Here is a 72,089-nt window from a genome sequence, read left to right as displayed (position 1 = left end):
CGTGGCTAACTGAAAAGGCGTCGCCCTTGTTAGCCACGAATATGTATTCGTTGTTAAGGTTTAATCGTCACGGATTTTCTTGGTTTTAGCCACAGTTTTTTTCGTGGCTAACCACCGCATTTCTGGTAGTGTAACATTATAATTTGCTACATATCTACATCAATCTTTATGAACAAGGTAATTTAGCTTGATGGGTTTGCTGGGTTACGTAAGCATATCCTTACACAATGTGTGAATTCAAAAAGCCACTATATGCATCTTTAAGGCTTTGAGGCAAATCTCAATGAAAAATAGTTACAAAGGGTGTATTCCTATCACAAAGCCACTAAAGCCTTAACATAGAACACAAAATTGATGAATTTCGATGGAAAACATAGGAGATTATGAATTTCAAACCATTTGAAAGAAGCTCGTTAATGAGGTTTGAAATATTGGATGCCATCTTTATTTATTCCTCTAGCTAAGTTTTTACCTAATGATAACAGTACAATTAGCAACGACTAAATTACTTGCAAATCATAAGATTAAGAATACAAATTAAGTGGTAATTAAATCTAACATGACAATAAAATTTCAAGAGTTCAAGCATATAATATTCTTACCTGGTAGTATCTTGCTCCATGAGAATGAGAACCTATATGCATTGAATCCTATGTCCTTCATTATATTCACATATTCCTAATAAGAAAAGTGATTCTTAGCCATCGTTTTAAATTGAGGTTTACACATCACTAATTATACAATCATAATATTAACCTTAATTAAGTAAATTAATCACAATAGGCTACTTCCTAACCATCACATTAAAAACTCAAATAGTTGTTAAAATATGGCAGAGGTTCAAGTTTAATGTGACATAAGATAAAATACTAGTTGTTCTTTTGGGCCATTCACAGTTATTATTTTTCTTTAGTTTATATATTTTTTTATTTACAAGCACCACCCAAAATAGTAAACTAACTTAAGCTAAAAAATTTTACATTAAACTAAACTCACTTATAATCAAAATTTATCGTTAACCAACCCTCTAGAATATGCTTGTAGAAGATCAAGCACAAGGAATGGATGTGCATTAATCTGAAACATTCAATTGAGATATGTTTAAGTTTATAAATAAAAACTAAGGAATAAAGAATAATAATAGTTTTATAAATAAGAATAAAGTATCGTTTTTGTCCCCAACGTTTGGGGTAAGTCCCAAAGTTGTTCCTAACGTTTCAATCGTCCTATTTAAGTCCCTAACGTTTCAAAACTGACTCAATGTTGTCCTGCCGTTAGGGATCCGTTAACAGAATTGACGGCAGGACAAAATTGAGACGATTTTGAAACGTTAGGGACTTAAATAAGACGAAAACGTTGGGACAAAAATGATACATAGAAATAAATTTTAATTTTATCTTTCAATAATATCAATTTTTTACTATACATAGTATTTAATTATTTTTTAATCACATCTAAGTAAATTACACTTAATCATATTACTTTCATTTTAAATAAATTATTTTTTTTATAATTTTACTCTTAAATATTTTTAGTTATCATGAAATGTTTGTAGAATGACTAGTATATAAACTTGCAGAAAAAAATAATATATATACAAAAAATATAAATTATACCTTTTGTCTATAATGTATCAAAATTCTTTAAAATTATAAAAAAATAAATTTATTTAAAATGAAAGCAATGTGATTAAGTGTAATTTATTTAGATGTAAATAAAAAATAATTGAATACTATGTACAGTAAAAAATTAATATTATTGAAAGATAAAATTAAATTAAAATTTATTTTTATGTATCATTTTTGTTCCTAACGTTTTCGTCCTATTTAAGTCCCTAACATTTCAAAATCGTCTCAATTTTGTCCCGCCATCAATTCTGTTAACGAATCACTAACGGTGGGACAACATTGAGTCAATTTTGAAACGTTAAGGACTTAAATAGGACGATTGAAACGTTAGGGACAACTTTGAGACTTACCCCAAACGTTAGGGACAAAAACGATATTTACTCTTTAAATAATAAAAACTTATGTACATACCTAATATTTAACATCATAATTCAAAGGATCATTGAGAAAGTATTGGAACTGCAAGGCATAAGAGAAAGTGATTCTGAACCAATTATAGGGGCACAAATGAAAATATAAACAATGATTAATAAACAATGCCAAAATCAGTAACATAGGCACAAAATGAGAATATAAAAAAAAAATACACAAATCATGTCAATTATATCTGCTAAAGAGATGGGCACAAAACAACTTACTGAAAAATTATAGTGTTCCCATTCGGTGGCCATAGATCAACGAGCTAAGAAAACTTTACAACCAATTTTCAGGGAAAAATGTCAAATTAGTAGAATGCTAGCACATGTTCACAATTACATATAAGATAAATTAATATAGAAACCAACTTTATAAATTAGCTAAACCTATAAAATTAAATAAAATCCCAACTGAACCATTAGAAGTTAGATTTTTTACTCTCGAAGCACCAGCGGAAACATGACAAATTAGTAGAATGCAAAACTTGAAGGTACTACCATTATCAATATAACATTGAACTCATATAGCAAATCGTTCACAAGAAAAATGTCATGCATATCATACAAAAGGAATTAGAAGAATTCAGTGAAGATGAAGAATCCAGTGCAAAAGAATTTAATGAACCTTACCCCTAATTTCTGACCTAAAATAAGTCGAGCAAGGAAGAATAATCAAAACCTAGAATTAAACAAAAGAAGCAGTAGCAGTTAGCATAAAACATGGAATATTTACAGAGTAATGAACTCATCAGTGTCTAATTATATAACCATTATGCGTACAAGATTAAAAATAATACGGATAATTTTTTGCACTACTTTATAGAAAGCTTTCCAAAATCCACCTCCAGTTAAACAAGAATACTAACATCAGAGTCCTTCATCATTCATATCTTTAGATTTTAGAAATAGAAACATTTTCTCAGCTAAATCAATTTCCATTTCAAAAACAAAATAATGTCTCAAAATCCTTTGATTATAGTTGAATCAAGAAATACTAAAACTAGCACGTTCTTCTGAAGTTGTACATTGATGAATTCATAGATTGAGTCCTGCGAAGAATCTCATCTAGCTTACGGAATTAACAAATTTTCTGAAACAAAAGCAGAAAAAAAGAAATCAAGTACACTGTTGTAAGCAAATCAACGATGTCTCTCTTAAGAAATTTCTCTATCGCCGTCCTTTTTCTCCTTATCACATCGATTGGATTCTTTGTCTATTTAATCAATGATTCACATAAGAAAATAAAAGGAGATAAAATAAGAAATTGAAAATTGAAAATCACAATCAGCATAACCGCAACAAATGAAAGGCATGAAGAAGAAAGAACAGAAGCAGCGAAATCAAAGTGCGAAACCATTTTGCGACGAATCTCTGACCGAGGATGCCGTCGAACATTTAGGAAGATCTAATTCGGTGGCATAAGTCAGTAAACAAGCATTCTCTATTTCTTCCTACTAGAGTATAAATTAGATCTAAAAGTATGAAGTGAGAGAAAAAATCAAAAGAAGAAGAAGAAATAGATTATCTATTAGAAGTGACGGAGAAGGCGTGACCAAATCACAGAGCTTGTTGAAGGCAGCAACAATGGCATTGCTTCCAGCGGCAAGGAGATGAGTTGCAATGAGGGGCAATGAGGAGATGAATGAAAGAGGTGGAAGATGAACAACGATAAGAAATCAGGGTTCGTCATTCACACATTACTCTCACTTTCTCAATGCAACAACACTAAAAATATACCTTTGGATTCCTTAATCCGTCGGTAATTTCAAAGGTAAATTTGGGCGCAAATCTGATTAAGCTTGGCGCCAATGTTACTGTCAAATATACTAGTGGATAAATCCGACCGTAACACATAAATGAAACAGATCGTTTTGCTAATCGCATAATCTTTACCGTTGGATTTTTTATTGGTAAGTCTAACGGTAAATTTGGGGTAAATTTCAATCGCGAAACCACCCCCTAACTTTTGCAAACGCACTCTCTCTCTTTTATTCTTCTCTCTTCTCTCTCTCTCTCTATCTCTCTCTCTCTCTCTCTCTCTCTCCTCCATTGAAGAAGGTTGTTGCACCACCACCCAGAGTTGTCGTCGCCACCAACTTAGCCCTGTCATCATCGTAGATCAGCATGTCACTGTCGCTGTTTCTAGAGTCTCCATAGAAATCCTCTGCCGTCGTTGTTGGTGTCCTTTGTCGTCAGAGGTCATCACCGAGTCCCCGTCACTACCGCTGAGGTCCATCGATACTACACCAGAGGTAAGTTTGTTGTCCATTTTTTCTTTTGGTTGCTAGTTATATTACAACTAGGATTTACTAAACCCTATCTCCACCACCGTACATTTCACTAACGCTTCCTGTTACCACCACGCTTCCACCATCCTACAACCACCATCAAAGATAATTTTTCTATAGTTTTTTTCTTCAGAATTTTTTATTTGTTTAGAATTTTATTAAGTATTTTATTAAATTCTTGATTAAATTTTGTTAACGAAATGTGTAATTAGGATTTTCTACATTAATTTAATTAGTATAATTAGAAACTAAATTAGATTAGATTAGGTAGGGTGTAATTTATGGTCACTAGTTTGATAAATTAGTTTAGGATTTACTTTAGAGTTGAAATTAGAGTAATTTAGAGTTGAAATTTTTTTTATCTGTTTAGGATTTTATTAATTTTTTATTAAATTCTTGATTAATTTTTTAATGAACGTATGATTAGGGTTTATGTTAATTTAGTGTAGTTAGAAATTAAATAATGTTAGGTTAGGTAGGACGCAAGTTTTGATAATTAGTTGGATAAATTAGTCGAGGGTTTACTTTAGAGTTGAAGGTAGAGTAATTTAGAGTTGAATTTTGTTTAGGATTTTATTAATTTTTTTGTTAAATTCTTGATTAATTTTTTAATGAAATGTGTGATTAAGATTTGTTACATTGATTTAGTGCAATCAGAAAATAAATAATGTTACGTTAGGTAGGGTGTAATTTAGGGTAATTAGTTGGATAAATTAGTTTAGGATTTAGTTTAGATTTAAAATTAGAGTAATTTAGAGTTTAATTTAGGTAAATTAAATAAATTTAAAATTAATTTGGGTTTCCAAATTAGATTAATTAGTTAATATTTATAAGATTTTAGAAATGTTTCTAAAATATTTGTATAAGTGTTTTTACAAAAGTTATTAATTTTTACATTTTACTTATTTTATTTCTATTTTATGATTTTTTTTGTTTGAATATTGTGTAACTTTAACCGTGGGTTATTCGTGTTGATAATATACGTGGGTTTCTCGTGCAATATTGAGGTTGATTTTCTATCTCTAAACATATTAAATTGTTAAAATTTTAATTTTAAGACGAAAGTAAGAGAAGGTTTCCTAATGATACCTTCTCAAAACTCTTGTTTGCTGAAAAATTGCGAAGTAATAAGGGATGCACACTAGAACAGCTAAGATTTGATGTTTGCTTGAATGTGTGTTTGTTTTAATTTATGCTTGTGTGAGCATGTTAATAGTCTGACACGGAGCCTTCAAGACCTAGGTCACCAACTGCTTCTGGATGAGGAGAGGTATAATGGGCTCCTCGCATACATGGCAGAGAAAGATGCTCGCGATACAGAGACAGAGACCCTGATGCAAGAGTTGGAATAGATCCAGCGCATGCAACATTAGATGGCAGTCTACTATCAGCAGATGCGCACTGGTGGCAGCGCCGCTGCTGGAGGGGGCTCATCATCCTCTGCTCAGACACCAGCATAAGCACCAACACCACCTCCTAGACCGCCAACTCAGCAGGACCAGGGAGACGATGACGACAATTATCAGGACTCATACTGATTAAGGCATAGTTTTGCTTTGTTTAATAATATTAGTAGTTTATCTGTTTGACTTTTTCTTCTACACATTTGTTATTTTAGATTATACTTATATATCTTTGATTAAAAATACTATTAGATTTTTATCAATTGGGATTTCACTATTAATTCTTGACATATTAATGATAATATATTCAGTTATAATAGGTATGCTATATAACCATTCGAAAAAAAAAATTAAAGTTTATCGTTGGATTTACCATAAGTTGAATCTGCTGGTAAATAAATAATATATTACCATCAGATTTATCGAGAGATAATTCCGACGATAGTAAATATGTGAAAACCTAATTTATAGTGCCACATTTACCGTCGAAAAATAAAGCTACTGTGAAATTTTTTTGATAATAACAACCTCTAAGGTTTCGCCAATTAATAGTTTATGTCCACTTGTAATTAGAGGCGGACAAAAACAATGGCTTCTAAATATTTAGCGGTGAAGTTTTTACTGTCTGACTTAGTCTGTCGCTAAATCTGATAGTGAATCTGACGGTATTCGGTAATTTTCCTGTAGTGACTATTACCTCTCAACCCTCCCTACCACTAGCCCACTGTCGCATTTCCTCCTCCCTTTGTGCCCTCAGAGCACTGCCATATATCCTTCTTTCCTACCAGTAGCCTATCGCCTCCTCTCTTTCTCCTTTCCTTCCATCCAAATCGCCGCTACTTCTCCTCCCTTCATGCCACCGACCACTGCCACCTCTCCTCCCATACTTCCACCCAAACCGTAGTTGTCACTCCTCCTTTCCTTCCTCCATTTTCTCCTTCTTCTCTTTTTTTTTCAATCTTCATGATTGTCCCTTCATTGTCGTCGCCCTTTGTCACAGTTGCCTCTACTTCATATCTTGTTAACATGTTTCCAGATCCGCACACCTTTTTCCATTTCGATCTGTCAATTCGGCTCTGCCTACTATTCTATTTACAGATCCACCTTCCTCCGTTTCTCCTCTCTGTCACCATCTTCCTTCACCATAGCTTCTCTTTCGCGCCTTCTGGTTCTCTTTTTTTGTATATTTTAATTTTTTTTTATTTATTTGTATTTTGGTTAAGTTTTGTTAAAGTGATTTTGTATCGGTTTTGTTGGATTGAATTTTCGTCGGTGACATTTGTTAGATTGGTTATTTAGTTTAGAGTGTTAATGGTGGTTGTTTGGTTGAGATGGTGGCTGTGACGTGGTGGTAGTAGTTTCTAATAAGGGTAATATTGTTATTTCAACAAGATTGTGATTTGTGTGTTCTGTCTTGTGCTTGTATAACAAACAAGTCAAAAAATTTATATCTTGTTGTGTCTGTATCTTTAGTGTCTATGTCTCTGTGACTATATTTTAAGTGATACACAAAACAAATGCAGCCTTAGTGAACAAGCACAAGTCACATGACTGGGGCTAATGATGTGTTAAAATTGCATCGTACTATTAGAAAATTTTTAATTTTTGGCATATTTTATCGACATATTCTTATATTTTAGTTACAAATAGAAATTTACATTACCAACGGAAATATTTTCAAATACTCTGATAAAAATAGGACCAAAGTTTAAACAAAATTATAGAGATGATTTCTTTGTGCCTCATCTTGGACTAACGTTGGTGTCAAATAGATTAAAAGCTGAATGAATATAGATTCAAATGTTCTTAGTTAGTAATTTGAGGTTGTGCCATTAGGGTTTGAATGTTCTGCTAGAGTTTTTAAGTGTTGTGAGTCAAAGTGTCACCTTGAATCCTTATTCTACTATCAACAAGGAGACCAAATCTCTGCCATCTGGTACAATCATAATTGGAGATAGGGAGATAGAGGCTACAAGTGAGGATGAAAAAGAGCGACTACAATGGGAAGGAGTGATTCTCTTCGATGATTCAAACATGAGAGGAGGAATGGAGGAATGTGGAAGAAGCATCGTGGAAAGACTACTAGATGATAAAAGTTTTAGCATTGGAACAATTGAACCTGCAATGAATGCTATTTAGGGACAACTTCATAGCTTGTAATTTATAGATCATAGGGACAATATCTTTCAATTCTTTTTCAAGAAGGAACAAAACATGACCCAAATCAAAAAGAAAATGCCACGCTTATTGTAACACCGTACTACACAAAGTCTTATGCTTAAGTCATAAAACAGAGGTGGCGAGGTATTACGACCTCTAAAAATAAAATTTAGTATATATAGTAGTGTGAAAAATGTTTATAACTAGGAGCCTTTGAAGAAAAAAGGGTAAATCAAAACCGTTAAATTGAAAAGCGCAACACTCCGATCGATAACGTAAACGAAGCAGATAAAGTAAGCCGACACGGATACATGTACAATAGAGTACCAAGATACAGCTAGCAAAGCTCAGGTCTCGGTTCGCAAAGGTAACTGGTCCGAGCACATAGTTATACATATATAGATATATAGGAAAAACCCAAAATACAGAGTTACAAAACCTGAGTCTCCAAAATAACCTCTAAGAGGAGTCAATACAGTATATATACACAATGGAGATAATAAGTATCTAAGCAAGTACATAAAACCAAAATAAAGTCCCGAGAGCTAAAGATCTTCGCTAAAATAGAAGTCTCCAGCATGCCTCAACGAGGAGCCTCACGTCCTGCATCTGAAAACCACAAAATCCACATGGGTGAGAACTGGAGGTTCTCAGCATGGTAACAGTGCCCAAATATCTAACATATAATGTCATGGGAAAGCTAAAGGCAATCCTAGACTCCCAATTCATAATTAAAGCATATAAACATAACTAAGCCAAGAGAAATGAAAATAGGCAACTAACTAAGGATCTTCAGTCTAACTAAAAATTTCCTTTCCAAATCATTTGAAACTTCCAACCACCACCAGTAATTTGATATCGGAAACACAATTATATCAAGCAAAGAAATTCACAAATAGGAAGCAAATACAGCAGTTAAACAAATAGCAAGTAATTATGCAGTCAATTAGGCATTCCAAACAAATTACATATAATGCATATGTTGTATACCTGTCCTAGTGGCTGATAAGTCTCATCTGTCAGTTATAAAGCCTACCCGACAAGTCCTGGTAGCTAACCATTGGACTATCCCTATGTCGTGCAGCCCCAACTCGAGTTATACTCAATCATAATTATCAACATATATATATACACAACACCCACACTGGTGTTTATTCAAGGGGGCGAGCTCATTCTGAACTTTCATAATGTCTGGCCACACTTACAACATAGGGTCAGCAGAGTATCAAGTCTCAACTTGGAGCACGTGGTGGCTAGCCACTGCTTTCACCCAGGGAAACTCGTATCTCAGATAGGTGGAAGTGCAACAATCACAATATCAATTAATCAGCATATATGCATTCATTCTCAGCTATAAATCAACATTTATCTCAGCCATTCAGCTTATAATCATAATTCATAATCAGCCATAATCCATCATCACATATAGCCATTCGGCTCACATCATCCCCAGCACTCCTACCATTCTCTTCAGCAACTCATGCTATAATCAATCATAATCCATCATAGATTTTTCTTTTACTTCTTTCACAAGTTACCTTTCTCACAGCCCTCACTAGGCTTCATAACCCTCTACCATCTATCAGGCTTTAAACACGAAAAAATAGGATTTTGAATGCTGGTGGAATGCATAAAATCAGAAAGCATAGTTGCTGAGAAACAGGGGCTCGTGTACGCAGCCTCTTGCTCGCATACGCGAGGAGCATAGGCAATAGCATATGCTCGTGTCGCGTGTTCCTTCTTGCGTACGCGAACTTAGCAACCTGAATCGTTTGCTCGCGTCGCGTGCCAGGTGGTCGCGTACACAACCTCAAAAATACCATTCTCACGTACGCGACCCACACCATGCGTACGCGAAACCTTAAGGTAGTAGCCATTGGTCACGTCGTGCATGCATCTCGCGAACTTAGCAGAAACCTGAAAAAGCTGCTAAGTCCTGAAATGCTTAGCTTGCACACCAAACTTCGATCGAGCATATCTTCCTCATTTTAAAACATTTTCCCACCATTCTTTGAACGGCATAAATATCACGGACCCAATTTCATTTTTAAATAAATTTGACACAAATTGGGGGTCTAGAGACCAAGTTATGCTCCTTCAAAGTTGGGCCAAAAACCATTATTTTCACAAACTTTGCAAAACCTCCAATTTTCAAAACACAAAACTTCCAAAACCTTTTTAAACCAACCAAAACTTAGCCATTCACATCAAGCATATTTCAACTTCCCATTCATTCCTCAACCCACCAATTCTTCCACTTTTAACCAAATCTCAATTCAATAAATTTAATTCATAATCAACATTTCACACCTCAATTTCTAAATAAATGTTCAATTTCATCAATCAATATATATACATATCAATATCACATACAATCTTCATACTCATCAACAAGAACCTCAATCTTACCAACAATTAGGCATATCATCCATATTACTCATAACCTTACATGCTTTATCAACAATTAGCACCACTCACAACCAATCAACCATTATTCATATATGCAACTTAATCCATATCATCCAACAACCACATCAACATTTTAAAATCCTATCCTAGGGTCACTAGCCTAAGTTTTCACATTACATTACATTTTATATACAGGAAATCGAAACCATACCTTGGCCGATTCTCCGCTCAACTCGGAACACTTCCAATTGCACTTTCCCTCAACTTTCAATGCCTCAACACCATACCAACCAATTTTCAGTGCCACAAGCCCACTCCACACTTTCCAAGACCTCAATCAAGCTCTAATGTACACACATACATTGCCTAATATACATAATATACACCCACACATACAAATCAATCACTAAATCACAAAATTTCAAGTATTTGACTTAGGGAGAATCTTACCTTACCCAAAGATAAAAAAGGTAAGACTAAGCTTTTCCTTCAAGCTAATTGGATCCTATAACATCAAAGAAGCCAAAATCTCAACATTTTTACCCAAGAATTTCAAAATCAAGGGCTGAGAAAACTGGAAGAAAAACGTGGCTTACCTCAAGAACAAAGTTATGGGATTTATAGAGCTCGACACTGGGGTCGCGTGGCCGCAAACGGTACGGCAATCAGAGCTCCGGATCAAAAGTTGTGATCAAATGAAGTTGGAAATGAATGAGGGCAAGGGTTTCATGCTTTTCCTTTTCCCTTTCAGCATGTTCTATGTTTGAGAGAGGAGAGAGGGTGCTGAGTCCTTTTTTGTTTAATAAGGCTTGGTTGGGCCTTGGGCCCAATACAGGCCCGGTTCGTCCGGTTCGGCCTAATCTTGGGTCGAATTCTTTAAAATTAGTGTCAAAATTCTCGTTTTAATTTTCTCTATCATATTAAACCATAAAATTTGCATTTTTAATTTTCTAGAATAAGTTTTAATTTATGAGTTAATTAGTCATTAATTAACCGAATTTTACACTTATTAAAAAATTTCATTCTAAATATTAAGAGATGGAATAAAGAGATGGACATTGAGAGGGAGGACATTTGTTATGTCGATATGGATACAATTATAGTGTATGCCTAAGTAATATAAAACCAAGTAATTAGGGAGGAAGATTGGTGAATCTTTGGATCAGCTATTGGAGGTTGATTTGTTTTTGATGAAGGGATAGGAGGCTCAGATTGTTAAAAGGAAAAATCTAAAATCATAAGTGACAATAATTGATGATTGGATTAGTCAGATGAGAGAATTAAGGAGGCGTAAATGATACGTGCTTCAAATATTCATGATATGAAGAGTTCAAGTGTTATTTAGAAGATATTAGTTTATACTTTTAGAATATTTTAATTTAATTTGATGTATTTTTATTTTGTTTATTTAATTACTAGATTGGACCTCATAAACTAGAGTAGTCATAATACATAATGATTTAGAGGTTTGAAAACCCCTTTTTTTGGTTTCGTAGATGAAACCATGGTGTGGACAATTGAGGTTAAGGAGTCCCTCTCTTGTTGCATCGGAGAATTGGGTAGAAGGTTGAGAAGTCCCTTCGATTCAATTTCCAAACTATGGTGTTGACAAGTTAGGTTGAGGAGTCTCTTTTTTGTTGCGTCAAAAAATTGGGTAGAAAGTAAAGTGATTCTCTTTGTACTCAATTTCAATCTATCCTTTTTGTTTCTATTCAATTTCAATGTATCTTTTTTTATTCAGTTCGAATCCTTATCTTCTTGTTTATCTTTTATTTCTTTATCATTTAGTATCAGAGCTCAGGTATTAAATTAATTCTTATTAATCTATATTTATTCTTCTTTAATCATAAAAGAAAGAGTTCAGTGTCTGTCACGTCTTTCTTTAAGTTCTTGTGTTCTTGTTTCTGTTTGCGTTTCATTATTTTTTGTCATTATTGTTGATTTTATTGTTTAAAAAAATTGAAAAAAACATACAGTGCAAAAAAAAGAAAAGAAATACAAAAAGGGAAAGAAAAAATAATATCTTTCTTGTAATTATTGTCCTTTTATATACTATTTTTTCACCTACAAGATTCGAGGACAAATTGTTTTTGAAGAAGAGGAGAATAATACATGCTTCAAATGTTTGTGATATGAAGAGTTCAAGTGTTATTTAGAAGATATTAGTTTATATTTTTAGAATGTTTTAATTTGATTTGATGTATTTTGATTTTGTTTATTTAATTACTAGATTGTGCCTTATGTTTGTGAGCTCAGGGTTTTCTATATTTTAACCTAATAAGAGGTTATAAATACTTCATAAACTAGGGTAGTCGTAATACAACATGATTTAGAGATTTGAAAACTCCTTTTTTGGTTTCGTGATGAAACCATGATGTGGACAATTGAGGTTAAAGAGTCCCTCTCTTGTTGCATTGGAGAATTGAGTAGAAGGTTGAGGAGTCTTTTTCTTGTTGCGTCAAGGAATTGGGTAAAAAGTAGAGTAATTCTCTTTATATTCAATTTCAATATATCCTTTTTGTTTTTATTTCAATTATAATTTATCTTTTATATTCAACTTCAATTCTTCTCTTGTTTATTCTATTATTTCTTTATCATTTGGTATTAGAGCTCAGGTATTAGATTAATTCTTATTAATCTATATTTGAGCCCACAAACATAAGGACCAATCTAGTAATTAAATAAAAAAAATTCAAATACATCAAATTAAATTAAAACATTCTAAAAATATAAACTAATATCTTCTAAATAACACTTGAACTCTTTATATCACGAACATTTGAAGCATATATCATTCTCCTCCACTTCAAAAAAGATTTGCCCTCGAATCTTATAGGTGAAAAAATAGTATATGAAAAGGACAATAATTTCAAGGAAGATAATTTCTTTTTTATTGTTTTTTTTCTCTCCCTTTTTGAATTTTTTTTCTTTTTTTTTTGCACTATATGCTTTTTTTTTTAATCAATAAAATCAACAATAATGAAACACAAACAGAAACAAGAACACAAGAACATAAAGAAAGACGCGACAAACATTGGACTCTTTTTTATGATAAAAGAAACAAATATAGATTAATAAGAATTAATCTAATACCTGAGCTCTGATACTAAATGATAAAGAAATAAAAGGATAAATAAGACAAGAATTGAAATTGAATAGAAAAGATAAATTGTCATTAAAATAAAAATAAAAAAGATAGGTTGAAATTGAATACAAAAAGAATCATTCTACTTTCTACCCAATTTCTTAACGCAACAAGAAAGGGACTCTTCAACCTAACTTGTCAACGCCATAGTTTATAAATTGAATCGAAGGGACTCCTCAACCTTCTAATCAATTCCCCGATGTAACAAAAGAGAGACTCCTCAACCTCAATTATCCACATCATAGTTTCATCACGAAACCAAAAAAGAAGTTTTCAAACCTCTAAATCATTCTGTATTATGTCTATCCTAGTTTATGAGGTATTTATAACTTCTTATTAGGTTAAAATATAGAAAACCTTTAGCCCACAAACATAAGGCCCAATCTAGTAATTAAATAAACAAAATCAAAATACAACAAATTAAATTAAAATATTCTAAAAATATAAACTAATGTCTTCTAAATAACACTTGAACTTTTCATATCACGAACATTTGAAATATGTATCACTTGCAATATGAAGTGCTGAATCTGAAAAAATTACATCAAAAAACAGTGTAATGTGCAGTCGTTAAAAAAGCATGAAGAAAGAAAATTGAGGGATATAAATCGAAGAATAGAGATTATGCTTGTGAGTGGGTGTGCAAAAATAGAAGTTATTAATGATTATGTTATTATTAGTTTGTTGCGTTTAAAATTTAAATATGAAATCAAAGTAACAATTACCATGACAATGTGGTTGGTAGGGATGGAAAAAAAAATCTGCCGAAGCAGATATGTGCGAAAATTTGTTGCGACTAGAAGGTAAATGAAGATTCATAAAATTTTCATGGAGATGGGGACTCGTTCCCGTAAATAAATGAGAATGGAGACGGAGGTAGAGGTACCGATCTCGTGAGGACTTCTAAATCTTCGCAAATGAGAATTTATTAGAATATTCTCACTTACTAAGATAAGTTATATTATTTTATATGTTAGAAATTATTTTTATTTTATTTTCTTTTAATATGTATGTTAAATTATGTTACATTGTGATTGAATTGTGTTAAATTATGTTAATTTTATTAGATTATGTTATGATTGTATGTTAATATTTTTTTAAAATTTTTTAAAGGTAATATACATGGATACTTCATACTTGCGGATATCTGCCTTCTTCGTAGAGACAATTATATAGAAACCCACGACGAGAATAAAGCAAAAATGAGAGATATTTTCTTAAATGGGGATGGGACGAAGGAGGGTACGCATCCCTACAGATATCAATCGTCATTTTTACTAGTCAATTAAAAAAATAAAATATAAAGTTATGTAATTATAGTCAAATGGAAAAGTATTATCAAGATCGATGTAATACAAATAATAATTGAAAAATAAAATTAAATCAATATAGTTTTAAAATGTGCTACAAACATCTTTTTAGTCATTTAATAGTCCAATCTCCTAGGAATCACGTAAGTATATCCGTATTTCGTTTATGCAAAATGTTTATAGTTTAGACTTATATCATTTGTATGGTAAACAAAATAAATATTACATAAATTAATAAATATCTGACAAATTACATATATTAGTAAAGAAAGTATTTAATTTATTTATTTAAAAAATTATCCGATAAAAATGTCAACAAAAATAACTACAAAAGAAAGAAACTCACCCGGTAAACACAAGATTGTTTCCTTTCGCAAAACAGACCAAAAGTGATTGATCAAAGGTAGGCATGTCACGCTAGATGTTACATGACTTAACACTTCTACTAGTTAGTTAGTATAGTGAGCTTATGTGTATAGTGTTGGTTACAAAACTTATTAGTGACTTAGTTACTTTGTACAAGAAAGAAGAATTAGTTAGCAGTAGAGTAATTAGTGACTATATATATCAACAGTATTATTTTGTATGGATAGTTTTGCATTCCCATTTTTCAAGTGGAATGGTGATTGAGATGTGAATAAGAAACACACTCTCCCTTCTCTGAGTTTCGTGAAGTCACTCTTTCATCTTCCAGAACTCACCACTTTCACATGGTGCGGTGAGCGTGGATGGAAGGATTGAGAAACTTCGAAAGAAACTTGAATGCAACTTCAATTTCGTCTCCCTGTTGATTCAATTAACCTGTATGCAGTTTCAATTCCTTCTTCTTGCAAATTCAATTTCATCTTCTTCTTCTTTCTTTCCTCTTCGATTTCATCTTCTACTCCGTTTCTTCTTCTTCTTTGTTTCTTCTTCCTTCTTCCTTGAACTCACACAATAGAGACTGATGAGAGCTACTTTGTTCTGCACAAAACTAATTCAGACAAATAGTGATCCGATCAGCGAGTTCTAGGGCGAAAATTCTACAAATCCATCAGTTCTTGAAATTTCTTTAAAATTGAATCCAGAGCAAGAAATTGAAGAAATGGCGTCAGATAACAATCCACCGTTCTCTTCTATAGACATTCAGGCTCTTGCAAGTTTGGTTAACCAGATCAATCTTATGCAATCGAATGCAACAAGAACGCAATCAAATCCTGCATTGGATCCAGTGAGTCCCTATTTTCTGCATCCCGGAGAAAATTCAGGTTCTTCTTTACTTTCGACTCCTTTAGTAGGAAACAATTACCCAATTTGGGAGAAAGCTATGTGGAGAGCACTTACATCAAAGAATAAACTAGGATTTGTAGATGGATCAATTAAAAAACCTGAAAGAGGAACTGCATTGTTTGAAGCATAGGAACGATCTAACACATATGTGGTTTCTTTGATTAATCAATCTTTAAGCCCTGAGATAGCTAAGAGTGTAGTGTGGATAAATTCTGCTAAGGAATTGTGGAAAGAATTAAAGCATAGGTACTGTCACGGAGACATATATAGAATTGCAGAACTAGAGGAAGATCTATTTGCTACAAGACAAGGAGAGTTAACAATTACTGCTTACTATACAAAATTGAAAGAGATTTGGGAAGAATTAGATAATTTGCGCCCGATCCCGATCTGTTTAAGATGTTCTGAAAACTGCACCTGTGAATTGAATATATTGAGAGGTTATAAGGAAGACTCAAGTGTTGTAAGACTCTTGCGTGGATTGAATGATCAATATTCTACTGTACGATCTCAAATCATGCTGATGAAACCATTGCCCAAGGTAGATGCAGTTTTTTTCTGATTTGCTTCAGCAAGAAAGGCAGTTTAACATGAATGAAATGGTTGAAGGGAAGGCATTGATAACCAATGCAAGAACTGATGGTGGAATTATTAGAGGAAGGGGTAAAGGCAAAGGAGGTAGGGGAGGCCATGGCAATTATCACAAGACTGGAAGAGGTTCAAAGCAGTGCAGTTATTGTGGCAAAAATGGCCATCTAATAGACACATGCTATAAAAAGCATGGATTCTCTCCTCATTTCAAGAATGATGGTGCCTCTATCAACAATTTGGTTGCTGAAGAAAGTGATGATAACAGCAATCAGTCTCAAGAAGCATTCGGCAATTCTGAGCTTGGCTTTACTTTAGAGCAAAAGGAAGCATTATTAGCTCTCTTGAATCAGCAAGATGCACAACCAAAGCATAGCATAAATCAAATTGTTGCCACCACACTTCCGTCAAACCAAGGTATATCTTACATAATGTCAATGTCCATTTTCAGTCCAAAATCCTGGGTCATTGACTCAGGTGCTACAAATCATGTTGCCTATTCAAAGTCATTTTTTCAGTGCCTATATCAAATAAAACCTGTTCTTATTAATATGCCTGATGGTACCAGTACAATAACCCAATATGCAGGAACCATAGTATTCTCGGACCAGTTTAAATTGTTTCATGTGTTTTTCATTCCAACATTCAAATTTAATCTAATATCTGTGTCTAAATTGACTGCCGATTCAAAATTAAAACTTACATTTGATGAATTTGGTTGTGAAATTCAGGAAAAGATTACCATGAAGACAATTGGTGTAGCTGAACAGAGAAGAGGCTTGTATGCTTTTGAAAACCTCACACCTGTTCAAGCTGCATCTTCATCTGTTCTTCCATCTACATCTGCACTGGCTATTGAGCCTACACAATCTGCATCTTCATCTGTTCTTTCATCTGCATCTGCACTAGCTGTTCAGCCTGCACAATTAGATAACTCTGAGCTCTGCCACCTCAGATTAGGACACATACCTCATGATAGGATTGATGTAATGAAAAAAGAATACAATGACTTGAATTTTTCTGCTTGTAATAATCCTTGTGACTCATGTCACTATGCAAAACAAAAAAGATTACCATATGCAACTAGAGTTTCAAAGAGTGAAAATAAATTTGACATTGTCCATATGGACATTTGGGGACCTATAAATACAGCTTCAATTTCTGGTTTCAAGTATTTTTTAACTGTGGTTGACGACAAAAGTAGATTTACATGGCTGTATTTTATGAAATCAAAAGGAGAAGCCGCTGATTTGGTCAAAAATTATGTTAAAATGGTTGAAACTCAGTTTGGCATGGTAATTAAAAAGGTTAGAACAGACAATGGAAATGAATTTAAGCTACCAAATTTCTATGCATCTAAGGGTATAATACATCAAACTACCTGTGTTGAGACTCCTCAGCAAAATGGCATAGTAGAGAGGAAACATCAACACATTTTAGAAATTACAAGAGCATTGATGTTTCACTCAAACATGCCTAAAAGGTTCTGGAACTTTGCAGTAGGACATTCAGTGCATCTAATAAACAGAATTCCTAGTACTCTACTGCAAAACCAGTCACCCTACTACATTTTGAAACAAAAATTACCTGATATATCATACCTCAAGGTGTTTGGATGTCTCGGATATGCATCAACATTAACAGCACATAGAACAAAACTAGATCAAAGAGCTACAAGTGTGTATACTTGGGGGTCAAAGATGGAGTTAAAGGACACATTCTTTACAATGTTAAGAGTAGAAACATTTTCATTTCTAGAAATGTTCAATTCTATGAAAATTTTTACCTCACATACTCAAACCAATTCTAATAACAATTTACATCCATCACCACATTGCCACACTAACTCAAACATGCATCCATATCCTGACATAGCATCACAACCTAGAAGACCCTTAAGAGAAAGAAGACGTCCCACATACCTCAATGATTATCACTGCAATAGCATGAATGCATCAGCAAATGATTTTTCTAACATTTCACACAATTCATCGTGTTCTTCTCAAGAATTTTTTGAAAATTACATAAATATGTTACTAAACCAGGCAGATCAATTTTTTGACAAGTCTTCCATTCTTTTCTTTGAGTCTGAGTCCCTAGTTCCTCTCCTTCCTTTATCACCTGAGTCAATCACACAAAAATCCAACCAGGCCAAATACAAAGAACCAAAAACCTATGCTGAGGCAGTTTGTGATCCGAACTGGCAAGAAGCTATCAATGCAGAATTAATTGCTCTAAAGGAAAACCAGACTTGGACTCTTACCAAGCTTCCTCATGCTAAAAAGGCAGTAGGATGCAAATGGGTGTTCAGGTTGGAATTGAATCCTGATGGATCTGTGGAGAGATACAAGGCAAGACTGGTAGCTCAAGGCTTCACCCAAACAGCAGGGGTGGATTACTTTGAAACCTACAGTCCCGTGGTAAAAATGAGCACACTGAGGATAATTTTGTCAATAGCAGCCGTAAAGAATTGGTTTGTACACCAATTAGATGTCAACACTGCATTTTTACATGGAGATTTAGCTGAAGAAGTATACATGCGACCCCCTCCAGGTTTAACATTGCCTTCACCAGACTTAGTTTGTAGATTAGACAGATCCTTGTATGGTTTGAAGCAGGCCAGTAGACAATGGAACACCAAATTATCAACCACTTTGATCGATTTTGGCTACACTCAATCTCGAAATGATTATAGTCTCTTCACAAAATGTCATGGTTCACAATTCACAGCCATCTTGGTATATGTAGATGACTTAATCGTTGCTGGAAATAACATGGATGAAATTGGGTCTGTCAAGAAGCACTTGCATGATTTGTTTAAGATCAAAGATTTGGGTGACTTAAACTTTTTTCTAGGCCTTGAAATAGCTCGAAGCAAGAGGGGCATTGCAGTATGTCAACGAAAATATTGCATCGACCTATTGAAGGAGTATGGATTAATGGATGCAAAGACAGCAACTACACCAATGGATTACACAATAAAATTGGCAAAAGATTCAGGGAGTTTACTCAATTCAGCATCTGAATACAGAAGATTAGTAGGAAGATTACTCTATTTGACCAATACTCGACCTGATATTGGATATGCAGTAGGAAAATTAAGCCAATTCTTAGACTGTGCTACTGACAAACACTTTGAAGCAGCCATCAGAGTATTAAGATACCTCAAGGCCAAACCTACCCTGGGTCTAATGTTCTCATCCCAAACTGACTTGGAACCAACTGGTTTTTCAGACAGTGATTGGGGAGCCTGCTCAGACACAAGAAGATCAATTTCAGGGTACTGCTTCTTCATAGGAACTTCTATTGTATCCTGGAAAAGCAAGAAACAAAACATAGTGGCCAGTTCTTCATGTGAGGCAGAATATAGGGCCCTTGCAATGGCCACCAGAGAAGCGCAGTGGATCACCAATATACTTGGAGACTTGAAGATTGAATTGAGTAAGCCAATTGCAATATATTGTGATAGTCAATCGGCCTTGCATGTTGCGGCCAATCCAGTTTTCCATGAAAGAACTAAGCATATAGAGATGGATTGTCATGTTGTTCGAGACAAATGGCAAGAACAAGTGACAAAATTGCTTCCTGTTTCAACTGTTAATCAAACTGCAGATATATTGACTAAAGCTTTAACTCCAAAGATGTTTCAAGGCTGTCATGACAAGCTCAGAATGATAGATGTAACTGATTCTGGCTTGAGAGGGGGTGTTACATGACTTAACACTTCTACTAGTTAGTTAGTGTAGTGAGCTTATGTGTATAGTGTTGGTTACAAAACTTATCAGTGACTTAGTTACTTTGTACAAGAGAGAAGAATTAGTTAGCAGTAGAGTAATTAGTGACTATATATATCAACAGTATTATTTTGTATGGATAGTTTTGCATTCCCATTTTTCAAGTGGAATGGTGATTGAGATGTGAATAAGAAACACACTCTCCCTTCTCTGAGTTTCGTGAAGTCGCTCTTTCATCTTCCAGAACTCACCACTTTCACACTAGATCCCACTTCAGTTAGCATTGGTGCAAAAGTTTACTTTTAAGTAGATAGTCTTGTATGATTTTGGTTTCAAAGAATACTTTTACGTTTTTATCTTTTATAGATATTTTTGGCGTTTCAAGGACCTTTCTCAAATTACAAACTCCACAAATGAATTTTACAATAAATTGACCTGGGACAAACAAACTTTTAATGTTACAAGAATCGAACCAAGTGATTAGTTTAATGATTTAATAATTCAACCAAAATCGAACCATAATTAAACTAATTTAATTAAATATAAAATAAAATTATTAAAAGATCATTTCTCTATATGTGAATTTTTGCAAGTCAATCAGGTCATTAATTCAAAACATTCAAAACATGCATCCGACACAAGAATCATAAGCATAATTCAACGAAATCATATGAAGCCATATAGTAAATCCAATGTAGAATTGTAACAATGTTGTTATTTTGAATCAATGACAACAAAATAACAATTCACCAAAACAAGTACAACAAATTAGATTTAAAAATAAATATGAGCAGAATTAATAAATTAAACTAAAAGAAAATTAAATTTATAACTCAATCTCAACAGAATTAATTCAATATCAACAGACTGAATTCAAATAAAAATTCAAAAAATTAATATCTCAAAACTCAGCAAAATCATCAATAATACATCATATGCATATTTAGAACAAATTTCAAATTTCAAAGCAATAGAGTCATAGAGAGTTAGAGATTGAGACTAGAGGGTTGAAAATTTAAATATTTTGGTCATGGAGATAAAATGTAAAAGTGAGGGAGGTTGAGACACGACGGAGGGCAGAACATCAGTGACTGTTAGACACCACGCGAAGTAGAAAGGCAACGACGACGAGGCAGGGTGCAGAGCAGAGATGCAGCGACGACAAGACTGGCAGGGAGCAAAGAAGGGGCAACAACCAAAAACAACGAAGAGGGAAGAAGCAACAACGACGCATTGCGAGAAAGGGAGAAGCAGCAACGACGCATAGCGAAAAGGGGAGAAGCGGCAATGACCCATGACGAAGAGCGGAGAAGCGTCGAGACCCATAGCAAGGAGTGGAGAAGCAGCGACAAATAAGACTCATACAGAGAGAGCGACAGAGAGAGAAGGTTCGGCAATGAGTTTGAGCTCTGAAGTGGGATGGTGGCTACTCTTCGAAGAGAGGGACAGATTAGGCTTTTTCTTGCCTGAGTGAGAGCGAGAGAGAAAAGGGTGGGGGTTGCTCGTGTTTTGTATTTTTTTTTTTTTAAACGACGACACCGTTTTGATTGCAAGAAGAGTGAACCATCCCTTCAAAAAATCGGCTGAATTTAACCAGTTTACCAGTTCAACCAATTTTTTGCAAGACAATTTGGGGAGTCAACCGGACCGGCCAGAAGACTAGTTCCCAGTTAAACCGGTCAATCCAGTTTTCAAAATCTTGCAAACTTCCTTCGAGAGTAGCCGAAACAAGACCAATATTACACCTATAGTGTTGATATATCAACAAACTGCATTCACTCGCACTAGGATTAGTTTCTTCTAGTTACAAAAAGTATAGTCTGCAAAATTGCCTATGATGTCAGGCTATACATTGATTTATGAACACAATAGAACTATTTCATAGCTCCTTTCTATTTTGAGCTGAAGTGGCTTGGTAGAGCCCCTGGATCAACTTGCCAAAAGCCTCTCAAATTGCCATGCTCTTCTGTCAGTTTGAAAGCTGGGATTTGATGAGAGAGCCTAAGCAATTCTTCTCTCGGGATTCTCAATTCTACAGTTGATTGGCTCCTGAAAACTGAACTGAAACCACTGACCAACTCCAAAACTCGAACTTCTGTCCACAAATCGTTTCCCCCAAGAACTTCCACTATGTCATACACACAATTTTTCAAGTCAGAACATTTGATTTTACTTGACCATGTTTTATATATGGCCCAAACTTCACCTTTACTTGGGAAGATGGCATAATATTCGCCCTCGCCAACAGGATCAGCATGCACAAGATGGGAAATAGAAGAGGTATTGCTGTAAACACTCTGTTGAACTGTGTGACTAATTTTAAATCTGCCACAGGAAATAAGCATGTCTTGGTCTTCCCATCTAATAGTAATTTCTGGAAGCCAGCAGCAAGTAAGCCAAGTAACATTCAATTCCACATCTGGGCTAGTCTTGATCTTAATAATCTGACCATAGTACTTCGGCAATCCATCCTCATCACTGTAAAATGCCCAAATCTGACCGACATGGAACTTTTCAAGAGACCTCCCAGCTTCAAAATCAAACAACAAAGATTCTGGGACTTCAATAGCTTCTGAGGTAGAAGCTATGGGAGCATGAGGGTTGACCGAATAATTAACAGAATCCTTAGTTTCCTTCATCAAATTGATTCTTTCCAAATTAACCTTACCTGCAGATACATCCTCAGATGTCATCAAAGGTGTTGTATTCTCACTTCCATATGAACTATGACCAATCTCCATATCCAAACCTTCTGGAGCATCAATCTCTTCAATATTCATCGGCAAACATGCAGGATCAAGTTCATAAGTTCCTTTAGGAACATTTACACCTTTTTCACCATTCATCTTGAAAGATGGAACCCTGTGAGAGAATCTGTATAGCTCTGCTGGCGGAATTTGAAGTGGGCAGTTACTTGCCTTCATACTTCGACAGAAGAGACTTACAAAACCTTTCAACTTAAACAAATAAGCAACAAATAAACCAACACCGTCAGCATAATCTGACAAAATTTCAACAAGCTCAAATTCATACTGCTGATGTGATTCAACATCCATGTACCATTTGATATCCCAATTTTTATATAGAGCCCAAATTTCTCCCTTTCTAGGATACACTTTAAAAGTATTGCCGCAAATGTTTTCAAAAGAAACCATATAAGAGAACATCAAATGATCTTCAGTGATGTCAGTTCTACCAGGTTTATACTTACCACAAGCTACAGGCAAATCCTCATTTACCCAGTTGATTTCATCATTGTCATCTGGATGTGGCTCAAACCACATTATCTTGACCTTGAATCCAGGAGAGAGAACATTTCTGATTAAAGCATAGAATCTAGGCATGGCATCTGCTGTATCATAAATAGCCCAAATCTGCCCAGCAACAAAACATTCTTTTCTCTTGAACATGTCAAAGTCATTGAACTCTGCATCAGGATATAAGTAAACATTTGGATGATGTTTTGCTTTGGAGGTTAAATCTGGATAAGAATGCTCTGAATTTTCATCCATCTCCTTAGAGCCTCCCGCTGCTTGTTTTCCTCTGACCTCGTCATGAATTTCACTATGATTTTCACTTGACTCCTCCATCTGCTTCCTCTTTTTATTTCCATTGGTCTTTCCAGAGACGTTAGCAGAGCCCTTTTTCTCAAAAGTTTCTGCATTAGACCGCTCAGAATGCAAATTTCCTTGAGCTCTAGGACCTTCCTTGGAAGTACCATGATGCTGATCATCTTTATGTTGTCCAGACTCTGGCCGACTTGAATCATTTGCTCGTGAAGTGCGTTGCTTATCCACATTAAATGCAATGAAAGGCTTGTGGCAATTTTGACAGCGAAGAGATTTATTTAAAACTTCTTTGTAATACTGATACTTCACTTTGCAAAATGGACAGCTAGTCCAAAAGGTTGGGCGGCTATTGTTTGGTCCCTGCTGTGCTGTCTGCCTGGATTGCTGCTGACGATGACTTGAGTTTGTAAAATTGTGTCTGACATTTGTTTTCACCGAAGAATTAGAATTTGTATAAGCCTTCTGCTGATTATGACATGATGAAGCAGTTTTGTTGACTGGAACTCCACGTTTCATGTCATGCTGATATCGTTTATCTTTGTCTAAGAGCACCCTTTGAGCTTCCCCAATCAGCTTAAAAGCAGCTTCTGCACCAACAAAATTGTTTTTGTCAGGATGAAGTAGGAGGGCAAATTTCCTGTAGTGCTTCTTAATTGTTTCATCACTAGCTGTCTGCTCAAGTTGAAGAATTCCATACCAATCCATCTCATTGCCAAACAATTTCTGCTCAGCAGAGCAGTGGACATCGCATACACTTATCATTTGAGCTAGATTCTCCAGATGAGGATATAACTTCTGAGCCTTAAGAGCAAATTTGCGGGCCCCTGTAAAATCCCTGTTTTTCATCTTCATTTGAGCAATATCCTTGGCCCTCATGGCCTCTTCTTTATTGCAGTCCATCGGTAGTACAAGATTGAAACCTAAACGCAGGTTCTACAGCCAAGAGCAATAACAAAGGATTTGAATTTAATTTAACTGCCCTAAGACCAGGCAGACCAACATTAAATTCATAAAGGAAAGAAATCTTCCAAAAGCCCACCAGCCTCCAAAAATAGCTATGCTCCTCACAGTCTACTAAACCCTGCAGTTTCGGTGTAACTTGGAAATATAAGCATCAATGCCAACTAACAAATCACAAACAAAAGGTAAGATTTGAAGATAATTTGATACCACAAACAGACTTGTCAAATGTCAATACACAAGCAATGCATAAATAGGAGGTTGGATCATTGATTCAATCCTAAACTTTGCAAATGCCCAAGGAAACAATTTTTAAACACTTGCAAGTAAACAATGCTTCAATATAATAATTACCTCAAAAGTAACATAAAAAAGTGTTAAACCCTGCTAAATGAACTTAATTATAATAATAAAAAAATTCAAACGCGCAAACACAAGCTCTACAAACTTCTCTCCGGTCCCCAATAGCAAGATGATTAAATGAGTAACAAAACTGAAATAACAGATAAAATCTGACCTAATACGAAAGCGGCAACTGGGAAGAAATTTACCAAAATAATAATAATAATAATATAATGAGAACTAAGGGAATAGCTTGAAGCTAGAAATTGAAAGCAACCAATACGTTCAAGAAATGCGTATGAACCAAGACATTAGTTTTCCCGAAAATCCACATGCAAGGAGATGAAGTCAACAGTGGAAATGTTTTGGGGGAAAATGTAATAAAGTAAACTTAGCACCTTGCGGAGGCAGCGGAAGCAGCAGAGCAGATGCAGAGCGGAGCAGACCAAATAAGAGTGGGAGATGTAGTTTTGGAGGAGACGGAGGGTAGGGTAGGGATTTCTTAGCTGTTCTTTTTTCTGAGTAAAATAGAAAGCAGCGGTGTTCGTGGGTCAGTGAAATCGGGTTAGTTCTAGCTTGGATCTGGGTCTAATTATTTAGGTTAAATAACTCCGTGAGTCCCTATGGGGGCATTATTGGTTTATGTCCGTGTCTTTCAAAGACACGCGCATAACACCACATGTACATGTGGCCGAAGGCAGGTGTTGTAGTGGCAAAGCTGTTTGTCTCGGGTACAGTCACCCCGAGTTTGATTCATAGCCGTGGTTAGGTTTGTGTGTGTGCGTGAATGGGTATGAAAAAAAAAATACATATATTATTTATTTTATTAGATATAAAATTTAAGAGACAATTTTATACAATTATTTACTGTTTCAAATTCAATTTTCCAGCAAGCAGCAAATCGGCAAATTGGAAGGGTTGTCAGTGGAGGGACACAGACAAACCGGACAACAACCGGACAAGGACAAGCAAGGCTCAGGGGGATATGATGGTGGATCTTCATCATCTCGTTAGGGACTTCAGCTGAGGTTGGTCCTTTTTACAATACAAATTATTTTATGGATTATTTAGATTTAAGCTTTCTATTTTGGAATATTAGAGGTGCCTCTAATAAATTGGTCCGGGTTCATAGTAAGGAGTTAGCGAATAAATTTCATCCTACTTTTTTCATTCTGTTTGAAACCCATATTGCTTTCGAGAGGATGAAATCTTTTTGGAATAATCTAGGTTACCAGGATGTTGGTATTATTGAGGCTAATGGTCATAGTGGGGGTATCTGGGTTCTATGTTCTAATTCAAATATTTCTATGAGAGTATTAGATGTAGTTGATCAATGTATCAGTTTTGAAATCACTATGGGCAATACATCTAGTTACTGCAGTGCGGTGTATGCTAATCCGCATATACATCGGCGTAAAGAACTGTGGGTGACTTGACAAGGATTGCTAATATGATCCACGGACCTTGGATTGTGTTAGGGGACTTTAATGATGTTTTGTTGCAGAGTGAAGTTAGAGGGGGGCAATTTAGACTTGCCAGAGCAGAACAATTTGCGGAAACATTGGAGGATTGTGGGCTGTTTGATATGGGGGCTATTGGGAGAAGATTCACTTGGTACAGGAAGGTGAAAGGTGGGGTGCAGGTGGCCAAGAAGCTTGATAGAGCAGTCATCAACCAGGACTGGCGACTAATGTTTCCGGAGGCTTATACTGAGGTGCTGGCGCGCCTTCACTCTGATCTTTGCCCATTATTCACTAGGTGCAAGATGGCAAAGAGGGCTACCAAGGGCCATCGTCCGTTCAGATTCCAGGCTGCGTGGATGACTCATCCTCTTTTTAGGAATGTTGTTGATACAGCTTGGAATAGAGGAGCTCCGGATGTAGTCAAATGTTTGTTGAAGGTTCAAAAAGATGCAACTAGCTTCAATAAAAAGGTTTTTGGCAATATTTTTATTAAGAAAAGGGAGTTGGAGAGGCTTTTGAATGATGTTCAGATTACTCTGGAAAGTCGGGAGGATCAACAGCTTAGGATCAAAGAGCAAGTTTTGCATCAGGAACTGAATGCTGTCCTTCTTCAAGAAGAGTTGTTGTGGTATCAAAAATCTAGAGAACAATGGGTGAGATGTGGAGATAGAAATACAAAATTTTTTCATCTGCAAACAGTTATCAGGAGAAAGAGGAACAAAATTCATGGGTTATCTTTGGAGGATGGGTCTTGGGCCACGGAGACTACGACTCTAGAAATGGCGGCAAATTCTTTCTTTCAAAAGCTTTTTTCTACAAGGGAGGATATTGACCTGGACGCCATGGGGCCTTTTCCTTGCCCGTCTCTTAGTACTGAGGCTTGTCAAAAGTTAGTGGAACCAGTGACGTCTGAAGAGGTTAAAAGAGCTGTGATGACCATGAGTTCATTTAAAGCCCCAGGGCCAGATGGATTTCAAGCAATTTTCTACAAAGAGTTCTGGGACTCTCTTAGCAACGATGTGTGTAGACTGGTCAAGCGAGTCTTTGAGGGTGAGCTACTGAATGCGGCTATTTTCGATACTCTCATTGTTCTAATTCCTAAAGTGGAAGTTCCCTCTTCCTTACGGGAGTTTCGGCCTATTAGCTTATGTAATGTAATTTATAAAATTGTCACAAAGGTTCTAGTTAACAGGTTCAGACCTTTCCTGTCGGAGATCATTGGTCCTTTGCAAGGAGGGTTCATTCCAGGAAGAGGAACCACAGAGAATATTATCATTGCTCAAGAGATTATGCACTTCATGAGGAACACCAAGTCTCGAAAAGGGATCATGGCATTCAAGATTGATTTGGAAAAAGCTTATGACAGGGTAGACTGGCGTTTTCTGGAAGTTACTTTGGTCCGGTTTGGGTTTCCAAAGGCTACCATTAATCTTATATTGAATTGTGTGACTTCCTCTTCGTTGGCAGTTTTGTGGAATGGGAACAGGCTCCAAAATTTCAATCCGAAGAGAGGGTTGAGGCAAGGAGATCCTATGTCTCCTTATCTATTTGTACTCTGTATGAAAATGCTTGCCTGCTTTATCTCTCATAGAGTTTCCCAAGGTTTGTGGAACCCAGTTGCGGTTTCTAGGAATGGACCACGACTCTCTCATTTGATGTTTGCAGATGATCTTTTGCTTTTCTGTAAGGCATCAAAAGCTCAAGTAATAGAGGTCATGCATTGTTTGGACTTATTTTCTAGAGCATCAGGTTTAAAGGTAAATCTTCATAAGTCAAAGGCCCAGTGTTCCAAGAGGGTGTCGGAGAGGAGAAAAGAGGTTCTCTCAGGGGTCTCTAACATCCGGTTCTGCAATGATTTGGGTAAATACCTGGAAATTAACATCGGTCATGCCAGAGCTTCTAGGAAGACGGCTCAGGAGATTATTGAAAAAATTTCGAGAAAGCTCTCCAGTTGGAAAGGACGCCTACTGAATAAGGCAGGGAGGCTTTGTCTTGTTAAATCGGTTATGGCCTCTATCCCAGTTTATGAAATGCAAATTTCTCTTCTCCCGAAGTATGCATGTAATAAAATTGATTCCTTGATGAGACAATTCTTGTGGAAAGGCCAAGCGACTGGAAAAGGGCTGCCTCTGGTCAGGTGGGAGGTCGCCATAACTCCTAAAAAGGCAGGAGGATTGGGTATTAGGGATACTTCCTGTGCTAACATGGTGCTTCTGGGAAAGTTGGTATGGGATTGTCTAAATAATAGTGAGAAGTTATAGGTGCAGGTTCTGAAGCATAAATATCTCAGGAATCAATCTGGTATGAACGGAAACAGTAGAAATTCTTCATCGGCTACCTGGAAGAACATTGTTAGTGCCTATGAGCATCTCAAGGAAGGGCTTCATTGGAATATTGGAGATGTCCACAAATCAGTTTGGTATGATAAGTGGACTCCTTTTGGTAAGCTTTGCAACCTTGTTCCTTATGTACATATTTCTGAATCAGATTTCATGGTGGCTGACTTGTGGAAAAGGGTGTCTTGGGAGGTTGATAGTCTTACCACGCCTATTCCGCATGAGATTAAGCAGTTTATTTGTGGTCTGAGATATCCTAGTTTGACTGAGTTGGAGCCACAATGGGAGTGGTGGCTTGCAGCAACAAAAAAGTATAGTGCAAGGGAGGGTTACAGATGGTTATTAAAGAAAACATTAAATTGGAATGCCAACAGTAATTAGAACTGGTTGTGGAACACAAACATTCCAGAGAAGTTCAAATTTACTATGTGGCTTAGCTTACATGATGCTCTACCAACTGAGACCTTTCGATTCAAGCGGCATTTAGCTTCTTCAGATATGTGTAAGAGATGTAACAAGACGCAGGAGACTATGGAGCATTGCCTTAGAGACTGTGAACGATCAAAGGCAATCTGGTATATGTTGGATCCTAGTATCCTGGACTCGACGGCTGGTACTGCTCTTGAAGAGTGGTTTCGGAAGGCCTTGGCTAACAATGAGGCGTCCTTTGGTGCATGGCTTTGGTGGGTATGGAGACATAGGTGCAATGACATATTCAACACTGACAACCCTTGGACAGACCATAAGGTTGTTGCCTTGGCCAGAATTACCGCCAAGGACTTACAGGTTTACAGGAATCGAAGCAATGCCTTTAGGTCTCTCCGAAATTGCCTGTGTTGGGAACCACCGGTAGGCAATAGTTTTAAAGTTAATTGTGATGCAAGCTTGTATATGGATTCAAATTTAGCGGGATTTGGGTGTATTATTAGAGATTCTAAGGGAGATTGGATCTTGGGCTGCTCTGGAAGCATTCCCCCTTGGTCTATACTCAGATGTGAATTATTTGCTGCTTGGAGGGGGCTGGTGTTAGCTTGGGATTGCGGTTTGAGGGATATTATTTGTGAAACAGATTGCCTTGACATTCTGCCCATCATGCATGAGCTTACAAGTGGGTATCCATCTGAAGTAACAGATTTGGTTCATAAGATTCAGGAGCTTTTATCTCGTCCTTGGCTTGTTCACGTTGAATGGGTGCCCCGAGAAGCAAATAGAGCTGCGGATTGGATGGCTAAATATGGTGCCAAGAGTAACTCTAATCATGTTATTTGGTCTGAGCCTGGTGTTGATCTCCAACGAATCATCCGCTCGGATTTAGAATAGTTTTTGCTTTGTTTCTTTCCTTGTTTAGTCACAAAAAAAAATTCAATTTTCGAGTCTCTTATCTGGAGCAGTTTTCAATTTGATTATCCAGATTTTGGCCTTTTGCAGGTCCAAATTGATTTGGTAGTCCCACACTCTTAATTAATATTTAACAATTAAATATCTTTCTTATCTTAACCAATAAGATAAAATAAGATAACAAAATTCAACTATATACCTCTTATATCTCTCAAGTATGTTACATATTTCTAACCCTTACATATATTTCTGAGATTCATTTTGATTTGAGCATCAGAGTGTCTTTGCAAATATCACTGCCACCACTTTAAAAAGATCCGATCTTGTTACCACCTAAAACCAGCGAGTTTCTCCGATCCATCTCACAATCCGTACTAACGATGTCTTGTATATTAGCGCCATCTATTGGGACTTGCCAAGTCTTGGCGACATGAGGGAAGAATTTGAGGAGCGGTCCTTAAGACATCTCCACAAATCAAACCCACCAAACCCAACGCACGAGCCTCAAAATGACATTTCTCCACCAATTCACAGGAGGATAACCAACACTGTGCACCGTCAGCCAACCCCTGATAGGAAAATGACCAAGAGAAGATGACTGCCAGCTAGATAAAACCAGAACAACCGACGACCTAGGAAAGAAAGCGATCCAAATAATCCAAGAGCTCTACCAGATAGTATAAACCCTAGAGGGTCGGGTTGCTTCCAAAGAACAATACCACCTAGAACATGCAAGTCAAGCAACATTCAAGAGCCAATCACGGCAAGAAACCAAGAACGAAAGATCGCCCAACCGGCGTCACAGAAAACACTGGAATCGTAGTGTTTTCTAGGAATCAGAGTGCCATCACGATGACGAAGATAGAAGACACCAACAAGACTCTAAACAAACAAGGAGTGAGCACATGATAATGGGAGCCACCCCGTTCACTGAGAGGATCCTAAAGGCCAAGTTACTAAAGGGTTTTGACAAACCAACCGATATGAAGTATGACGGTACCAAAGACTCCCAAGAACACCTAACGGCTTTCAAGGCCAGGATTCGATGCAGGGCTTTTTCGGTTACCTTGGTCGGCCCGGTAATCAAGTGGTTTAATGCTCTTCCGAACGGCTTAATTGCCAGTTTTGATGATACATCCAAGAAGTTCATGGCACAGTTCACTGCTAGAATTGCAAAAGTAAAACATCTGACCAGCCTGCTTAAAGTCACGTAACGGCAAGACAAGCCCACGAGGAAGTACCTCGATAGGTTCAACGACGAGTGCCTAACAGTCGACGAGCTCACAGATTCTGTGGCCAGCCTCTGTCTAATTAATGGGCTCATGAATGAAGACTTCCGTAAGCAACTCATGACCAAATCGGTCTGGACCATGCATGAAATCCAAAATGTTGCTAGGTGTAATGACCCAACTCCCAATATGCCATGGTCATACAAGAAGTTAAGTGTTACTAACTTGTCCTTCTCAATTATTAACTATTATTTAATATATGAGCCTGTTCCTTGTTAGAACGTTGCCAATTTTACAAGTAACTTTAATTTTTTTAACTTATATCGTTGCGAGCGAGGGAGTAAAATAAATAAGCACACACTGATAGAAATATAAGGAAGTATAAAGAAACATAGAAACACAGCTGATAATATATATCATGTACACTATAACAAAACATGTAGCGTTCACAAAAGATCAAGTCAGTTTACATCCTTGTCATCCTACGTAGTTAATATATATACGACACTCCCAGGGCCTGGCCCATACAAAAAGCCGCTAAAATGGCACCCAGGCTAGCCTAACCACTATATAGCTCCTAGCTCTCGGTTGTACTAACACAAGTGAGAGACTAACTAACTGATAATGTCAGACTAGAGTGTCATCAAAAGAATGCCCCTACTGCTGTCAGACTATATCTACACATGGCCGTTCGGAAGATCGTCATGAGGCTCGCCCATCTCCTCATCCTGCCCTATCTTTATCTCAGGATCCTCCTCCTCCTCCTCGTCCGCAGCTACAGCTATACCCTCAGAACCACCAGAAGCACTACTGTCACTATTTACAAAACCATTCGCGAGCACAGGTCCGTTCGCATATATAGGAGCTACCCCGTCGTCCGGTAGTGTCGACTCATCAGGATGTGGAAAGTTAGGGATCGGCTCAATGGGAAAGTCCCGCTCTGGTGAAATCACAGGTACGTACTCTCCAGCTAACTCAGGCTCATCAGGAAAGATAGGCTCAGGTGCTGCCTCATTCAAGGGTTGAGCTGGTATAGGGTGTCCGGGACCATCAGGAAAAGGATGTCCAGGTGCGTCAGGGTGTAACTAGGATAAGGGAAAGTGGTAAAGAGCGTCAGGGTCAAAATGCAGGCTAGACAGAGGATGTTGAAAAGCTCGATTAGGTAACGCATATCGTCTAATACGAGGCTCCAATCCCATAATGAAGTAACTATGATGTACGGGGTCCTCGTAGACGTAAGGGTCCTCGAACTCATAGAATATCACACCCGTCTCCATCTGAAGAGGAGGAAGGGAGAGAAGGGGGTAAGAACTGATGAGTCCTTAGTAGGGCCGGGGTTATTAGTTACATTCTTTTATTCGGCGTCGATTAGCAGGCAAATAATAGGATATGGCAAAGCAGTAAATAGAACATAAAGATAGATAGAGAAGATAGAGAAAACAGATAGCAGAACACAAATAGAAGAATACAAGAAAATTATACGAACACAAACACAGAGAATAGAATACAAACAAAGAAAGTATACATTCATGCAACAAACATAATAGAGAAAATGCACAACCAAGTATGATGCATGTCTAGCCCTAGTCCAGGTAATGAGCTCATCTGTCGGTTTCTACCCACTTCCGACGTAACCCAGCATTACTAGCCGGATATGGCTTTCCTATTGGCTATACCCCTGTGTACAGGAAAAAACCCCTCTGCCACCACAAGGTCCACTGCACGCAGGAAATGGTGCAGCCAACTCACCTTGATTCCAGCCTTGATAAGTCATACGATCATGTAGAGAAAGATGAGAGGATCATTTTGGTTGGATTGGAATTTTGATTTGAGTTTTAGTTCAGTAGAAATCAAGCTTTGAAGATTTGGAACTAAGAACTTTTCTCTCTTGGAAATTTCGGCCACAAGGAGCAAATGAACCAGCCTTGGGGCTTTTGGGAGTGTAGGGTGAGTTGTGATTGGTTGGCTTGGAGGTGGGTTAAAATAATATTAAAATATCTCAGATGTATAACTACTAAAACTAGATGTATCGGAACACTTGTGAAAACATCTCTAAAAATTATTTTCTGAGCTACTAGCATAAATGATACTAGTAACATATTTATTATGATAGTAAAACATGTATAATGAAGCCTTAGCATTGCTAAAGTCATCAGAGAGTGCTGGTGCTAAGCTGCACCAGTAAACTGTGAACCCGATTAAACCGATTTTCTGTTTTTAACTAAAACTAACCAGGTAACCTTATATTATTATTCAAGAAGCTTCTAATACTCATATAATGATAATATTATCCTATTATCCCTCTTCTCTCGTGAATCAAGTCTGGTTCGTCAAACTGAGACTATTTACGAAAAACAGAATCAAAACTCCTAACCGATACGGTTCAAAACTAGGTTCTTTGTGATTGCGTTATCGAGCTTGCCTCATAAAAGGTTCTAACTTAAAGATGACATAATGACAATGAGTATTGAGATACTTGATGATATATCAGAGGTTCTCCCCTTACTGATCTTCTGGAGAAATCCGTACTTTCAGAAAAGATATCACGTACTCGAAAATCAGGGTTGTTACATTCTACCCTCCTGAAAGAAAATTTTGTCCTCAAAATTTTAATTACCTGAGAACAGACGTGGGTAATCAGCTTTCATCTTATCTTCTAGTTTTCAAGTGTGCTTTTCTTCTCCTCTTTGTCCCCATGCTTTTCTTCTCCTCTTTGTTCAAAATCAGTTTTGCCTCTTAGTTGCTTATCACTTCTTTCTACGATCTGAACCAGTGATGTTTTATATGTCAAATAATTTCGTAACTGTACTGTTTTCGGTTGTAGAACGTGACTCGTGTCGGGAATATATTTCTTAAGTTGCGAGACATGAAAAACATCATGAAGATTTGACAGGTATGGAGGAAGGGCTACTTGATAAGCTACTGGACCGACTCTTTTAAGTATTTGGAAAGGTATTATGTATCGAGGGTTAAGCTTTTTAGTCTTAAGGGCTCTACCTATTCCAGTAGTCGGAATTACTTTTAGAAAGACATGATCTCCCTCACTAAACTCTAAGGGTCTACATCTATTATCGGCATAGCTCTTTTGATGACTTTGTGCTGTCTGGATCTTCTGACGAATCCTCTTTATCTTCTCAGTAGTTTCTTGCACTAAGTCTGGACCTAAGACACTAGCTTCTCCGTCGTCATTCCAACACAATGGTGTCTGACATCTTCTTCCATAGAGAGCTTCATAGAGAGCTTCACCAGAACATTTGCACAGAGCTTCATATATTTTTTTATTTTTTACTTTTGCACACTGTCACTTGTGCCCTACATTCGCAGGTTTGAAGATCGTCACAGTCATCCCTTCCCAGATCCTACTCGAAATACCACAGACAAGGTTTAGACTTTGCGGATCCTGGATCCTACTCAGAATACCACAGACAAGGTTTAGACTTTCCAAATCCCAAGAATGGCTGCCAATAATTCTAGCCTATACCACGAAAGTTCTAGTCTTAGATTAGAAACCCAAGAGAGTATACTCCAACTATCATCCAATGACTACGTTGAACATCATGTAGATTGCTTTGTGGTTGTCAGGCACGCGACCTTGGCTAAGCGAGTAACGAAGATTGGGTGATTGTCACGGGTCGCCCCTTCATTCTGACTTAACTGAATTAAGTACGAGAGTATATCTTGGAGAAGAAGTAGGCGTTAATTGAATAGAAAACAGTAGTACTTGCATTAATTCATAAAGAACAGCAGAGTTCCACACCTTAATCTATGGGGTGTAGAAACTCCACCGTTGAAAATACATAAGTGAAAGGTCTAGGCATGGCCGTGAGGCCAGCCTCCAAACGTGTACAATGGTAAAGTCTAAGGAATAAACTTCCAAAGATTCAAAAGCTCTAAAATAAATCTCTAAAAGTAGTTTTTATACTAGACTACTAATCTAGGGTTTACAGAAAATGAGTAACTAAGTGTAGATAGTGCAGAAATCCACTTCTAGGGCCCACTTGGTGTGTGATTGGGCTGAGCATTGAAGCTTTTTCGTGCTTAGGCTGTTCCTGGAGTTAAACGCCAGCTTTGGTACCAGTTTGGGCGTTTAACTCCAATTCTGGTGCCAGTTTGGGCATTTTACGCCAATATGTTTTAGGTTAACTTTGAACGCCAGTTTAGGCCATCAAATCTCGAGCAAAGTATGGACTGTTATATATTAATGGAAATCCCAGGATGTCTACTTTCCAATGAATTTGAGAGCGCACTAATTGGGCTTCTGTAGCTCCAGAAAGTCCACTTTGAGTGCAGGGAGGTCAGAATCCAACAGCATCTGCAGTCCTTTTTCAGCCTCTGAATCAGATTTTTGCTCAGGTCCCTCAATTTCAGCCAGAAAATACCTAAAATCGCAGAAAAATGCACAAACTCATAGTAAAGTCCAAAAATGTGATTTTTGAATAAAAACTAATAAAAATATAATAAAAATTAACTAAAACATACTAAAAACTATGTAAAAACAATGCCAAAAAGGATATAAATTATCCGCTCATCACTATCCGCTCCCGACGTAACCCAGCATTACTAGCCGGATATGGCTTTCCTATTGGCTATACCCCTGTGTATAGGAAATAATCCCTCTGCCACCACAGGGTCCACTGCACACAGGAAATAACACATCTGCCACTGCAGGGATGTATGCCGACACACCTTCTGTATACAGAAAATAACCCCTCTGCCACTACAGAAATGGAACAGGTGGTCACGGTACTTCTGTAGCAGGAAATAACCCCTCTGCCTTACAGAAATAAAATATGGATCTATACCGCAGGAAAGCATTCTCAGTGGTCGCACCACCATCTATCTGACTGCCACAATGCAGCAGATGAACATATAGATATCTCTGGGGTTGCCTTAATGCAACAAATGACCTCTCAATAGGTCCTCTACTCTTTATCATATTACTTTTTCTGTTTGTCTCTTTACTCTGCTTTGATTACTCTTTTCTCAGTATCTTTTTACTCTGCTCTGATTTCTCTGTTTAACGTTAGTATTTAAAGCTTATGTAAATTTCGGTATGAATAGTTAGCCTGTCCCAAGTAGAGGTTCATTAAGTCTATACTGAAACAGTTTAACTTTTTATACAATACCTAACCCTAGTCGTAATTCAAGGACAAACTATGTTGCCCTAGTTCGTTCGCTAGTCTCTGTCTGTTTTTCTGTCATTAATACTTTACAGACTTTTTCTTCGATTTTTATCTTTTCTTCAACTTTTTATCTTTCTTTTATCTTTGCCTCAGTAATATGTTCTTACCACTCCCTAAGTGTTTTATGAAGTAATTATGAGATTCTGCGCTTAAAGTTGTCTTTCTAAAGCTTTTATAGAAAACTGTCTTTTCTGCATTATTTTATTATTTTTATTAAAATATTATTTTTAATTAAATATTATTATTTAATAGTTTATTATTATTTATTATTTTATCATTAAATTTTTTAAAATTACCCCACTTTAACTTTTAACCTTTAAAATTCACTTTTTACCACCCGTAACTTTTAATATTTCTACTTTAACCACCTTAACTTTTAGAAATTATCAAATAACCCCTTAAACACCAAAAATTTTACTTCCTTGCCCTTTTAAAGATCTAAAGCCTGTTCTTCATTTTTCTTCATCACACTCAAAGTGTTCTTCATGTTCTTCATAAATTTTTCAGATTCTTTCTCTGTTTTTTACCCGTTTTTCAGTCTTTTCAACAATCGATTTTTACCATAATTCATAATAAATTTGTAGCCACCAAAACCCCATCTTTTCCACATGATTTCAACAAAAAAATTAAACCCCAATTTAAGCTCTAGGGTTCATTTTCCAGCAGCTCCAAGAACACAAACTCAAAACTTGAATTTCATCAAATTTCATCAAATTTGCACCAAAATATCAACAACAATCACTCATATAAATCATCAATTTCAAGCACAGCCAAACCATATCATAATTACACAACTCAAACACAATCAGTCAAGATTGAATTCGTCAAACCCTACCTGGTTTTGCTGCTCCAAATTCGGTTATACTTTCAGGTGGTCCTTAAGCACTTTTTCCGCCTAAATCACATCAAGAACAACTTTAAATTCAAAAACCCTCAACTAACCAAATCTCACTTAGCATGTTAGAAAGTTATTTCTAACCTTATACTTGCTAGAAATTCATGTTTCTTGGCCCTAATGTCAAGTTAAGCATGATTCCTAAGGAAGAACATCAAGAAAATGCATATTTAAGCATGTTTCCTTGAAACCGAATCAAAAGGAAGATGGTGCAGCCAACTCACCTTGATTCCAGCCTTGATATGTCATATGATCATGTAGAGAAAGAAGAGAGGATCATTTTAGTTAGATTGGAATTTTGATTTGAGTTTTAGTTCAGCATAAATCAAGCTTTGAAGATTTGGAACTAAGAACTTTTCTCTCTTTTTCTCTCTTGAAAATTTCGGCCACAAGGAGAAAATGAACCAGCCTTGGGGCTTTTGGGGGTTTAGGGTGAGTTGTGATTAGTTGGCTTGGAGGTGGGTTAAAATAATATTAAAATATCTCAGGTGTATAACTACTAAAACTAGATGTATCGGAACACTTGTGAAAACATCTCTAAAAATTATTTTCTGAGCTACTAGCATAAATGACACTAGTAACATATTTATTATGAGAGTAAAACATGTATAATGAGTCCTTAGCATTGCTAAAGTCATCAAAGAGTGCTGGTGCTAAGCTACACCAGTAAACTGTGAACCCGGTTAAACCGATTTTCTGTTTTTAACTAAAACTGACTAGATAACCTTATAATATTATTCAAGAAGCTTCTAATACTCATATAATGATAATATTATCCTATTATCCCTCTTCTCTCATGAATCAAGTTCGGTTTGTCAAACTGAGACTATTTACGAAAAACAAAATCAAAACTCCTAACCGATACGGTTCAAAACTAGGTTCTTCGTGACTGCGTTATCGAGCTTGCCTCATAAAAGGTTCTAACTTAAAGATGATATAATGACAATGAGGATTGAGATACTTGATGATATATAAGAGTTTCTCCCCTAAATGATCTTCCGGAGAAATCCGTACTTTCAGAAAAGATCTCACGTACTCGAAAATCAGGGTTGTTACATTCTACTCTCCTGAAAGAAAATTTTATCCTCAAAATTTCAATTACCTGAGAACGGACGTGGGTAATAATCTTTCATCTTATCTTCTAGTTCTCAAGTGTGCTCTTCTTCTTCTCTTTGTCCCCATGCTACTTTAACTAAGCGAACAGTTTTGCCTCTTAGTTGCTTATCACTTCTTTCTACGATCTGAACCAGTGATGTTTCATATGTCAAATAATTTCGTAACTGTACTGTTTTCGATTGTAGAACCTGACTCTCGTCGGGAATATATTTCTTAAGTTGCGAGACATAAAAAACATCATGAAGATTTGACAGGTATGGAGGAAGGGCTACTTGATAAGCTACTGGACCAACTCTTTTAAGTATTTGGAAAGGTCCTATGTATCGAGGGTTAAGCTTTTTAGTCTTAAGGGCTCTACCTATTCCAGTAGTTGGAGTTACTTTTAGAAAGACATGATCTCCCTCACTGAACTCTAAGGGTCTACGTCTATTATCGGCATAGCTCTTTTGACGGCTTTGTGCTGTCTGGATCTTCTGACGAATCCCCTTTATCTTCTCAGTAGTTTCTTGCACTAAGTATGGACCTAAGACACTAGCTTCTCTATCGTCATTCCAACACAATGGTGTCTGACATCTTCTTCCGTAGAGAGCTTCATAAGGTGCCATCCCGATACTTTGTTGGTAGCTGTTATTGTAGACGAATTCGATCAACGGCAAATACTTATCCCAACTGCCTTGGTTATCCATCACACAAGATCTTAGCATGTCCTCTAATGTCTGGATTGTCTGCTCTGATTGTCCGTCTGTCTGAGGATGGTATGCTATACTCATGTGCAGTTCTGTCCCCAATGATTTTTGAAAAGCTCCCCAGAATCTAGAAGTAAACCTCAGATCTCGATCTGAGACAATTGACGAAGGTATCCCATGCAATCGTATGATTTCTTGAATATATATCCGTGCCAGCCTTTCTAATGTATAGTCAACTCGAATTGGAAGGAAATGCGCCGATTTTGTCAATCTGTCGACAATTATCCAGATGGCATCATGTCCTGTTGAGGTTCTTGGCAATTCCGTGACAAAATCCATGGTGATCTGCTCCCATTTCCATTATGGTATTTCTAAAGGTTGCAGGGTTCTTGACAGTTTCTGATGTTCCACCTTCACCTTCTGGCAGGTTAAACATTTTGAGACATAGTCAGCTACTTTTTTCCTTAAGCCCGGCCACCAAAATATTTGTTTCATATCTTGATACATCTTTGTCACTCCAGGATGCATAGAAAATCTGCTTTGATGAGCTTCTGCAAGAATCCTTTGTCGCAATTCTTTAGAATTAGGCACACAAATTCTATTCTTGTATCTCCAGAGACCGCTACGATCTTGTCTTACAGCTTTTGGTTCTTCTACTCCCACACGTCTCAGCATCGTCATCATTTCTGAGTCTTGAACACAGTCTTTGGTATATCTGGCTCGCTTACTCAAATTTGGTGATAACCTGATCGCAAGTCAATCTTCGAGAACACAGTTGCACCTTTTAACTGATCCATCAAATCATCAATCCGTGGAAGTGGATACTTGTTCTTGATAGTGACTTTATTTAGCTGTCGGTAATCCACGCAGAGCCTCATTCCACCGTCCTTCTTTTTTACAAATAATACTGGAGCTCCCCATGGTGACGCATTGGGACGAATAAATTTCTTTTCAAATAACTCATCCAACTACTTCTTCAACTCTGCCAGTTCCAGTGGTGACATCCGGTACGGTGCTATGAAAATTGGTCCGGTTCCAGGTACAAGATCAATGCTGAACTCTATCTCTCGCTGAGGAGAAAACTCAGGTATGTTGTCCGGGAAAACATCAGGAAATTCCTTTACCACTCGAATCCATTCTAGGCTTAATTCACTGTCATTCGAGCTAGCCACTAACAGAACATACCTCTCACAATCACTCCCGTCTAAGGTAACTCTTACAGAATTCAGATATAAAGTATGGGATAGAAATGCTTTAATATCTAAACTATCAGACGGAATAACAGCAGTTCTTTCAAAGCAGTTAAGGAAAACATGATACTTAGATAACCAATCTAATCATAGAATAACTTCTAAACCACATAGAGGCAAACAAATTAATTCATGTATAAAAGTCCTATCCCTAATAGCAAATGGTACTTGCAGGCACACTAAACTGGTTAACGTATTTTGGGATGCAGGTGTATGGACAATTAAATCAAAGTTTAATTCAGAGAAATCTAATCCCAACTCACGAGCAACAGTTAAAGAAATAAAGCAATGCGATGCACCCGAATCATACAGCACAGTTAGAAATCGATTCTTGACATAACACTGACCTTGGATCAGGGCATCTGATTGCATAGCATCATTAGCAGTCATAGCAAATACTCGACCTTGTTGTTGGGTTCGTACTGGATTCCGAGCAGATCTTTTTGGGCAATTCCTCGCCAAGTGTCCAGGTTCCCACAAGTGAAACAAGCGTTCATTCCTTACAGTATCTAAATCTAACATAGCCATAGCCATGGAGATCATAACAGCTATGAGGATAGCTGTACCTCGCATCGATTCGTCATTCGAAACTCGGTTAAACTATGCATATTCGCAGTCATTAAGGTCCTATCTGCACCAAACAATCAATATTAAGGTGATCAGTCTTAATATCTCAAGTTAGGCACGAACATTCCCAAAATAAGAACTCATAGACATTCATGCCAAATGTATCTTGAAGATACCCTAACAGCATGAGACACACAAACAGAGTATACAATGAAGCATAGTCAGTCCACTCCCCAGGCTCTATTGGGAACGAACTGCTCTGATACCAAATTGTAACGATCCAACTCCCAGTATGCCATGGTCATACAAGAAGCTAAGTGTTACTAACTTGTCCTTCTCAATTATTAACTATTATTTAATATATGAGCCTGTTCCTTGTTAGAACGTTGCCAATTTTACGAGTAACTTTTTTTTAACGTATATCGTTGCGAGTGAGGGAGTAAAATAAATAAGCACACACTGATAGAAATAATAAGGAAGTATAAAGAAACATAGAAACACAGCTGATAATATACATCATGTACACTATAACAAAATATGTAGCGTTCACAAAAGATCAAGTCAGTTTACATCCTCGTCATCCTACGTAGTTAGTATATATACGACACTCCCAGGGCCTGGCCCATACAAAAAGGCGCTAAACTGGCGCCCAGGCTAGCCTAACCACTATATAGCTCCTAGCTCTCGGGTGTACTAACACAGGTGAGAGACGAACTAACTGATAATGTCAGACTAGAGTGTCATCAAAAGAATGCCCCTACTGCTGTCAGACTATATATACACATGGCCGTTCGGAAGATCGTCATGAGGCTCGCCCATCTCCTCATCCTGCTCTATCTCTATCTCAGGATCCTCATCCTCCTCCTCGTCCGTAACTACAACTATACTCTCAGAACCACCAGAAGCACTACTGTCACTATGTACAAAACCATTCGTGAGCACAGGTCCGTTCGCATATATAGGAGCTACCCGTCGTCCGGTAGTGTCGGCGCATCAGGCTGTGGAAAGTTAGGGATCGACTCAGGGAGAAAGTCCCACTCTGGTGGAATCATAGGTACGTACTCTCCAACTAACTCAGGCTCATCAGGAAAGATAGGTTCAGGTGCTGCCTCATTCAAGAGTTGAGCTAGTATTGGGTGTCCGAGACCATCAGGAAAAGGATGTCCAGGTGCGTCAGGGTGTAACCAGGATAAGAGAAAGTCGTAAAGAGCGCCAGGGTCAAAAATGCGGGCTAGACAGAGGATGTTAAAAAGCTCGATTAGGTAACGCATATCGTCTAATACGAGGCTCCAATCCCATAATGAAGTAACTGTGATGTACTGGGTCCTCGTAGACGTAAGGGTCCTCGAACTCATAAAATATCACGCCCGTCTCCATCTGAAGGGGAGGAAGGGAGAGAAAGGGGTAAGAACTGGGGAGTCCTTAGTAGGGCCGGGGTTATTAGTTACATTCATTTATTCAGCGTTGATTAGCAGGAAAATAATAGGATATGGAAAAGCAGAAGTATACACACAGACAAACATAGAGCAATAGATCATACACACAAGAAGAAAAGCAACAGAGAATAATGTGCAGACAAGAATGATGCATGTCTAGCCCTAGTGCAGGTAATGAGCTCATCTGTTGGTTTCTACCCGCTCCCGACGTAACCCAGCATTACTAGCCGGATATGGCTTTCCTATTGGCTATACCTCTGTATACAGGAAATAATTCCTCTGCCACCATAGGGTCTACTGCACGCAGAAAATAACACATCTGCCACTGCAGGAATGTATGCCGACACACCTTCTGTATACAGAAAATAACCCCTCTGCCACTACAGAAATGGAACAGGTGGTCACGGTACTTCTGTAGCAGGAAATAACCCCTCTACCTTACAGAAATAAAATATGGATCTGTACCGCAGGAAAGCGTTCTCAGTGGTCGCACCACCATCTATCTGACTGCCACAATGCAGCAGATGAACATATAGATATCTCTGGGGTTGCCTTAATGCAAAAAATGACCTCTCAATAGGTCCTCTGCTCTTTATCATATTACTTTTTCTGTTTGTCTCTTTACTCTGCTCTAATTACTCTTTTCTTAGTATCTTTTTACTCTACTCTGATTTCTCTGTTTAACGTTAGTATTTAAAGCTTATGTAAATTTCGGTATGAATAGTTAGCCTGCCCCAAGTATAGGTTCATTAAGTCTATACTGAAACAGTTTAACTTTTCATACAATACCTAACCCTAGTCGTAATTCAAGGACTAACTATGTTGCCCTAGTTCGTTCGCTAGTCTCTGTCTGTTTTTCTGTCATTAATACTTTACAGACTTTTTCTTTGATTTTTATCTTTTCTTCAACTTTTTATCTTTCTTTTATCTTTGCCTCACTAATATGTTCTTACCACTCTCTAAGTGTTTTATGAAAGGAATTATGAGATTCTGTGCTTAAAGTTGTCTTTTTAAAGCTTTTACAGAAAACAGTCTTTTTCGTATTATTTTATTATTTTTATTAAAATATTATTTTTAATTAAATATTATTATTTATTATTTTATCATTAAATTTTCGAAAATTACCCCACTTTAATTTTTAACCTTTAAAATTCACTTTTTACCACTCGTAACTTTTAATATTTCTACTTTAACCACCCTAACTTTAAAAAATTACCAAATAACCCCTTAAACACAAAAAATTTTACTTCCTTGCCCTTTTAAAGATCTAAAGCCTGTTCTTCATTGTTCTTCATCACACTCAAAGTGTTTTTCATGTTCTTCATAAATTCTTCAGATTCTTTCTCTGTTTTTTACCCGTTTTTCAGTCTTTTCAGCAACCGATTTTTACCATAATTCATAATAAATTTGCAGCCACCAAAACCCCATCTTTTCCACATGATTTCAACACAAATTGAACCCCAATTTAAGCTCTAGGATTCGTTTTTCCAGCAGCTCCAAGAACACAAACTCAAAGCTTGAATTTCATCAAATTTCATGAAATTTGCACCAAAATCTCAACAAGAATCACTCATATAAATCATCAATTTCAAGTACATCCAAACTATATCATAATTACACAACCCAAACACAATCAATCAAGATTGAATTCGTCAAACCCTACCTAGTTTTGCTGCTCCAAATTTGGTTATACTTTCAGGTGGTCCTTAAGCACTTTTTCCTCCTAAATCACATCAAGAACAACTTTAAATCCAAAAACCCTCAACTAACCAAATATCACTCAGCATGTTAGGAAGTGATTTCTAACCTTATACTTGCTAGAAATTCATGTTTCTTGGCCTTCAAGTCAAGTTAAGCATGATTCCTAAGGAAGAACATCAAGAAAACACATATTTAAGCATGTTTCCTTGAAACCGAATCAAAAGGGAGATGGTGCAGCCAACTCACCTTGATTCCAACCTTGATAAGTCATATGATCATGTAGAGAAAGAAGAGAGGATAATTTTGGTTGGATTGAAATTTTGATTTAAGTTTTAGTTCAGCAGAAATCAAGCTTTGAAGATTTGGAACTAAGAACTTTTCTCTCTTTTTCTCTCTTGGAAATTTCGGCCACAAGGAGAAAATGAACCAGCCTTGGGGCTTTTGGGGGTTTAGGGTGAGTTGTGATTGGTTGGCTTGGAGGTGGGTTAAAATAATATTAAAATATCTCAGGTGTATAACTACTAAAACTAGATGTATCGAAACACTTGTGAAAACATCTCTAAAAATTATTTTCTGAGCTACTAGCATAAATGACACTAGTAACATATTTATTATGAGAGTAAAACATGTATAATGAGGTCTTAGCATTGCTAAAGTCATCAGAGAGTGCTGGTGCTAAGCTGCACCAGTAAACTGTGAACCCGGTTAAACCGATTTTCTGTTTTTAACTAAAACTAACGAGATAACCTTATAATATTATTCAAGAAGCTTCTAATACTCATATAATGATAATATTATCCTATTATCCCTCTTCTCTCATGAATCGAGTCCGGTTCGTCAAACTGAGACTATTTACAAAAAACAGAATCAAAACTCCTAACCGATACGGTTCAAAACTAGGTTCTTCGTGACTGCGTTATCGAGCTTGCCTCATAAAAGGTTCTAACTTAAAGATGATATAATGATAATGAGGATTGAGATACTTGATGATATATCAGAGGTTCTCCCCTTACTAATCTTCAGGAGAAATCCGTACTTTCAGAAAAGATCTCACGTACTCGAAAATCAGGGTTGTTACACTAGGGAATACAAGAACGACGAAGAGGTAAGCCAAGTCATGGCATCCAATAAATGGCCGCACGACACCTCGAGGTAACCCCCTGCCCAAAGACACCCCAAAAGAGCACTTCAAACCCACTGCCCCTAGTCGGCCACCCAAGGTGGGAAAGTTCACGAACTACACCCCCTACCGGCCCCAATCATGGAGATCTATCACTGATGCATGAGTATCTTAAGTACTTTTCATTGGAATTTCTTATAGAAAAGTTATGACTTTTGCTTGATAATCATATGATTTTCAAAGTTCTTTTATTAGCACTTTGATTTTCTTAGTTTCATTATTCTTGAAGAAAAATGTTAGGAAAAGAGAAGCAAAAGCACAAGGAGGAACCAAGAATTGAAGACAAGTGTAGAAAGAATTTATGGATGCTGTCAACCCAGACCTCTTCACACTCCAATGAGCATAACTTGGGCTATAGAGTAGCAATTCACACAGTATCAATGGCACTAGAAAGCTAACTTCTAGAGCTTTCCAACGATATATAATAGTCTATGATTAATGTAACATCCTAACTTTTAGCATGTTATGATCGTACCAAAAGTAACGCATTACGGACCTGATTTCCTTTATTATAAATTTACTATTGAGCCTTTACATCGATATCACGTTTAAGTTTTTGAGAAAATTCCAGAAAAAAATCTTGTTTTTATTAACTAAAATCACATATCAAGAGATCTTCAAACACTAATATTCACATAATTACTAATAATAATAAGTGCTATGCAAATAAATTCAATATAAAACTCGAATACAATTCCTATCCTTCTGTATAAAATAAAATCTAAAATAACAAAGGTGAGGAAATTCTATAAAAGCAACTCAACTTATAACTTAACTCAAATAAAACTAATAACCGTCTGCAGTTTCAAGCTGAGTCTTCGAACCTGTGTCACTGAAAGGGTGGAAAATTTTGGGGTGAGAACAAACCGCACGTTCTCAGCAGGGAATGGGAATGCCGTAAAAGTAATGAAATAAAGTGCAAATAATTAACTTTACTCAATAAAACTATATTTTTATCAAACCCTTTGAAAATACTCTTGGTTCTACTTTAGCTAACTAATTACCTCTTTTTAAAATCTCTAAACTCAAAACAAGTTTTAAATATAAAAACTAGTCACATTACCCATCTCTCAGCCACATAGTTAATCCTCAGTCAAATATCAATTTGTAATCACTTTAATACATTCACAAACAAATAGTACAAGCAAGAGATTCAATTCAATGTACAAGCATTCACAACAAGACAAACATCACAATCACAAAGAAATAAGATAAGCAAGCGCAATCAAATGCAAATGTGCAAACAACATGATGCATGTCTTTCCCTAACGCAGGCCATGAGCTCATGTGTCGGTTGCCTACCCGCTCCCAACATTACCTGAACACAAATCCCAAATACGGCTTTTCAGATGCATACAGTGTGCTTATAAGTCGTACGGCTAGGCCGCATACAGTGTGACTTTAAGTCATACGGTTATGCCGCATACAGTGTGACTTTCCAAATCAATAAGCGTACATATGGAAAACAGTTCTCAGTGTGTGGGCGTCCCCACTTTACATTTGACACTAAGGCCCAAACAATGTCACATCTGCTCTCCTGTGGCAGACATTCCTTTAATTAATATATGCCTTTAATCTTTGTTCTCTGCTCTCTTGTGGCAGAGATTCTTTTCATTATCTCTCTTTCTTTTACTTTTCCTTCTTCTTCTTTTCTTTTTTTTATCATACCGAACTCAACACATAACTTAAAGCAAAATCTCTTCTTGAAAAATTGAATCTAAAACATTATACTTTTCTTAATAAACTGAATTGAAAACAAAACTCTATTCGTAATAAATAGAAATCAAATAATATTCTTAAATCAAATTTATTTTTAAATAACACTTTAAATAAAGTTTTAGAGTTCTATAAAAATTTTAGCAGCATTTCCTCTAAAATTCGGACTATGTCACCCTTCCAGGATCCCAACTAAATCATTTTTTATTCTCAAAGATCATCCTTGATAAATCAGACATTCCAAATCCAATGCCAAATCATTTTAAGAAATAAGCCTGTAAATCAGATTTTTAATACAAAGTTTGCTTCTTAACGTAAATACATATTTAAATCAGATTTTCAAAACAAAATCACTTTTTTGTATACCTTTACAAAAACTCGGACAAAACATCCTCTTAAAAATTAGACTTCAACACTCCTCCAGACTCCATCATTTTCTCAATAATCAACCTACTTTATTTCAGTTTAGTAACCAACGGTTCACTTTAACATTCAATACAACAATATCCAATCAAGCTAGCATATTCAATTAACAACAATTCCCAATCCAGCTTGCAACAGCGCCCACTATCATCAAATAAATCTAAGATAAACAATCAAACCAAGAAATTAACCTGACTAAAAATTTCAGCAACAACACAATCTCAATCCAAATTCAATTCATGTTTCAATTTAACAAACAACACCAATTAAACACCATTCACAACCACAAATCAACAAATCCTCATCAATTAGTAATACTACACACTTATGAATTATTTGTAATTATTCAATAAATTTTTTAGGTATTTTTAAATTAAAATATTTAAGTTTAAAAATAAATTCCCTACTTCCGTACGAAATCAAAGTCAACACAGATTTTGAAAAAATTTTTTTGACCGAACTGCTGAAGAAGAAAACGTCAGAAATCGCCTGTGTCTCCTAAAATTTCAATTGGCCGAACTCAAATGAAAAGAAGAGCTACGTCACCGTCAACTTCTACCAAATAAAAATAACGCCAACATATAAAGAAAAAGGATACAAATACTTTTATTGGATTAAATTTTTTTATTAAAATTACGAATTTCAAAAATCGAAGCCAGAAGCTTTAGTGATGGTCACGGTTCCATGGAAGCATCCATGGTTTCACGTTCTTTCTTTCTCTTGGTTCTTGGCTTCGGTGGTTTTAATTGAGCATGAAGAAAGTTTTAGTGCTTATCTAAGTTAATGATGTGTCATGTTTATAATATATATATGTCATGTTTATAGTATATATATGTGTATTCATATAAGCTAGGCTTCTTTCTTTTCCTTTTGCTAATGGCTTCGGCCAAATATGATTTAAACTAAGGAAATAATAATAATAATAATAATAATAATAATAATAATAATAATAATAATAATAATAATAATAATTAATTTAAATTTTTATTTATTAAAATAGTTTTTAATAAATAATTTAAGCTAATAGAATAAGTCATGCTTTAATTAATCTTTAATAACCATAACATTTTAGTTAGTTATTTTTGGTAAAATAATTTTTTTAAAAACAAAATTTGAATATAATATAATAACTTATAAATAACTAATTATTTAATTTTAAAAAATGCAGAATGTTATAATTAATCTCTGGACTCACGGCGCTAAACGTTCTGAGCACTAAACGCCAAACCACGTCCCACTTACCATTTTGTGTGGGAGTCCCGGCACTAAACGTCAGAAAACCGGCGTTAAATGCTAGAAGGATAGTAAGGAGTCACGAATTCATCAAAATCAGTGCCAAAAGAAAAAGCGCTCTCTCTATCGCCACTCAGTACTACTGACTACTCTCTCTTTCATCTTTCATTCTTTTTAGTTTTAGGTTTTACACATTAGATTAGGATTTCTCACATTAACGTTCTTCTTCTCTTCTCTTCTCCTCCCTCCACTCATTTTCGTTGTTATTATATTTCAATCCTTTATCTTCTCTAAATCTGTTGCATTCTCGTCCTCCACCATTTCAGTTTTATCGAGTAATTACAGATATGAAGCACTTTGTGTTTATCCCCAAAGTCAACGTCTCTCTCTAGAACTCTCCTTCATTCTCTCCTCTTCGGCATGCTGTCTCTGACAATGTTATTTTTTCTATTATATCTCCTTCGTCTTTGTCTTTGCTTTTGTCTAGTGATGATAAATGAAGAGTTGGTGACTGGAATTGTCAACTGTCATCACAAATCTGATGCCACCGTAATAGCATATACAAAGAAGGTCATCCAACACTGCCGTTTCTTAATGCCATTTGCCTTTACGTCATCCTCTGTCAACACCGTTGTCCTCCTTCTCGTCATTTGCCTCACTTCTATTGTGTCAACAAATTTTTACCCTCCCTCTCAAATATATTTCTATTTTTTTTTTTAATTATTTTATTTGTTAGTTTTTAATTTAAATTCTTTAAGTGATATTTGAATTGGAGTTATTAATTTTAATGATTTGAGATAAGATTGAAAAATCATTAATGATGATAGTGATGACAGTGGAAATTAGTGGTAGGGTGGTGGCACTATTGTTGAGGTTGTTTTGGTTTAATTTGGAGGTAAAATTGATTTTTGAATTAAGTAGATATATCTTATGCATTATCATTAAATATGTTATAAAATTTGTATCCTTGTTGTTTATTTATTTTTGTATCTTTGTCTCTATGTCTCTATTTTTTTGAGATAATAACTAAATACAACTTATATTTTTTTAAAATTGTAATTAGATCTTTACATTTTAAAAATTTTTAATTGGGATTTTATACTAATTCTAAATTATTGATTAGATTCCTATTAATTGTAAATGTTACAAAGATGTTTTTATCCATTCACATCACTAGTGAATATACTTTATCATATTTTGTAAAATTAAATATTTTTATAGATGGTAAAAATGTGATAATAAATTTAAAAAAGATGTAGGAATTCAATTAAAAAGTTTTAAAGTGTAAAAATTTAATTACAAATTTAGTAACATTATATAGATTAACGGAGCAATTTAACCAAATATTTATGGATCTATTTATGAGATTCTAATCTATCTCTAGGCTCGAGGAAATTTTATCGTTTTTGAGTTATAATTATACTGGATGAAAAACGCTGAGGTGCATGACTAGAACTTTGGCCCTTATCTGATTGAATGATATAGCCAAATCAATTTTATAAGTTTTGAGAAATTTTTTTTTTTGGCTTTTAATGATATTTTCGAATTCAGCAGGTTAAGAATTAATTTATTGTAAACTTGAATTTTATTTAAGGGTTTGTTGTTAACTAATGAGTTGCTATATAACAAGGCGCAATTCAAACCTCCGACATTTACTTAAGCGAATAAATAAACTAATCACTCTATCAATTTAAATTAGTATTTTAAATTTCAAGTTTGACCAAATCATATTAAAACTGGACCAAATTTGACCCAAGCGACTAGATAGTCGATGCCAAATTTCATCCCTAATAAGAAGTTGATATAAACTTGGTTAAGTATATATTTTTTAAAAATTTTAAAATAATGTATTTTTTTAATTCAGTTTTAAACCGAACTATTGGGAACATGGCATTGCCATGAAATTCGAATACTTGAAAATTGAAATGTTTTGAGAAGCATTTGATTTCCAATTTGAAAGTGTAAAGAGTATTTTCTTAAAGTCCATGTATTTTCGTTAAAAAATAATTTGGAATTGTTGGTACATTTAATAAATTACTTGTTACGCAAGTATAACCGACAACACTCACCCAAACACCACTTTAACACTTCAAACATATTCTATTATACTCAACTAAGTTTTTTGATAGTGTTAGTAAATTCAAGGTTTAATTACTCTGTGTTGGTCCTATAATTTCGCAAAATTTTTAATTAGGTCCCTATATTTTTTATCCTTTCAATTGGGTCTCTATACGTTATTTTTTTTTTCAATTTAGTCCTTGTTAACGTTAAACGTTAAAAAAATGTTAGTAAATTGTGAAATTACTTGTATACCCCTAGGGACCTAATTGAAAAGAAAAAAAATATAGGGACCTAATTGAAAATTTAGAAAAATTATAAATATTCAATAAAAGATATTCCTATAATCCCTATTTAATGATTCTACGACATTAAAAATATTTCTATAATCCCTTTTATTTTATCACTATCATTTTTTTCTTATTTATATACAAATTGTGACATAAAAAATATTTCTATAATCCCTTTTATTTTATCACTATCATTTTTTTTCTTATTTATATACAAATTGTACCAAAAATACTGTCTCTTTATTTTTTTGACTTTCAAAATACATTATCTTAAGAAGATACAAAAATAAAAAATAATGGATAAAATGAAACAGAGAAATAGTAGTAATAAGTATAATATAAAATTCAATTTTCATCACTCAAGTATTTATTATGACCAACATAATGAAAGAACTTGCATATGGCATATGGTAACAAGAATCATTGATAAAATAATAACTAAAATTGTTTACAAAAATTGAGTTCTATATAATTCCTCAAACAAGAGAATAAATTTGGCTGACAAAAACTCAAAATCAAGTATATTGAAGAAATGAATTTTCCTTATGGTAACAAGAACCATCAGAAAGAAATCCCTAAAGGCTGTTTGCTCTAGCATAAACAGATATTCCATCTCCCTTGGATATGATATTTGCCATTGCAACTGATGCCAAGTGACGCAGGCCGTCGACAACCAAAAGTGAGTAGGAAATACAATGCATCCTCACACTGTACAAAATCCTTGGTCCATTCAATCTGCAACAACTTAGTTTCAGCTTGTATATACAAAATGATCTGGATGCACACAGCTAACGATGTTCACAGCAAAATTAAATCATAGGGATGGGGATACTTCCTAGCTCCTACTAAGAGTCCAAGCAGAAAGAAGCTTTAAAAAATAAGTATGCCAAAGTAGAATTCATTTAAGACATCAATGATAGGAAACCATCATTTAAAGCAAAACTTGATCATTACCTTTGTCAAGCAATTTATGCAAGTAACAAGAGTTTTCTCATCCTCAGTAACCAATAGGGGGACAATAACCTGAACTGAAATATTTTAATTATTGATATCATTATTAAGTTAATAAAGTAACCCAAGTCCCATTCATCTGAAATACATTTACAAGCAAGAAAAGCCAACAAGTGAAAAATTCAAGAAATACATACACTTAAACATCTGAATGGATCATGCTGGGATAAAACAATATTCAGGCAGTGCTCTGCTTCATTTGAGACCTGAAAACATGACAAAATTTGCTGAAATTAGGAGAAGAATTAACAAGAAGACAAACAAGAACATCACAATGCTGGATACCATAGGAACTCTATCCTTTGTTACATTAAGCAGCTTTTCAATAACAATTTCGACTGAACTTTCCATGGCATCTTTCTAGAAAGAATAAACAGAAAGATATAACAACCTCTTATTATATTCCAAAAAGCCCATAAAAGAAATATGTATGGTTGCATTTACCAATATAGGCAAGGGCACAATGAAACAAAGTGGAGTGCATAAAAGGGGGTAAGAACCTGGGTTTTAAGCATTTCAACAAGCATTGAAAGAGCAAGCTCTCTGATTGAGGAATCTGAATCATCCAGCACCTCAAGCACAACTGTCAGAATCTGATTGAAGTACTGCAATGACGATGAAACAAACATCACAAAAGACAAAAAAGAAAAATCTAATATACTGTGCTATGCCGCAATGGTGAAATTTTCTTAGCTTTATCCCGACTAACCCCATTCTCAAAATGTTATCATTTTTTCAAACTATTAGTCAGCTCTTAATTTCTCAGGCTTGCATTCACAGTCCAAATCCCAAAATGAAAGCTTAGAATTAAAATTAAAAAAAAAAGATAAAACAAAAGTATCCGTCCAATACATGTTTCCATCAGAAAGTATGAAGCTTTTTTTTGGGGGGTACATGCTAAGACCTCCAAATTACAGGTCAATGGTGCAGCAACATCAAAAAACAATTTAGTATTATTGTAACAAATCTAAAGGAAAATTTCTAAAATAAAAAGTGTATATAGATTCTGAGTAAGGAAAAATAAGGTTATTTCGCCCCTACCTAAGTTCAAGATGCAGAACTTCTTCAGAAACTGTTTGCTTAATTGCGGCCCTGCTGAATCAGGCTTCGACTCCATTAACTAGCAGCAGCAATTTGAAAATTTTGCCGATCTATGGCTGGCGGTGTGCGCATTGATGGGTTTGGGGCAAGAAGGAGAGAGAAAGCTGACGTTGATTGCAACGCTGTGTGGGTCTTGTGGAGAGTTCGGAATGCTGAGATATTTGAAGGAGAAAGAACCACAGCTCAAGTGATTTTTGTTACAGCATCAAAGCTCCAAGATTTGTCGCCAACACTTCCAACCTTGATTCATCTTTTTTCTGTTGACTGTTGCTGGTAGTGGATGAATGGCCTTCTTCTAGTGGCGACGAGCATGGGAGGGACGCCGAGCAGAGGAGATGCCACAAGAGGGGACCTTATGGTGGATCCAGCGGGAGCTCAAGAAGTTAGGGCTATTGGGTTAGGACGGGGTGAGTGTGGGAGTGGGACAAAATAATAAAGGGTTTTTTGGAAATTTTGAAAATATAATGGTATCTTTGATTAGTTTTTTTTTTAAATATGAGAATATTCGTTTATTTAACAGAATATTCCGTTATTTTAAATGTTTTTATTACGGTAGGGACTAAATTGAAAAAAAATTAACATATAGGGACCCAATTAAAAGGAAAAAAAAGTATAGGGACCTAATTGAAAATTTCGCTAAACTATAGGGACCAACAGAGTAATTAAACCTAAATTCAATTCTCACTGTAACCTAATTTGGACTTCCTTCTTAAGTTTGCACTTGATAAACCCAATTTTGTGGTTTATCTTGTGTTTAATTTAGGGAATTTTATTAACTTATCTCACATTTATTCAATGAAATAACATGGTTTTGTAATTCTCCTTAAATTTGTGCTTAAGAGTAAAAACATGCTTTTTAGGTCTTTAATTTGCTAAATTTAATTCACTTTAATTCTATTCGATGCCTTGATATATTTGTCGAATGATTTCAAATTCATAAGGCAAGTATTGGATGGAAGAAGTAAAGAGAAAAGCATGCAAAGTGAAGAATTCATGAAGAAATGAGCATTTGGAGTATTCAGAGCGACGCGCACGCATGAAGAGGTGCATCGTCGAAGGTGACACGTATGCGTGACATGACGCATACGCGTGACAAGAAAAATCCAGACGACGCGTACACGTGACCTATGCGTATGCGTCACAAGCAGCACGTGACCTCATTAAAGTGAATACGCTGGGGGCGATTTCTAAGCCGCCCGGCCCAAATCCAACTCATTCCTGAGGCTATTTGATGCAAAATTTAAGATTGGACAAAGGGGAAGCAATTAGTTTAGGTTAGGAAGTATGTAGGGTAGTTTCTAGAGAGAGAAACTCCATCTTCTCTCTAGAATTAGGGTTCTTAGGTTAATTTTCTTCGTAGATTTAGGTTTTAATTCTTGTTTTCATCTAGTTTTCCTTGCAATTTCTTATTTCTGCATCTTTGCTTTCTTAGTTTTACTTGTTATTTCCTTTATTTTGTTGTCTTTATGCTTATGAGCACTCTTGTTGATTTTAATTTCCTTTAATACAATTTATGTTTTATGTTCCTTTATTGTTTAATTGAGTTGTTGTTATTGTTTTCTTGCATTGGGTAGTTATAGAATTTATATTTCTTGCAATATAATATGCTTTCTTTTTATGCCTTCCAAGTGTTTGACAAAATGGTTGGCTTAGGTTTAAAGTAACTTTTTGAGCATTCTTTGGTAAGAGAAATTAGGCAATCTTGAGTCATTAATACCCAACTTATGTTGGTAATCTAGAGTTGTTAGTTAATATTGTTTCCGCTGACTCTAATCTCTTGCTAACTCAGTTAGTAAGTTGATTAAGACTTTTGGATTGAGATTAACTAGTCTTATTTGACTTTTTCTCATGTGAAGATAACATTATACCTTCTTCCAATGTTGAAGATGACTAAATAGGATTAGCTTTTGTTCATTATTATATTATGATTGATGACTAGGATAGAAAGCCTATATTCTCAATCCTTGCCATGAATGTCTCTTTTTATTACTTGCTTTCTTTAGTTGTTTGATTTACTTTTCTTGTCATTTAACTTTCTCGTCCCCTTATTTGCAAACCTCCCTTGGATATCATAACCAATAATGTGCATACCTCATTGAAATTCCTTTGAGAGACAACCCTAGATCTAATACTCTCGGTATTTTTATTGGTTTGCACTCGTGACAAACAAAATTAAACTTTGACTTGAGGATCGATTGTCAGTTTGGGCTACGCTCACAATGAAATTATTTTGTTAAATTCTAAACCGGTATAAATCATCATTTCAAGTTTTTGGTGTAACACCCTAACTATCAAAAGTCACGCTTCCGGCTGCGCCACTCTGATAGCTCGAATATTACGACGACTCTTATACTATTTAATACTAATTATATGAGCATGTTTAAAACTTTAAACCGCAATACCGCTCCAAAAATACTTTTGTTAGGTAACGTACATCCATACATACCATACAATATATATATATAATACTTTTACAAGCATTAACTAATACAATGCTTATCCCTCTTACAGAAAGTATAAAGATAAAGGCGAGAGAACAATAAATAATAACTAAAGCAATACAAAACATCACGACAACAACTAGATAAACTCTTCGTGACTTCTGCGCCCATATCCTAAAAAGGAAAATTTGTAGGGGGGTGAGAACATCATCCTTAAAAGGGTTCTCAGTAGATGATTTTTGAGAATTACTATAATAGGATACGTGAAGGTAGAACCGTTACAGTGATTAATAACCGCTTGATGCACCACTAATTCGTGGTACATCTTGTGCTTAATTGAGTGGATTTTATCTACTATTCTCACACTTATTCAAGTAAATTGCATGTTTTACATTTTTCTTCCTGATTTTGTGCTATGATTGAAAACATGTTTCTTTGGTCTTAATTTAGCTAATTTTAATCCTCTCTCATTACCATTCGATGCCTTGATATGTGTGTTAAGTGTTTTCAGAGATCACAGGGCAGGAATGGCTTAGAGGATGGAAAGGAAGCATGCAAAAGTGGAAGGAATACAAGAAGCTGAAGGAACTGCAAAGCTGTCAGCCCTGACCTCTTCGCACTCAATCGACCATAACTTGAGCTACAGAGCTCCAAATGAGGCGGTTCTAGTTGCGTTGGAAAGATAACATCCGAGGCTTTGCAACGATATACAATTTGCCATAGTGGCCATGCAGCTAGGTGACGTGCACGCGCACATTAGCGAAAAGTCCATCGGTGCGCACGCGCACCTGGCGCGTACGCGCGACATGCGCGACATACTGCAAATGCAGAAATCGCTGGGAGCGATTTCTAGGCTATTTTTGACCCAGTTCTTGGCCCAGAAAATACAGATTAGAGGCTACAGAGTGGGGAAATCCATTCATTCAACAACTTTCATTATTCACAATTTTAGGTTTTAGATGTAGTTTCTAGAGAGAGAGGCTCTCTCCTCTCTCTAGGTTTTAGGATTTAGAATTTCTATTAGTTTTAGGCTTATTTCTTTCCAATTTCAGGTTCAATGTTCCTTTACTTTAGTTTCTCTTCTACTTTTATTTATTCTATTACTTTAATTTATGAATTTTCATGTTAGATTTGATTTTATATTTAATGCAAATTGAGGTATTTCAGATTTATGATTGCTTTCTTCAATTTATATTATTGATGCTTTCAATTTAATTTAGATTTCTCTCCAACTTGGCTTTGGAGTTGATTAATATTTGGAGACCCTTGAGTTGGAAGACTCAAGAGTTAATAGGTAATTGGAAGTTGTTGGCTGGCTTTTTAGTCTCTAACCTAATCCTTCCCAAGGAAAAGGATTAGGACTTGTGAATAGAAGTTGGCTCTCAACTTGACTTACCTTTATTCGGTAAAGGATAAACAAGTAGAAACAACAACCTATTATTATTAATCTTGGAAAATCCAACAAGGATAGAACTTCCGATTAATCTTCTCCTTGCCAAGAGCTTTTCTAGTCATTTAATTTTCATTATCATTTACTATTCTTGCTTCTTATCTTAAAAAACCCCAAAAATATACTTTTCCATAACCAATTATAAGCACACTTCCCTGCAATTCCTTGAGAGACGACCCGAGGTTTAAATACTTCGGTTATCAATTTTATTAAGGGGTTTGTTACTTGTGACAACCAAAACTTTTGTACGAAATGATTCTTTGTTGGTTTAGAAGCTATACTTTCAACGAGAACTTATTTGTGAAATTCTAGACCACGCAAAAATCCGTTCGTCAAAATGGCGCCGTTGCCGGGGAAGTGCAAACATGTGCCTTATTATTGGTTATTGTAAATATTTGCTTTTTGCTTGTTTGTTAGTTTTTGTTAGTTTATGACTTAGTTGCTTATTTTTACTAAGTTTCTGTTTTTTATTTTCTTTAACTACTATGAATTCTCACCCCTTTGGCTATGAGTTTAGTTCAAATTATGTTGTAGGGAATGGAGACTACAATGAGAATATGCATCAAGGTTGGGAGGAGCCACAAGAATTTGATCAACCCTCTTGGCAACAACCTCCACCAATATACTATAACCAAGAGCCATTCCAAGAAACATATCAAGATGACGGCTATGGTGAGCACTCTTTTGACTACCAACAAGCACCACTATATGTCTATGAACCCCCTCCTCAACAAAGCTTTGAACCACCACACTCACAAGCCCATTTTCACCATTCACCTCCATATGACCCTAACCTATATCCACCATACCAACCACCTTATGAGCCGAACGAACCATACATAGAACCACCCCAATTCCAAAATAATTACTCTCATGGACCACCACCTCCATATTCACCATCTCCATACCCTTACCTAGAAGAACCACCTCCATATTAGGAGTCCTTTCTCCCAACAAATGAATTCTCCTATCCACCCCAAACCTCCATGGAGAACACACTTACCTCTCTCATTGGTCTCACCTCTAAACTCCAAAATCTTATATCCCGCATGGACCAACCCTCTACCTCCAACAATCAACCCTCAAGCTCTAGTGTACTTCCTCTTCAACCACATAATGATCTTTCCATCTCATCACCACCCTCCATGGAAGAGCACCCACATCCATCAATCCAAGAGCACCATAATCCCAATTATGCTACTGACCCAGAACAAGAGAGAAGGGATCGGTTTCACGAATTCATACTTCACAAGAAGCTAGAGGAAGCTCTAAAGGTGGCGGTAGAAGAGACACTTGAAGGAAGTTGTCAAGAGATGGAAGACAATAAGGAGGAGCTGGATTTTGTACTAGAGCAAGAGGAGAAAGCCAAAAATATAGAAGAAAAGGAAGTGGTTGAAGATTTAGGAGATGCAGAACCTCCATTTGAACCTCAAGTCATGGAGCCTCCTTCCAAGATGGTTGAATTTGATGTTGAGGAGGGTGTACAACTGATGAGAGGATAATTTATACGCTTTTTGGCATTATTTTTAGTATGTTTTTAGTATATTTTAGTTAGTTTTTATTATGTTTTTATTAGTTTTTATTCAAAAATAATATTTCTGGACTTTACTATGAGTTTGTGTATTTTTTTGTGATTTCAGGTATTTTCTAGCTGAAATTGAGGGACCTGAGCAAATATCTAATTCAGAGGCTGAAAAAGGACTGCAGATACTGTTGGATTCTGACCTCCCTACACTCGAAGTAGATTTTCTAGAGCTACAGAAGCCCAATTGGTGCGCTCTCAATTGCGTTGGAAAGTAGACATTCTGGGCTTTCCAGCAATATATAATAGTTCATACTTTGCTCGAAATTTGATGGTCCAAACCGGCGTTCCAAGTCAGCATAGAAATTCTGGCGTCAAAACGCCAGAACTAGCATGAAAGCTGGAGTTAAACGCCCAAACTGGCACAAAAGCTGGCGTTTAACTCCAAGAAAGGTTTCTACACGTGAAAGCTTCAATGCTCAGCCCAAGCACACACCAAGTGGGTCCCGGAAGTGGATTTCTACACTAACTATTCTAGCTTACTCATTTTCTGTAACCCTAGGTCACTAGTTTATTATAAAAACTACTTTTAGTGATTCATCTTGTACCTCATGACACTCTATACATTTCATATTGTATCTTCTATGGCATGGGTCTCTAATTCCCATGGTTGGGGGTGAGGAGCTTGATGAGAGAACTTTTGCATGGTCTAGAAATTTGCGGATAAATCCTCGTTGCAAGTAAAGTTTCTAAACCTTCAAAAGTCCTTTCATACAAACGTTTTGGTTGTCACAAGTAACAAACCCCTTTAAAATTAATAACCAAGTATTTAAACCTCGGGTCGTCTTCTCAAGGAATTGCAGGGTGGTATGTTCTTATTATTGGTTATGAGTCTTGTAAATTGGGGGTTTTTAATGTATAAGATAAAAAGTAAGAATAGTAAATGGAAAGAAAGTAATATTGTATTAAATTAAATAAATAATAAAACTCTTGGCAAGGTATAAGAACTGGAAGTCATATCCTGGTTATCCTTATCAATTGTAATGAGAATTGGATTTTTCTCCAACTTTGTTAACCTCTAACTATGAAGGTAAGTTAAGTGGATGAATTAATTCTGATTCCTCAGGTCCTAGTCTTTCCTTGGAAAAGGCTAGAGTTATTGGAACTCGACTTAATTCTTGAAGAATTCCAATTTTCAATCAACAATGAGTTTGATAACACAAGAGTCGCCGATTATTTAACCAAAGCCAAAAGGGGAAATATCTAAATTAAATTAAAAGTATTCATATAAATAAAGCAAAGCAAAATTAAATCTGAAAATACCTCGAATTGCATTAACAAAAGAAATCAAATCTAACATGGATATTCATAAATTAAATTGAGAAAATAAATAAAAAGAACATTGAACCTGGGATTGAGAGGCACTCCTAAAACTAAGAGAAATCCTAAATCCTAATCCTAAGAGAGAGGAGAAAACCTCTCTCTCTAAAAACTATATCTACTCCTAAAATTGTGAATGTGAAAGCTTGTTTTTGAATGGATGCATTTTCCTGCTTTATAGCCTCTAATCTGCATTTTCTGGGCCGCAAACTGGGTCGAAAACAGCCCAGAAATCGTTGGAGAAGAAATCTGCCACGCTGATTTTCGTAACTGCGACGTGTCCGCGTGGATGATGCGTTCGCGTCGCCTAGCATCAGGGCAACTATGGTATATTATATAACAAATTGAAGCCCCGGACATTAGCTTTCCAACGCAACTGAAACCGTGTCATTTGGACCTCTGTAGCTAAAGTTATAGCCGTTTGAGTGCAAAGAGGTCAGGCTGGACAGCTTAGCAATTTCTCCAACTTCTTGTATTCCTTCCATTTTTGCATGCTTCCTTTCCATCCTCTGAGCCATTCCTGCCCTGTAATCTCTGAAATCACTTAACACACATATCAAGGCATCTAATGGTAATAAGAGAGGATTTAAACATAGGAAACTTAAGGCCAAAGAAACATGTTTTCAATCAAAGCACATAATTAGGAAGGCAAATGTAAAACCATGCAAATAGTATGAATAAGTGGGTAAAGAGTTGATAAAAACCACTCAATTGAGCACAAGATAAACCATAAAATAGTGGTTTATCAACCTCCCCACACTTAAACATTAGCATGTCCTCATGCTAAGCTCAAGAGAAGTTATAAAGATGAAGAGGGATGGTAGAATGTATGAAATACAACCTATGAATGTAACTACATGCAAAAATGTTTCTACCTACTTGGTTAAAAGTAAATAAGCTTTTCAAGACAAACATAAATCAGACTTCACTAATTCAAATTATACAATAAAAGACAAGTAAACTTGTAAGAAGATAGCTCATGAAAGCAGGGAACATAGAATCAAGCACTGAACCCTCACTGGTAGTGTATATCACTCTAACTCTCAAGTGTTTAGGGTCAATCACTCTACTCTTCTCTAATCATGCTTTCTAAACTTTGTTCTTCATCTAACCAATCAACAAATATTTAGCATACAGATGCAAACATCATAAGGTCTTTTCAGGGTTGTAATGGAGCTAAGGTAAAGGTAATGATATATATATGGCTAAGTGAGCTATAATTTGAATCTTTGACTAACCTAAGTTCTCACCTAACATACATACACTCTATAAAACTTTAAAATCATACCTAGCTACCCATAATTCCCACTTTTGTATGATTCCCATACTCATGTACTCTATTTTTGATATTTCTTTACTTTTGTCACATGTGCATTGATATTTTCATTAACTTAGCATTGGGGTAATTTTGTCCCCTTATTTATTTATTTATTTATTTATATTATATATATATATTTTTTTTTCTTTTTCTCTTTTTCTCTTTTTTTCTCTCTTTTTTTTATTTTTTTATTTTTATTTATTTATTTTTTGAATCATAAAAGCAAACATAACTTATCAATGCACATGGATTCTCCATTATTTTTCTATTTTGATTTTTCATGAGTAAGTTTCCAAATTCCCAATATTCAAATAAATTAGAGACATGATACATTCCCTTATTAACCCATGTTCCTATAGTTTCCCCACACTTAATTGTTACAGAATCCCTATCTTAAGCTAACCAAAGATTCAATTGGGATATTTAATTGTTTTTCTGCTTTAAGGCTAGTGATGTGGTAAAATACAGAACAAATGGGGATTAAAAAGGCTCAAAGTAGCTGACAAGGGTGATTTAAAGGGTAGGCTTATTTGGGATAAGTGAGCTAAAATCAAACAATGGCCTCAATCATATGCAAGCATGTAAATACATTAAATAATGGACATATAGATTGGAATAAAATATAGATTACAATCATAGAGAAGGAAACACACAAGAATAAAATATTTATGGTTAAATAATGTAACCATATAAATAAGCTCAAATCTCACAGGTTGTGTGTTCTTTAGCTCAAAAACCATGTTCCAAATACAACTTCAAACAAATTTAACACAAAACTTTTTCAATTTAAATTAGTGAAATTTTTCAAAAATAGGGTCTAAAAAAGAAATTTATTACTTTAACCAAGTAGCAACTAAATGCACAAAATCAAATAAATATGCAATCAAACATGCGAATGCAACAACTAACAAGGAAAATAAACCATTGGTGTTGAGATAGAAGAGTAACTAACCCATGGAGATCGGTATCGACCTCCCCACACTTAAAGATTGTACCGTCCTCGGTGCATGCTGAGATGTGCAGGTGGACGGGTTGTTCCAACTGATGCTTTCCTTCAAGGATTGTGCAGATGGACTTGTCTGTCTTTCCCCATGTAAACGTCTTCTGGTCCTCTTCCTGGTGGCCATCCTAAAAGAAAAAGGGAAGAAAAGTAACCCAAAGAAAACATAAAAAAAGCAAATAAAACATGGGTTGGTTAATGCCAAATAATGAGGGTCTCAATTACATGGAAGCTTCAACATGTACATGAGAAAACAATAGAAGCCATGGCATACCAATGGTGCAAAATTTGCAACAAAGGAGAGGAAAATGTGGGTAATGCAAGATAGTATAAGTTCATATCAATGCAAGAGAAGTACAAGTATCATAAAAGATTAGCATTGATTTAAATAATGTTACCCAATCAGAATAAAACAAGTCATAAACACTAAAATAATACCAGAAAAGATATAACAGTTGAATAAGAACATTTGAACACCAATGGTAAAATAATAAATTTAGAAAAGAAAATAAAAATATACAAAATTAAAATGCAATGAATGAAAGTATGCAAATAAATAAAATAAAATAAAAGATAAGAAGAATGAGAAGGGAAAGAAATAAAGTAAGAAAGAAAGAAGAAAGAAGAAAAGATAGAAGAAATTAGGATTGGGGAAGAAAAGATAAGATAATTGGCTGATCTGGATAAGCTGTGCGGCGCAAGCGACGCGGACACGTGGGGGACATGGTCGCGCGGATAGCGCTTCTATGAAATGACGCGGACGCGTCATCCACGCGGTCGCGTGGATCGATCTGTGCCATTAGCGCGAGGGCAGCCGCGCGGTCGCGTAACTTTCTGTTTGAAGCTCATATTGCCAAATTTTAGGGTGACGCGGTCGCGTGGGGGACGCGATCGCGTGGTTGACCAATATTGGGATATGACGCAGACGCGTGGGGCACGCGTTCGCGTGGTAAGGTCTGGGCGTCTAGCGCCAGTCCAGCATCACTCCAGCTCATCTTTCGGCCATACACCCTTTTGACGTCGATTTTCAGGTCACGCGGTCGCGTGGGAGGCCAATGTTCCCACCTGACGCGGTCGCGTGGGGTCAAATTATGCTAAAGGCGCGCCTCCAGCCATGCTCTCGCGTGACTCTCTGTTCGTTTTCTTTTCTTCCCATTGCACTAGTGACGCGGACGCGTCAGCGACGCTGCCGCATCGCGTGCGTGCTTTTTTTTTTTAATCTGAAAAATGCAGAATGAAGTGTTAATATGAATGTGATGCAAAAACTCCAGGTTCAATATAATAAAATAAAATAAAACTCAAAAACAAATAAAACTAAATAAAAATGAAAAAAAAAAGAACGATCAAACCATGGTGGGTTGTCTCCCACCTAGCACTTTTAGTTAGAGTCCTTAAGTTGGACATTTGGTGAGCTCCCTGTTATGGTGGCTTATGCTTGTATTCATCCAGGAATCTCCATCAATGTTTGTGATTCCAATGGCCTCCGGGGTCTCAAACTAGGCACAGAAAGCCTTCAAGTAAGTTAAAGCAAATGACAAGGCCCCAAGAGTGTTGATTGCCAAAATGAATTCCGGGGTCCCAAATCTTGCTTTTGCACCCGTCTTCTTGTTGATCATCATGATTCCATCCGGGTGGTAGGCAATCTGAATTCTCACTAAAGCGGCCAAACAACTTCCTAGACCCATTCAGTGGAGCTTTACACCAACCTTTACATTTAAACTTTAAGCTTCCAACCATAATGAACCTTGCAGGACAATTCTTACCACTGACCATCTTCCTCTTACTCTTAATGCCACAAAGAGCTCTAAGTTGACCATTCGTCTCCAGTAGCCCATATTCAAGTGGGATCAGAAAGTTAAGGGATATGAATTTTACCCACTTGAATGTTGTGAAGGATAATGGCAACTTAGAGGGAGGAGTCTCCAATAACTTTGGCAAGGTGATTTCAAGCTCCACTCCCTTGTGCTCTTTGACAACTTCCACCTCTTTGCAAACTTCTTTAATTTCAACCTCTTCCTCTTGGTAGCTTTTCTCCAATTCAATATCTTCTTTATTGCTTACCGAGGGCATGGGAGGCTGTGCTTCTTCTTCTTTAATCTCTATCTCTTGATCGACCTCTTCCAAGTCCTTAGTCATGATATGCATTGGAGGTTGTACACCCTCCTCAGCATCAATTTCAATTGCCTTGGAAGGAGGTTTTATAACCTGACTTTCCCATGGAGGTTCAGCATCTCCTAAGTCTTCAACCACTTCTTCCTCTGCAACTATTATGGCTTCCTCCACTTGTTCCAATACAAAGCCATGTTCCTCATTGTCCACCGAAGTTTCTAGTGTCTCCTTCATGCTTTGCTCTTCTTTTGATTCTCCACATGTAGCCATGGGAGTTCTTTAAGTTCTCAGATATTGGGAAGCTATTATATTTACTAACTCGCCTAAGGCGGTCGCGAAATTTAGCACACTCTTATTCATCCTTTCTTGCCTTTGAAGAATAACACGAAGTCTGTCATACATTGGAGGTTGGGGTGGATATGAAGATTCATTGGTTGGGAGAGAGGGTTCATAATAGGAAGGTGGTTCATCTTGATAATGATATGGAGATGGTGAATATTGAGGTGGTGGTTCATGAGAGTAGTTGTGTTGGAAAGGTGGTGGTTCTGGTATAGTTCATTTGGCTCATAAGGTGGTTGGTATGGTGGATACGGATTAGGGTCATATGGAGGTGATTGGCGGAAAGGGACTTGTGAGTATGGTGGTCCAAAGTCATGTTGAGGAAAGGGTTCATAGGCATATGGTGGTGGTTGTTGATAGTCCATTGGAGGTGGTTGTCGCCAAGAGGGTTGATCAAATCCTTATGGCTCTTCCCATCTTTGATTGTTCCAACCTTGATGCCTGTTCTCATTGTAATTTCTTCTGCCTGCAACATAATTGTAACCAGACTCATAGTCAAAGGGGTGAGAGTTCATAGTAGTAGGAGAAAATAAAAATAAAAACTAATAAAAAAAATATTTTGAAAAAGATATGATTTTTGAAAAAGGATAAGAAAAGATTTTGAAAAAGATATGATTTTAAAAAAAATATTTGATTTTTAAAAATAAGAATGATAAGAAATATTTTTTTTAAATATTTACAATAACCAATAATAAGGCACACGTTTGCAATTCCCCGGCAACGGCGCCATTTTGATGAGAGAACTTTTGCGTGGTCTAGAAATTTGCAGATAAATCCTCGTTGCAAGTATAGTTTCTAAACCTTCAAAAGTCCTTTCATACAAACGTTTTGGTTGTCACAAGTAACAAACCCCTTTAAAATTGATAACCGAGTATTTAAACCTCAGGTCGTCTTCTCAAGGAATTGCAGGGAGGTATGTTCTTATTATTGGTAATGAGTCTTGTAAATTGGGGGTTTTTTAATGTATAAGATAAAAAGCAAGAATAGTAAATGGAAAGAAAGTAATATTGTATTAAATTAAATAAATAATAAAACTTTTGGCAAGGTATAAGAACTGGAAGTCCTATCCTGGTTATCCTTATCAATTGTAATGAGAATTGGATTTTTCTCCCACTTTGTTAACCTCTAACTATGAAGGTAAGTTAAGTGGATTAATTAATTCTGATTCCTCAGATCCTAGTCTTTCCTTGGGAAAGGCTAGAGTTATTGAAACTCGAATTAATTCTTGAAGAATTACAATTTTCAATCAACAATGAGTTTGATAACTCAAGAGTCACCCATTATTTAACCAAAGCCAAAAGGGAAAATATCCAAATTAAATTAAAAGTATTCATATAAATAAAGCAAAGCAAAATTAAATATGAAAAAACCTCGAATTGCATTAACAAAAGAAATCAAATCTAACATGGATATTCATAAATTAAATTGAGAAAATAAATAAAAAGAACATTTCCCTGATTGAGAGGCACTCCTAAAACTAAGAGAAATCCTAAATCCTAATCCTAAGAGAGAGGAGAGAACCTCTCTCTCTAAAAACTACATCTACTCCTAAAATTGTGAATGTGAAAGCTTGTTTTTGAATGGATGCATTTCCCTGCTTTATAGCCTCTAATCTGTGTTTTCTGAGTCACAAACTGGGTCGAAAACAGCCCAGAAATCGTTGGAGAAGAAATCTGCCACGCTGATTTTTGTAACTGCGACGCGTCCGCGTGGATGACGCGTTCGCGTTACCTAGCGTCAGAGAAACTATGGAATATTATATATCAAATCGAAGCCCCGGACGTTAGCTTTCTAACGCAACTGAAACCGTGTCATTTGGACCTCTGTAGCTAAAGTTATAGCCATTTGAGTGCAAAGAGGTCAGGCTGGACAGCTTAGCAATTTCTCCAACTTCTTGTATTCCTTCCATTTTTGCATGCTTCCTTTCCATCCTCTGAGCCATTCCTGCCCTGTAATCTCTAAAATCACTTAACACACATATCAAGGCATCTAATGGTAATAAGAGAGGATTTAAACATAGGGAACTTAAGGCCAAAGAAGCATGTTTTCAATCAAAGCACATAATTAGGAAGGTAAATGTAAAACCATGCAAATAGTATGAATAAGTAGGTAAAGAGTTGATAAAACCACTCAATTGAGCACAAGATAAACCATAAAATAGTGGTTTATCAGAGCTCTGCTGTGTTTTGATGAATTAATGCAATTACTACAGTTTTCCATTCAATCATGCTTACTTCTATTCTAAGATATTCACTCGTACTTCAACTTGATGAATGTGATGATCTGTGACACTCATCACCATTCTCAACCTATGAACGCGTGCCTGACAACCACCTCCGTTCTACCGTAGACTGAGTGATTATCTCTTAGCCTCCTAGTTCAGATCAGAGTCTTCGTGGTATAAGCTAGAATCAATTGGCAGCATTCTTAAGATCCGGAACGTCTAAACCTTGTCTGTGGTATTTTGAGTAGGATCTAGGATAGGATGACTGTGACGAGCTTCAAACTCATAAGTGCTGGGCGTAGTGACAGACGCAAAAGGATCAACGGATCCTATTCCAGCATGAGTGAGAACCGACAGATGATTAGCCGTGCGGTGACAGCGCATTTGGACCATTTTCACTGAGAGGACGGATGGTAGCCATTGACAACGGTGATCCACCAACATATAGCTTGCCATGGAAGGAGCCTTGCGTGCGTGAAGAAGAAGACAGTAGGAAAGCAGAGATTCAGATGACAAAGCATCTCCAAAACCTCAACCTGTTCTCCATTATTGCATAACAAGTATTTATTTCATGTTCTTTTACTTTTTACAATTAAATCTGAGAATTATTGATATCCTGACTAAGAGTTACAAGATAACCATAGCTTGCTTCAAGCCGACAATCTCCGTGGGATTGACCCTTACTCACGTAAGGTATTACTTGGACGACCCAGTGCACTTGCTGGTTAGTTGTGCGGAGTTACAAAAGTGTGATTGTAATTTCGTGCACCAAGTTTTTAGCGCCGTTGCCGGGGATTGTTCGAGTTTGGACAACTGACGGTCTATCTTGTTGCTTAGATTTATTTTTTTGTTGGTTTAGAGTCACTAAAATTGAGTCTTTTATTTGAGTTAGTTTCATATTTTAAGTTTGGTGTCAATTGCATGCTTTTATTTTTTTTAATTTTTCGAATTTGCATGTTCTTAGTTCTTTCTTGATCTTTAAAAATTCTAAGTTTGGTGTCTTCTTTGTGTTTTCTTTTAAATTTTCGAAAATTTGTGTTTGATTTTCTAAAAATTTTAAGTTTGGTGTCCCTTGTGCTTTTATTTACTTAAAAATTTTTCAAAAATTTGTTCTTGGTGTTCATCTTGATCTTCAAAGTGTTCTTGGTGTTCTGGTGCACGAAATTGCGATAATCAACAATGGCGCCAAAGACTTGGTGCTCTCAAACGTGAATCACACTTTGTCACAACTTCGCACAACAAACCAGCAAGTGCACTGTGTCGTCCAAGTAATAAACCTTACGTGAGTAAGGGTCGATCCCACGGAGATTGTCGGCTTAAAGCTAGCTATGGTCACCTTGTAAATATCAGTCAGGCAGATTCAAATGGTTTTGGTGAATTGATAATAAAAATATAAATAGAACGTAAATTAAAGATAGAGATACTTATGTAATTCATCAATGAGAGTTTCAGATAAGCGTATGGAGATGCTTAGTTCCTTCTGAATCTCTGCTTTCCTATTGCTGTCATCCAATCCTTCATACTCCTTTCTATGGCAAGCTGTATGTTAGGCATCACCGTTGTCAATGGCTACATCCTATCCTCTCAGTGAAAATGGTCCAATGCACTGTCACTGCATGGCTAATCATCTGTCGGTTCTCGATCATGCTGGAATAGGATCCATTGATCCTTTTGCGTCTATCACTACGCCCAGCACTCGCGAGTTTGAAGCTCGTCGCAGCCATCCCTTCCCAGATCCTACTCGGAATACCACAGACAAGGTTTAGACTTTCCGGATCTCAAGAATGGCCATCCATGGATTCTAACTTATACCACGAAGACTCTGATTAAGGAATCCCAGAGATACTCATTCAATCTAAGGTAGAACGGAAGTGGTTGTCAGGCACGCGTTCATAGGTTGGGAATGATGATGAGTGTCACGATCATCACATTCATATTAAGGTGCGAATGAATATCTTAGAATCGGAATAAGCTTGAATTGAATAGAAAAATAATAGTACTTTGCAATAATTCATGAGAAACAGCAGAGCTCCACACCTTAATCTATGGTGTGTAGAAACTCTACCGTTGAAAATACATAAGAACAAGGTCCAGGCATGGCCGAATGGCCAGCCCCCAAAACGTGATCAAAGGATTAAAAGACAATCCAAAGATGTAAATACAATATTAAAAAGTCCTATTTATACTAACTAGTTACTAGGGTTTACAGAAACGAGTAAATGGTGCAGAAATCCACTTCCGAGGCCCACTTAGTGTGTGCTTGGGCTGAGCATTGAGCTTTACATGTGTAGAGGCTTCTCTTAGAGTTGAATGCCAGTTTGTAACCTGTTTCTGGCATTTAACTCCACTTTGCAACCTGTTTCTGGCGTTTAACTCCAGAATGCAACATGGAACTGGCGTTGAACACCAGTTTGCATTGTCTAAACTCGAGCAAAGTATGAACTATTATATATTTATGGAAAGCCCTGTATGTCTACTTTCCAACGCAATTGAGAGTGCACCATTTGGAGTTCTGTAGCTCAAGATAATCCACTTTGAGTGCAGGGAGGTCAGAATCCAACAGCATCTGCAGTCCTTCCTCAACCCCTGAATCTGATTTTTGCTCAAGTCCCTCAATTTCAGCCAGAAAATACCTAAAATCACAGAAAAACACACAAACTCATAGTAAAGTCCAAAAATGTGATTTTTATTTAAAAACTAATAAAAATATAATAAAAACTAATTAAATCATACTAAAAACTATGTAAAAATAATGCCAAAAAGCGTATAAATTATCCGCTCATCACAACACCAAACTTAAATTGTTGCTTGTCCCCAAGTAACTGAAAATCAAATAGGATAAAAAGAAGAGAACATACTATAAATTCCAAAATATCAATGAAACTTAGCTCCAATCAGATGAGCGGGACTTGTAGCTTTTTGCCTCTTGAATAGTTTTGGCATCTCACTTTATCCTTTGAAGTTCAGAATGATTGGCATCTATAGGAACTTAGAATTCAGATAGTGTTATTGATTCTCCTAGTTCAGTATGTTGATTCTTGAACACAGCTACTTTATGAGTCTTGGTCGTGGCCCTAAGCACTTTGTTTTCCAGTATTACCACCGGATACATAAATGCCACAGACACATAACTGGGTGAACCTTTTCAGATTGTGACTCAGCTTTGCTAAAGTCCCCAATTAGAGGTGTCCAGGGTTCTTAAGCACACTCTTCTTTTTTGCTTTGGACCTTGACTTTAACCGCTCAGTCTCAAGTTTTCACTTGACACCTTCACGCCACAAGCACATGGTTAGGGACAGCTTGGTTTAGCCGCTTAGGCCATGATTTTATTCCTTTAGGCCCTCCTATCCACTGATGCTCAAAGCCTTGGATCCTTTTTATTTACCCTTGCCTTTTGGTTTTAAGGGCTATTGGCTTTTTGCTCTTGCCTTTTGGTTTAAAGAGCTTTTGCCTTTTTCTGCTTGCTTTTTCTTTTTCTTTTTTTTTCGCTATTTTTCTCTTTTTTTCTTTTTTTTTTCTCGCAAGCTTTTGTATTCACTGCTTTTTCTTGCTTCAAGAATCATTTTTATGATTTTTCAGATCTTCAAATAACATTTCTCCTTTTTTCTTATTCTTCAAGAGCCAACATATTTAGCATTCATAAACCACAATATCAAAAGACATATGCACTGTTCAAGCATTCATTCAGAAAACAAAAAGTATTGTCACCACATCAAAATAATTAAACTAGTTTCAAGGATGAATTTGAAACCATGTACTTCTTGTTCTTTTGTTTTTAGAATATTTTTTCATTTAAGAGAGGTGACGGATTCATAGGACATTCATAACTTTAAGGCATAGACACTTAGATACTAGTGATGATATAGTAAAGACACAAACATAAATAAAACATAAAGCTCAAAAAATCGAAAAACAGTAAAATAAAAAGACAAGAAAATTAAGGAATGAGTCCACCTTAGTGAGGGTGGCGTCTTCCTCTTCTTGAAGAACCAATGGTACTTTTGAGCTCCTCTATGTCTCTTCTTTGCCTTTGTTGCTCCTCCCTCATAGCTCTTTGATCTTCTCTAATCTCATGGAGAATGATGGAGTGCTCTTGATGTTCCACCCTTAGTTGTCCCATATTGGAACTTAATTCTCCTAAGGAGGTGTTGATTTGCTCCCAATAGTTTTGTGGAGGAAAGTGTATTCCTTGAGGCATCTCAGGAATTTCATGGTGGAGAACTTCCTCATGCTCTTGTTGAGGTCAATGATCTCTTGTTTGCTCCATCCTTTTCTTAGTGATGGGCTTGTCCTCTTCAATGAGGATGTCTCCCTCTATGTCAATTCCAGCCAAATTGCAGAGGTGGCAGATGAGGTGAGGAAAGGCTAACCTTGCCAAAGTAGAGGACTTTTTAGCCACCTTGTAGAGTTCTTGAGGTATAATCTCATGAACTTCCACTTCCTCCCCAATCATGATACTATGGATCATGATGACCCGGTCTACAGTAACTTCAGACCGATTGCTAGTATGAATGATTGAGCGTTGAATAAACTCCAACCATCCTTTAGCTACAGGCTTAAGGTCCAATCTTAATTGAATCGGCTTGCCTCTTGAGTCAACCTTCTATTGAGCTCCTTCTACACATATGTCCATGAGGACTTGGTCCAACCTTTGATCAAAGTTGACCGCGTGCATTTTCTTCCATTATTGGCAAGTTGAACGCCAGCCTTACATTTTTCGGACTGAAATCTAAGTATTTTCCCCGAACCATGGTGATCCAATGCTTTGGATTCGGGTTCACACTTTGATCATGGTTCCTAGTGATCCATGCGTTTGCATAGAACTCTTGAACCATTAAGATCCCGACTTGTTGAATGGGGTTGGTGAGAACTT

General features: G+C 36.2%; 2 protein-coding genes across 3 annotated transcripts; one reads left to right on the top strand and one right to left on the bottom strand.

Moving 5' to 3' along the window:
- Window positions 1-22,103: 22,103 nt before the first annotated feature.
- On the bottom strand, window positions 22,104-26,000 carry LOC112750548 (uncharacterized). 2 transcript variants are annotated; one of them, XM_025799332.3, is made up of 3 exons: window positions 25,620-25,849; window positions 24,617-25,000; window positions 22,104-24,506 (listed from the first exon to the last, which is right to left on the bottom strand). In XM_025799332.3, exons 2-3 carry the CDS (start codon window positions 24,663-24,665, stop codon window positions 22,243-22,245), a joined length of 2,313 nt encoding a protein of 770 aa, XP_025655117.1. In that variant the 5' UTR covers window positions 24,666-25,000; window positions 25,620-25,849; the 3' UTR covers window positions 22,104-22,242. The 2 variants fall into 2 exon arrangements, with proteins under 2 accessions (XP_025655117.1, XP_025655116.1); XM_025799331.3 differs by having other exon boundaries at window positions 22,104-25,000; window positions 25,620-26,000.
- On the top strand, window positions 25,907-30,956 carry LOC140179300 (uncharacterized). The gene is made up of 6 exons (XM_072218014.1): window positions 25,907-25,941; window positions 26,112-26,230; window positions 26,449-26,648; window positions 26,726-28,687; window positions 28,952-29,103; window positions 30,755-30,956. Exons 1-6 carry the CDS (start codon window positions 25,907-25,909, stop codon window positions 30,954-30,956), a joined length of 2,670 nt encoding a protein of 889 aa, XP_072074115.1.
- The last annotated feature ends 41,133 nt before the right edge of the window (window positions 30,957-72,089 follow it).

The sequence above is a fragment of the Arachis hypogaea genome, chromosome 15, assembly GCF_003086295.3.
Source record: "Arachis hypogaea cultivar Tifrunner chromosome 15, arahy.Tifrunner.gnm2.J5K5, whole genome shotgun sequence".
In the NCBI taxonomy this organism is placed as follows: domain Eukaryota; kingdom Viridiplantae; phylum Streptophyta; class Magnoliopsida; order Fabales; family Fabaceae; genus Arachis; species Arachis hypogaea.
Note: the sequence above shows the minus strand (reverse complement) of the source record. Positions and strands in the feature narration are given on the sequence as shown.

Excerpts from the sequence above, each read along its gene's own strand:
- LOC140179300 (XM_072218014.1), top strand. The coding sequence starts at position 25,907 with ATGTGGCCGAAGGCAGGTGTTGTAGTGGCAAAGCT. Across the intron at positions 28,688-28,951 it reads GGCTTTGTCTTGTTAAATCG|GTTCTGAAGCATAAATATCT; the intron begins GTTATGGCCTCT and ends TTATAGGTGCAG. Across the intron at positions 29,104-30,754 it reads GATGTCCACAAATCAGTTTG|CGCCATCTATTGGGACTTGC; the intron begins GTATGATAAGTG and ends CTTGTATATTAG.
- LOC112750548 (XM_025799331.3), bottom strand. The coding sequence starts at position 24,819 with ATGGACTGCAATAAAGAAGAGGCCATGAGGGCCAAGGATATTGCTCAA.